The sequence below is a fragment of the Hibiscus syriacus genome, unplaced genomic scaffold, assembly GCF_006381635.1.
Source record: "Hibiscus syriacus cultivar Baekdansim isolate YM2019G1 unplaced genomic scaffold, ASM638163v2 tig00111708_pilon, whole genome shotgun sequence".
NCBI classification, from domain to species: Eukaryota; Viridiplantae; Streptophyta; class Magnoliopsida; order Malvales; family Malvaceae; genus Hibiscus; species Hibiscus syriacus.
Window position 1 is genome coordinate 2,908,750 of NW_024063159.1, and position 72,089 is coordinate 2,980,838.

Consider the following 72,089-nt stretch of genomic DNA (forward strand, 5'->3'; position numbering starts at 1 on the left):
CTTTGAGTATGTTTCTCTGGAAACAAATTTTTGTCTCTCTTGAGACAATTTCTTTTGAGAAAAAAATCTTTGAGTTTGTTTCATTTGAAACAAATTTTGTCTCTCGAGACAATTTCTTTTGAGAAAAGTCCTTGAGTCTGTTTCTTTGGAAACAAAATTTACCATCTTTGAGTCTGTTTCCCTTGAAACAAAACAAACATCTTTGAGATCGTTTCATTGAAACAAATTTTGTCTCCCTTGAGGCAGTTTCTTTGGAAACACAAATCTTTGAGTCTATTTCTCTTGAAACAAAACCATCTTTGAGTCGTTTTCTTGAAATGAATTTTGTCTCTCTTAAGACAATTTCTCTTGAAGCATCATCTTTGAGTTGGTTTCTCTTGAAACCATTATCCTTGAAGATGGTATGTCGTCTTCATCACGTATGAACTGTGTTATCCCCCGACCATACCTCCTTATCACGTAGGAGCCGTGTCACCCCTAGATAACCAGTTTTCATGATCACGTAGGAACCGTGTTATCATCCCTAAATATGGCATACCATCCTCATCATGTAGAAACTGTGTCATCCCCTGACCATACCTCCTTATCACGTAGGAGTTGTGTCACCCTTAGATAACCAGTTGTCCTCATCATGTAGGAACCGTGTTATCATCCCTAAAGATGGCATGCCATCCTTATCATGTAGGAACCATGTCATCCCCTGACCAGACCTCCTCATCACGTAGGAGCTGTGTCACCCCTAAATAACCTATCGTCCTCATCACGTAGGAACCGTGTCATCCACCAACCATATATCCTCATCACGTAAGAGTCAAGTCACCCTTAGATGACTGATCGCTTATGAATGTATACGCTAAGGCAAGCTAATCTGTGCAAGTATACACAATCGATGCAAGTAATATAGTAGTGAGTGAGTATCGTCTCCATAGGGATTGTATTAGAAATATCTTTTTACCACAACTAGAACTAATGTCACAAATTAATCCTACTAAGTATTAAAGCTAAGAACTAATATTAAGGAGCTAAGAATAATGATTCAATGATTTCAGAAAAGTGTGGTCGAGACAAAGAAAATATGCAGACAGATAAAATAAAACAAAACATGTATTAGATTAAATATAATGCAAACAACCTCACATATTCAGAAGTGTCACAGAGCACTGATGCTAAACCATTATCTCGGCAACAATTATTTTAAGCCCAGAATGAATTATTATGACTCACTAAACTGTCCGACAGGATTACTAGGTATTCTTAGACGGTTGCTATGGCAATACCTCTCGGCGTTAACTATAGACGTTGTCTTAACCTACTCTAGCCTTTATCACTTTTAGTCATTTGAAACTCACTCCTTATCTCTAAGGTAGACAAGTTAGAATTTCATCATCCCAGATTCATTCCTTTGCTCACGTTGATCTCTCTTAATTCTCTCGAATTCAAGAATAACTTTTTAGACAAAAGGCTATCTCTCGATTCTCTTACAATGCCCAGACATGCTTTACCGAAACCCAAGGCGATCTCTCGATGCTCTTAAAGTGTTAAGGCAAAAATATTTAAACTATGAGTAAAACAGTTATAAGCAAACATAATTCATCATTCATAAACATAAAATATTGTTCAGGCAAAACAAAGTTTAACACCAAGTAAAGAATTCATGGTGTTATCAAAGATCATCCAAGATTAAACAGTTTAATACAACCCAAAATAAAATAAGATTTTAAGAACAAAGGAAGAACGACTCCCAAAACCGGGGCTCTCTCGTGACAATCCTGATCAACACCACGCCTGCCTTGGTGATCACCTCTCTCGAGGCTTGATCACCGCTTTGTTATCGCTGGCTATGGAGGACACCAAAGAAGACTGGGGGGTAGATGGAGGGAAAGCACTGTAGTTGCTTGCTCACGCCTAAGGTAAAGTCTTCTTTCTTCTTCATTTTCCTCTATTTTTACGGCTACGACTGGTAATTATAAGGAGAATCTCCTAGGGCTTTGCATGCTTTTAGAGTTTCCTTAATTAGCCGTTATTAATTTCCCAAACTTAAAATGAAAAGGAGGTTGGCAGTTGTCAGGATATTCAAGGCTTGCTTACACGTGAAGTAGGTCATCCAGCTGGCATGTGACATAGGCGGTTTCGCCATATTTGCTTCAGACTTCTTCAGATAAATATTGCCTCGGTGAGATAAATATGCTCATCACGTTCTCATTTACTCCATTGACCTTTGCAACTTTTCATTGTCACGACTGAAATGTTCTTCCTCTGTAGAATTCTTGCACAAACACAACTCAAACAACCCTTCTTCTTAGCAACATCAGTTAAGCCAAATAAATCTTGCCTAGGCAAAACTTATCCACCATAACCTATATGTAACTAAATACAACTAAAAATGCAGTGCATACTTTGTTTAGACGAGCAATAACTTAAGTGAAAAAACTAGAATTTAAGTCTTTTTACGGAGTTATCACACCCCTAAACTTAAGCTATTGCTTGTCCTCAAGCAATGGATAATAACTAGAAGAAAATCAAAATTGTCATGGCAAAGTAGTATCAAGAACATCATCAGGTTTGAGATTTCATCCCTCAGCAAAAATATGTGGCCTCAACATGTTCGACAGTCATATTAGTCAAGTCCCTTCCCTAGTCAGGATCCTTTGCTATTGTGTGTACGTGATTGTAACCAGTCTATGCATAGAGGCAATTAGAAAACTTAAAGTAAGCACTTCTAGGTTGTCAAGGCAACAAATTATTCATCAGGCTTAGTTTATAATCCTAGTTATTTATCAACTTTTATTCTCTTTATTCACACTTTTTTTATATAGGGGAGTCAGCTCATCACAACTACCGTTCCACACTCTAGGTGAAAGAGAGCATACCTTCCACCCCCAAGCTAGTCGGGCAGAGTCATCGTGTGACTACTTTCATTCACTCATATGCCTTGGCTACTCTTAATTTCTTTTGGAGTTTTTATTATTCATGTTTTTGCACAGAGGAGTGTCCCTTTGTATTTTTCGAGCTTTCAAGTTTTTAAACACTAGAGAGTTTTTACCTTACCCTTAGAATATTTTTGAAGTCTCGGCAATTAGAAAGTTCTTTCCTAAAAATTTTACAGATTACCTAAAGCAAAGACAACCTACAATCGTGAGAATCAAGCCTAAGGTTGGTTCTCTTCTTCAGACAGTCTTTACAATAATTCTGGCCTAGGCAATAAAATTTTGCATTCATCATTGAGCATCCTTAAATCATTCCTAACAATAATCCTAACCTGCTTATGTCATGACAACCAAATTTTTCAACCAATTAACATCAATTACTATTTAACAAAATATGGTAGAATGGACAACACCTTCCCCAAACTTGAGGGATGCATTGTACTCAATGCATGAAAACTACACTAAATGGTGTTATATACAAATGCGAAAAAAAACAAAAACTTATTGTGGTGGTGTGGCTTGACTGGACGCCCTCGTGCGACGTCGTTTAGGAGGGGAAGGGCTCTCAGATCCTGAGTCTACTGCTTCTGGCTGAGAAGGAGATGGTTGAAGTATACGCCCCGCTGTTCTCTTGTATCGCTTCTTGTTGGTCAAAGCTCGGGCTGGAGTGGACTGCTCGATCGCGGGAGTCGGTTGTGCTGGAACTGGTGGTGCACTAGGAGCTGTTGTTGGGGCTGGTGGTGTTGATCGAACTGGGGATAGAATAGGATCCTGCTCAGGTTGCTTCGGTGCTGGCATGAAATCTTCATCAGTGAAGAAGTGGGGTGAAGTATCACTATTGCTTTCGGTTGTGGAGAAGGACGAGGAACTCCTCGGTGTCGCCATGGCTTTCTTCTTGTACGGGTGGGACATGGGTTGCCAATGGTGGCACATCGGTGGGCACTTCTGGTGGAGCATCTGGAGGGACATAAGATGTCGAGGCATAGAATGTGCTGCCGCCCGCATTGTAGTTGAGGATGACACTGGGGAAGGTTGGCAATCTGATCATTATGGTTGGGAGCAACTCCTTGATGAAGGCGTTGAGTTGCATGTCCCTTGCCTTGGCATATTCAAAGTAAATTTTCATGTAGTCCTCCAGACACCCGATCTTTTCACGCGTCTCACGCGTGTGCTTGACCATATTGACTATTCTAGCCGTGGCAACCGATTTTACTCCACGCTCCAGACCCTCTTTTGGGTCGTCATCATTGAAACTCATTAACTCGGGGACTTTTTTCTTTGTAATACCCTCCTTGAGTTTGATGAAGTCTTCGAATGGTTGCTCAGGAACCTTTTTCTTTCTGTACATCACGATTATAAGGTTTGGGAACAGTAGGTTAACACGGTTCTTCTTGGCATAGTCATGGATCTGCTCAAAGATGATTTCACCCACATTGATCTTCCTACCGTATACGATCGAGTGCAACAGCATCATCTGCTTGGTTAGGATAGTGGTGTTGTGGGACGTTGGCATCAGCTTGCCTTTAAGAAAATTGTTTCATAGTTTCACGTGTGGTTTGAGGGCTCGGCGACCTACTCGCTTTCTTGTGGGGGTATTCCCTTCGAACTTGGCCCACCCAAAAATAAATCCTGTAGAACTCCACTTTACGTTTCTTGATCTGCCTCGGTAACAAATCTTTTGTGATGGTCATCCACTTTCCCCAACTTAAAGTATTTGTTAAGTGCAGAAGGGGAAAAGCGAATGAGTTTTCCTCGAACATATACCGTGTGGTTGGAGGTGTTCGCGAGGTGGGTATAGAACTCCTTCACCATTGCTGGTGCTATGGCGTTAGGATTACGAGCAAGCTTCTCCCAGTTATGCTTCTTTATGACATCCATCACCTCAGGGCCAAACTGCTCTTCTCCCTCGGCTGGAAAAACGAATCCATCTTCCAAATAGACTTGGCGTTGCTAAATGGTTTTGAAGCGTGCCTCTACTTCGGCTGTTTGGAAACATTCGAAACTCTGTCTGGGTGTTAGGGCCAGTCTCGATCTCACCATTTTTCTTGGCTGATTTTAGTGGTGGCGATGGGGAGGTGTTTTGAGAGAAAGAAAAGAAATTTTATGGTTTGTAAAGAAATAAAGTAACACGATGATGAAGAAGAAGAAGAGTGGGTAGTTTTTCTTGGAAAATGATGGGTGGTTTTGGGGCATTTTGGTCTTTACACGGTAGGGAAAAGATTTCTCATTAAATGATAAATATTTGATAAGACATAAAGGGGAAGAAATGATTTCTTTCTCTCTTTATTCTGCCGCCAAAACACGTACCCTAGGGCTTATTCTTTTTTCATGCATGCTTCAACTCCCCATGCTGCCACGTGTTCCTTGCTTGCCTACAATATGAAAGAAGAAAATAATAAAATAAAACATATTAAAGCATAAAAATAACTTAACTTATTTATGTACAGAATTCAGATTTTTGTTGCCTAGGCAACTAATATTTGCTCAATTAAGAAAAGAAAACTCTTGGGCATCATGTACTAACGATGTCGGTTTGTTGCGTATGAGTGGGGCTTCTTTGTACTCCTTGAGTCTCTGCCCGTTCACTTTGAAGATTGAACCATCGTTTTGGTTCTGAATTTCAATTGCTCCATTATCATGGACTTGGTGTACGATGAATGGTCCTGACCATCGTGATTTTAGTTTGCCTGGGAATAACTTAAGGCGTGAGCTGTAGAGCAGTACTTATTGTCCAGAATAAAATTACCTCGGTAATATTTTTCTATCATGCCATCGTTTTGTTTTCTCCTTGTAAAGGTGGGCATTCTCGTATGCATGTGCTCTAAATTCATCCATCTCGTTCAGTTCCAATAGTCTTCTTTCTCTAACAAGCTAAGCATCCATGTTTATCTTTTTGATGGCCCAATAAGCTTTGTGTTCGAGTTCAATCGGTAGATGACATTTCTTTCCATAGACTAGCTTGAACGGGGACATTCCCAGCAGTGTCTTGAATGCTGTGCGATAAGCCCATAGTGCTTCATCTAGTTTCGGCGACCAATCTTTTCGACTTGGGTTGACCATTTTTTCAAGGATCTGCTTGATTTCTCAGTTAGATACTTCGGCTTGTCCATTTTTCTGAGGGTGATACGCCATAGCAATTCTATGTCGTACTCCATATCTTTTCAGTGCCTTGCAATCAATTTATTATCAAAATGTGTCCTTTTATCGCTAATGAGAGCTCGTGGTGTTCCAAAGTGGGTGAATATATTTTTGTGCAGAAACTTCAACACCGTCTTGGAATCGTTCTTAGGTGTTGCAATGGCTTCAACCCATTTTGATACATAATCCACTGTCAAGAGAATGTACATATCTCTGAATGATGTTGGAAAAGGTACCATGAAATCTATGCCCCACACGTCGAAACGTTCGATCTCTAGAATATTTTACCATGGCATCTCATGCCGTTTCGAGATGTTTCCTGTACGTTGACATCTATCACATGATTTGTAGAATTTATGTGTGTCTTTGAACAGGGTTGGCCAATAAAATCCCGGCTGAAGCACTTTTGCTGCTGTTCTCATCCTACCAAAATGCCCTTCATATGGTGACGAGTGGTATTGGAGTAGGATATCTTGTCGCTCTTCTTATGGAATGCACCTTCGGATTATTTGGTCTCCACACTGCTTGAATAGAAATGGTTCGTCCAGTAGTAATGTCGCCCATCATGTCAAAATTTTCGTTTGCCCTGGTTAGATAAATCAAGAGGAACAATACCACTAACAAGAAAATTAACGATGTCAGCATACCACGGTACAGTCGTGACAAATAATATTTTCTCATCAGGGAAATCCTCTTTAATATCTGTGATGTCAGGACAATCAGGTTTGTTATCTAGCCTAGACAAATGGTCTGCCACTTGATTTTCTATACCTATTATATCATTGATCTCTAAATCAAATTCTTGCAGTAAATCCACCGAATTAGTCTAGGCTTTGCATCTTTTTTATTAATCAAATATTTAATAGCTGGGTGATTTGTGTGCACAATTACCTTAGTGCCTATTAGATATGGCCTAAACTTATCGAATACAAATACTACTGCTAAGAGTTCATTTTCAGTGGTGGTATAGTTCACTTGAGCTTCATTAAGCGTTCGGCTTGTATAGTCGATAACATGAAAAATTTTACTTTTTCGTTGCCCTAGCACTTCTCTGACTGCATAGTCACTAGCGTCGCACATAAGCTCAAATGGTTCGTTCTAGTCTGGTGGGATAACTATTGGCGCTGTAGAAAGATTTTTCTTTAAATCTGTGAAGGCATTCAAATAATTATTAGTAAACTCAAATGGATGGTTTTATTGAAACAAAAGATATAAGGGTTTAGAGATTTGAGAAAAGTCTTTTATGAACCGCCTATATAATCTTGCATGTCCAAGGAAACTGTGTACACCTCGCACATTAGTAGGTGGAGGAATATTTGCAATTGCATCCACCTTGGCTTTGTCGACTTCGATGCCATGACATGAAATTTTGTGTCCCAACACTATTCCTCCAGTTACCATAAAATGGCATTTTCCCCAATTTAGTACTAGGTTGGCTTCTTCACAACGTTTCAATACCTTGGATAACTTGTCGAGGCATCGATCAAAGTCATCACCCGAAATGGAGAAGTCGTCCATAAATATTTCCATGAACTCTTCCACTATATCTAAAAAGATTACCATCATGCATCGTTGGAATGTAGCTGGAGCGTTACACAGTCCAAACGGCATTCGCCTAAATGCATAGGTATCATATGGGCATGTGAATGATGTTTTCTCTTGGTCTTCGGGTGCTATGGCAATTTGGTTATACCCCGAGTATCCATCAAGGAAGTAATAAAATGCCTTTCCCGCTAATCTATCCAACATTTGATCGATGAAAGGGAGTGGAAAATGATCATTCTTTGTGGCTTTGTTAAGCTTCCTATAATCCATGCATATGCGCCATCCTGTGACTGTTCTCGTGGTTAGTAACTCATCATGCTCGCTTTTAACCACGGTTATACCACCTTTCTTTGGCACACATTGGACTAGGCTAACCCATGAACTATCGGATATAGGATAAATCACTCCCGCATCCAGCCATTTTATTATTTCCTTCATGACTACCTTCTTTATGATTGGGTTGAGTCGTCTTTGGGGTTACACCGAGGTGTTGGGGCTATCTTCAAGATTTATTTTGTGCATGCATATGGTTGGGCTGATTTCTTTCAAGTCTGCCATCATCCATCCTATAGCTTTTTTGTGCTGTGACAAAACATTCAATAAACTCTTCTCTTGTTCGGAGGTTAGGTTGGCAGAGATTATCACTGGTAAAGTTTTATCAACTCCTAGATAAGCATATTTCAAATGTGATGGTAAAGTCTTAAGCTCCAATTTCGGTGCATGTTGTGAAGATGACTCTTGAGATTTAACTTCATCATAATCTAAAGGTTCGAATTTCATACCTGACATATGAAGAAATGTCAATTGGTCATTTGTCTTTCCTTCGCATCTTGCCTTGGTATCGCTTTCAGGGTGCAGATTTTCATTGTCGTGGCCATGATTGTCAGAACCGTCTTCTGAAAATATTTTGTAAATGCCAAAATTTTCTGCTTCATGTATTTCGATTGTAGGTTCATGGTATAAATTGTTGTACTCATTGAGCCTTAGGGATTCACCTCGTCCTAGGATTGCCTTTTCTTCAATCTTATTAATTCATTGGCATTCCTATGGATCGTCTGCGTATGTAACACCCCAACCTGTACCCGACCTGGATACGAGTCTGAGATGTCACATTGACATTTTAATACCTTTATTCTTGCAAAATATCAAAACATTTGAACTCATTTTAATAAAATACAGTCATATTTATTGAATTATGTTTCAGTATAAAAATTCGAGTAAAAAATGTATTTATGAATAGTAAAATGCGGTATAAACAATACCGTAAATAGTACCCTGCTACAGTACTTTCATAAAATACGTATAAATTCTTAAAATTTAAGACGTTCATCGTTATACATTTACCATTTACATATATAAGTTTAAAACATTCCAAAACTCGATCAGAGCATATCCAATACAAATCTTTTATTTATTACATGCCAACTAAATTTTTCCTAACAAAATACATGTAATTCGATTTATATTTCTGATCTGATTTTCGGTAAAGAGAACTGACCTATCTTGTTTCTCTTTACTTCTCTTTTCGCTTTCCAAACCTACGTGTGAAACAATCACACACTAAGTCGATGACTTAGTGAGACATATAAAACATATAATAAAATCATAAAACATTTCACAAAGAAATACACCAAACATCATATAAAATCATATATCATTTCTGTAACATATACCCACATACACATATATCATTATCAACACATTTAACATTTTATATTCATTATCATTAATTCCTTTTTATCATATAAGCATATGTTAGACATTTCCATATATATTATGGAACACATATATCATCATATAATTCATGTAACGCATTTCGTATCATCAAAACATATACTTCTTATATATATTATATTTGATATTATCTCTTTATTAGCCTATGGTACACTGGTGAGAACGGAAGGTATGTGAGTACATTGAGGTTGTGCACTAATGCTGTCACCACAGCTCGTATAAGTCTCACTGAGTGGCATATGAAATTTGTCCCGAAGAACTACTGTATTGTCCCGAAAGACCGCTGTATTATCCCGAATGACCACTGTATTGTCCCGAAGGACCTATGAAACCCTTGACTCTTGGCATGCCAACTATACCTATAACTCTCGTATCATATAACATGGGCATTATTATTTATCATTTCATATCACTTGTTCTTTTTCTTCTGTCACATACCACATGTATGTGTAATCATATATCTCATATCATATCACATGTAACATATATCTCATGTGCATGTAATCATATAAATCGTATCATATAATTTATATTATATCTCATGTGTTCATGTAAACATACATGTTATATTTTGTTCACATATGTTCATATATACGTCACATAATCCTTTCTTATAGTTCATATTTTATTTTCACATATGGCATATCACATAGCACATATAAGCACATATCAATTCTTATAATCAAGTATACATACATTTCATGTCATTCACATCCTTATAATCAATACTCCATACACTATAACTATTGGGAATAAACTTATCACAAGTCCAATTCCTTATAATCCTATAAACTAAAATGCACTCATAAGAATCATATTAATAATATAACATTTTAGGAGTCACTTCTTACCATAATAACTCCGTCACTGGCTCATCGCAAGCCAATGTTCTTTGATAGAATAAGTACAATTAAATTGCACTCACCTTAGCCTTGTTTTGATTCGATCCTAATTCTTTGATTATTCCGAAACTTGTTTAGGCTCAATATCTACATAAATATAACATTTATATATCAATAATCCAATTTTATACTTTAATCTTTCAACTCTTAAACTAAAGGAAAACCAATTTTATTTCTTGTTTAAAGTAGATATCGGTACATCCCTAACTGAGGTATAGATACCCTGTCTATGGTATAGATACCCTGTTGACATTCTTAAATTTTTATCTTCAGGAGGGGTATTGATACCATACTGACGTTCTATAATTTTTCGTTCAAGAGGGGGTATTGATACCCCTTCATAGGGTATCGATACCCTATGACCAGAAATTATATTTTGAGCGTGAAAATCACCTCATTTCTGCTCAAACACTTCTTATTTCATTCCTTTACATATACTTAACTCATATACTCATACTTGAACTCATTAATACTCATTCAATACATCTTTAACTTCAAAATCCACTTCTATACCTAGAATCCAAGAATCATACCCAATTTTCAACATGTTCTAAATTCAATTCTATCACTTCATATTTCTTAATTTGATTGATGAAAAGAAAATTCATCAACGAAACTTCAAAAAGCTCTTTATATCAAAAATTCATTTCTTCCCTCATTTTACAATTTCTTTTCTAAATCTTTCTTCTTGATGTTTAAAGCTTATATAAGCTTTCTTTAAGCTTATTTTACATCCAAATAATAAAACCCAACTATAAAATTCAAGAATTAAACAACTAAAAATAAACTTACCTTTACCATGGAGCTTACGGGAGGAATGAGGAAGCAAGAGAAAGAAGGCTTCTTGAAATCTCCCCAAACCCATGTATTTCACTCCTAATAAAGGAACCAAAAATATCTTGCATGTTAAATGACCATTTTGCCCTTTGATTCCTTTAATAATTACTAAAACCTTCAGGAAATATTTCCAAATAAATCATTAAACTTTTCAACTTTTCCACTTTAATCACCAAATTCTGAAATTTTACAATTTAGTCATTAACCCGTAATTTGGGATGTTACATCGTATTTCATAAAGTTGAATACATTGATCATGACACTTTGCTCGCCAACTCTTATGGTGAATTCTCACTTTTAATAGCCTATTAGGATTCTGCCTGTGGCTAAGAATAGGCATCCCAGAATGATTGGTGCATTTTCATCACCTTCGCAATCCAGAATGAGAAAATCCACCGGAAATACGAATTTATCTACCTTTACTATGACGTCTTCAATTCTGCCCTTGGGTCACACATAAAACCGATCAGCTAACTGTAGAATGAACGAGGTGGGATGGGAGTGATACCCGTCTAGTTTCATGAATATCGATTTTGGTATCAAGTTTACACTTAATCTCAAGTCAATGAGAGCTCGTCCGATGAAATCATTACCAATGGAACATGGTACTACAAAGCTGCCAGGGTCTTTTTACTTTGGTGGGAGTTTGCTCACTGCCGAGCAGATTTCTGTTGTCGTGGCGACACGTTCTACCTTCCTTTTCTTTGTAACAATTTCCTTCAGATACTTGGCATAGGAAGGCATTTTCTCGATGGCTTCGAGTAGGGGAACATTGATACACAACTGGTCCAGAACATCGACAAATTTCTTGAACTGTATGTCATCATCATGTTTCTTCAACCGTTGAGGGAACGGTGGTGGAGGTCTCACATCGACTACTGATGGTGCAGGGAAATCGCTGGCCTTGACCATGAATTTCTTTTTATCTGGTTGATGCTTTTATGAGCCTTCACTTCTTTCCTTCTCTTTATGAACTTTCTCTTGTTCAGCATTCTCAGATTCCTCATCCGGTTGTGTTACGCCTTGGCGAGAATTGTTCAGTTGTTCTCCCCCAAACTTGTCATCTTGATCAACTTGTTTTCCACTCCTTAGCGTAAGTACATTGCATTGCTCCTTCCTATGATGCTTAGTGACTTCAGTATCACTAGGGAGATTTTCATGTGGCCGAGAATGTAATGTCGTGGCAATCTGTCCCACTTGATTCTCCAATGCTCTGATAGATGAACTATGGCTTTGTAAAAGTGTTGCCTGGCTTTGTAACAAATTTCCTTGATTTTTTATTGTTGCAGAATGTTCGTGCATCAAGGTTTTTGTAGACGCCATGAAATCTTTTGTCGAGGCCATGAATTTCTGCAAGGATAATTCGAAGGAGTTAGTATTGGAATGAGTGTTAGAGGAAGAAGCTATATCTTTGTTGTTCTGTCAGGGCTGCTGATGCTGATTCTGAATATGCTGATGGTCAGAATTATTCTGCTGTGGCCTGTAATTTATGGCTTGATTATTGTTGTTCCCTTGATTATTCCATGAAAAATTTGGGTGTTGTCTCTAACCAGGGTTGTACGTGTTTGAATAGGGATTATTGTTGTTCTGATTGTAGTTGCCCACAAAATTAGTTGACTCATGGTTTTCAGGACATTCACTCTCATGATGGTTGCCTTGACAGAATAGGCATACATTATTGATCGCCTTGACTTCTCTTACCTCATTAGGACGTTGCAAATTTTTCAACATATTGGTTATGGCAGAAAGTTGGGCTACTACCGAATCTTTGCTTTCTAATTCATATGCTCCAGAGGTTTTTTTTTGTTACCAATCTTGCACTTGGAAATTGATAGTCATTATTTGCTATCCTATCGAGGATGTCAAAAGCTTCCTTGGGTGATATGTCTAGTAGGGTGCCATTTGCTGAGGCATCTAACATCATTCGAGTTGGTGCGTTGACCCCATTATAAAACATCACCACTTGAGTCCAATCATGAAATCCATGATTAACACATTTGCGAAATAAACTTTTATACTTATCCCAACATTTGTACATTGATTCATCATCGCCTTGGCGAAAACTCGCAATGTCATTCCGAAGCTGTGTATTCATATTGGGTGGATTATATCGGAGTAGGAAACTCTTGCATAAATCTTCCCATGACTCCATTGATCCGGAAGGAACTCCGCTAAGCCAAGCTCTTTCTCTATCACGTAAGGAGTAAGGAAAAAATTCAGTTTGAGAACATCTTCATGTATTCCTTGTTGTCTAAATGAATCACATACTTCAAAGAAAGCACGCACATGCTGTCTAGTGTCTTCATTGGGTGTACCACCAAATTGGCCGATAGAGTTCAGCATATTAAACATCACCAGTTTGAGTTCAAAATGAGTGGCTTATATATCAGGTGCCACTATGCCAGGATTGAGGTCATCGAGAATTGGGTTCAAATGATCTCGTATCATTCTTGGTCTTGCAACTTGATCTCCTAAATCTCCCACGTTGTTTTGCATTTGATTCAATTATTCTCTGGTTCTTTGGGCACACAACCTTTGTCTGAATGATTGCTCAACTTCGAGGTCGAATGGTTCCAAAGGCTTACCAGCAGATCTCAAGGTCATGCAATAATAAAAACCTATAAAAGAAAATAATAAACTATGTTAGACTAAATAATTATAAAGTGACACAAAGAACTTGTTATGGCTGGAAATTTCGTCAGTTGCCAATCCCCGGCAACGGTGCCAAAAACTTGATCGCTTGTGAATGTATATGATAAGGCAAGCTAATCTGTGCAAGTATACACAATCGATGGAAGTAATATAGTAGTGAGTGAGTATCGTCTCCACAGGGATTGGATTAGAAATATCTTTTCACCAAAACTAGAACTAATGCCACAAATTAATCCTACTAAGTATTAAAGCTAAGAACTAATATTAAGGAGCTAAGAATAATGATTCAATGATTTCAAACAAGTGTGGTCGAGACAAAGAAAATATGCAGACAGATAAAACAAAACAAAACAAGTATTGGATTAAATATAATGCAAACAACCTCACATATTCAGACGTGTCACAAAGCACTGATGCTAAACCATTGTCTAGGTAACAATTATTTTAAGCCCATAATGAATTATTATGACTCACTAAACTGCCCGACATGATTACTAGGTATTCTTAGATGGTTGCTATGGAAATACCTCTCTGCGTTAACTATAGACGTTGCCTTAACCTACTCTAGCCTTTATCCCTTTTAGTCGTTTGAAACTCACTCCTTATCTCTAAGGTAGACAAGTTAGAATTTCACCATCCCGGATTCATTCCTTTGCTCACGTTGATCTCTCTTAATTATCTCGAATTCAAGAATCACTTTCTAGACAAAAGGTTATCTCTCGATGCTCTTACAATGCCTAGACATGTTTTACCGAAACACCAGGCGATCTCTCGATGCTCTTACAGTGTTAAGGCAAAATATTTAAACTATGAGCAAAACAATCATAAGCAAACATAATTCATCATTCATAAACATAAAATATTGTTCAGGCAAAACAAAGTTTAACACCAAGTAAAGCATTCATGGTGTTGTCAAAGATCATCCAAGATTAATCCATTTAATATAACCCCAAATAAAATAAGAGTTTAAGAACAAAGGAAGAACGACTCCCAAAAATCAGGGGCTCTGTCGCGACAATCCTGATCAGCACCACGCCTGCCTTGGTGATCACCCTCTCTCGAGGCCTGATCACCGCTCTGCTATTGTCTGGCTATGGAGGGCACCAAGGAAGACTGGGGGGTAGATGGAGGGAAAGCACTGCAGTTGCTTGTTCACGCCTAAGGTAAAACTCTTCTTTCTTCTTCTTTTTCCTCTCTTTTTGCAGCTACGGATAGTAATTATAAGGAGAATCTCCTAGGGCTTTGCATGCTTTTGGAGCTTCCTTAATTAGCCGTTATTAATTTCCCAAAATTAAAAAGGAAAGGTGACTGGCGGTTGTTAGGATATTTAAGGCTTGCTTGCACGTGAAGCATGTCATCCAGCTGGCATGTGACATAGGTAGTTTCACCATATTTGCTTCAGACTTCTTTAGATAAATCTTGCATAGGCGAGATAAATCTGCTTCTCACGTTCTCATCTGCTCCATTGGCCTTTGTAACTTTTCATTGTCACGACTGAAATGTTCTTTCTCTCTAGAATTCCTGCTCAAACACAACTCAAACAACCCCTTCTCCTCAGCAGCATCAGTTAAGCCAAATAAATCTTGACTAGGCAAAACTTATCCACCACAACCTATATGTAACTAAATGCAACTAAAAATGCAGTGCATACTTTGTTTAGATGAGCAATAACTTAAGTGAAAATACTAGAATTTAAGTCTTTTTACGGAATTATCAACGACCAGAACTCTTCATCACGTATGAGTAGTGTCGTCCCCAACAACAAACCTTTCAAATTTTCAAAATCAAAAAAAGAGAATCGGACATAAACTTGTTGTCTTTTTTGTCTTTGCCCTATTCTTGTTAACACAAGAATTTGCAAAGAGGGGCAGTTATAGACACTTGTTTTTTTCCGGGTCTCGAAAAATATTATTATATTTATTATTATTATTATTATTATTATTGTAGTTTTATTTATTGCATATCATTTTGTAGGCTCGGAGCCCAAATTACGAACAAGCCACACAAAGGACCAATCACGAAGCCGAACATCAACACAACTGTTGATCCAGTACAAGCAAGACCCAAATTGCTAACCCAACCCAATTGAAGACCAGGCCTACCCGGATCTAACCCGAGGCCCAGTTCCAGAACCGTTTACAACCTGGTTTAAATTAGGGTTTTAAACCTAAAATATCATCTCAACAATAGCCACCGTCGTTTCCTGAAGATGATACATCCATCACCGGTGTGTGTGCCCACCATTTTGACTCCCAAATACGCGTGCACCCCACCCATAGCCTCCTCAGCCACGTGAGTCACCTCCATCATCATCAACGTACTCCGAACAATACCCAAAAGATCATCAAGTCAGAGAAAAATCAACAAGAATCCAAAACCCATTAGAATAATACCAATAAATCCCGTAAAATCAGGATTTTTACTAGAGAAATCAGAAAAAATTATAACATAGAAAAAACTAATAATAAAGAAAGAAGGGGGCAACCATTTTCAGGGAGAAGATTCGGTGAAAAAAAATAAAAGATCGAAGGAAAAATCTGAAAAGAAAATACATATGAGAATCTTACCTTTCTGTGCAGATCGAAGTTGTGATTTTCATCGAGGTGGAGGAGTCTTACCGAAGGTAAAAAATACCTTTGTTCATTTTAAGGTTTGTTTAGGGTGTTAAGGGCTTAAGGTTTGGTTTAGATCAAAGAATAGATGAGAAGAGGGTTTTAGGGATTCAGTTACCCCTCTATCGCCGTTGATTCACGGTGGTCGTGTTATTTGGGTCTTTTCCACAGTGGGGAAACAATGAGATAGAAGAGAGAGTTGAGAGCTTTTGTCTTTCTCTCCCCCTTGAAACAAAAATGAGGCAAATGGGAGTAAATAGTTGATTTAGGGTTCATTTTGTGATATTTATCTACTACGTGAAATGACGTCGTTTAACAAGGGGAGAGATTGGCGTGTTTTTTTGTTTGGGGTTAATAGCAGTGTAAGTCATTTACCTTTTGTAATATCAATTGTATCCTTTTATTTTTTGGGTTAATATCAGTATAAGTCCCTATTTTTTGTAATATTATCAGTATTGGTCACTTCTTAAAGGGTAAATAACATGTTTAGTCCTCATTATTTTGTAACATCACACACGTGTTTTCAAAGTTTGGGGGTAAATCACAGTTTTAATCATTTCTCATTTGTAATATCTCATTTTAATTATTAATGAATTTCTGTGTTATTTCATTTTAAGTTTCTATTTTGCATCGCTTACATTTAAGTCACTAGTATGTTTATTATGCAATATTTGTTAATATTCAAATTTGTTCCTATTTTTCTGATTTTTTTGTTTTAGTCACTATTTAATAAACACATTTTAAGGTTAATTATTATTTGCACCTTTGTGTTTCTATTTTGTTTCGCTTTAATCCTTAATATTATTTAGGGGTCGTTTGGTTCACGACATATGGGATTACCGGGGGAATGGAATCCTCATTCCCCTATTTGGTTGGACGGTAATCCTATTCTTCGATAATCTTTTATTACCAACAGTGGATTTTTTGGGGTATATTACCATGAATGTGATTACCCCCTTCCCTTAGGTATTGTTGGATTACCGGCGTTTTGGACTAAAATGCCCTTAAATTGTTTTTCAAAAATATTCTTCTTCTGTAGTTGAATAATAAAATTCTACGAATGTTAAATTACAAATTTATCCTTAAACTATTTAGATTTACAAAAAATCTATAATTAAAAATGTATATAAAGTTCAGGGTTAAAATAAAATTTTACCCTTTCATTAAACATATTTATCTTTTCAATTTTGTAAAAAAAATATATAAATTTTATGAATTTAAAACTTTTAAAGAAAATATATAAATTAATTAAGTAATATTATAGTAGAATTCAACTTGTTAAAAAAATAAATATATAATAAGGATAATTTGGTAAAATATACATTCCATTAATCTTTTATTCTTTTAACCAAACATTGTAATCTTACATTCCTGCTAAACCAACAAAACACAAAATACAACATTCCCAGTAATCCTATTCCCCAATAATCTTTTATTCCCACTGGTAATTTTATATTCCGTGAACCAAACACACCCTTATGGTTATTTTAGTTTCCAGCACCTGTATGTTTTAATTTATCTGATATTGGCTTTGGTTTATTGGTATTTATTGTTTAGTCTTTCAAGTTGTTGTTAGTGCTAAATTGGTCCCTGATTTATTTGCATTTTTTGTATGCTTTAACCTTGTTTCTTTAATAGCCATGGTTTTAATATACAAAAATAAAAAGAAATTTAAATGTGAGAAAAATCTACGAAGATATCTCCCAACTAAAGGGAATGTATCTTTTCGAGGATTTTTCGCATAAATATTTGTTTTATATTCCATAATTTTCTTTGTTTCACGTTTATTTATTTTAAGTATTTTTCACCGCTTTTCACTTTTATTTCATTTTATTTTATGTTATTTTATCTTTACGAAAAATTGCGAAATAATGTCTTTTGTGAGGGGAATCTATGGGAAAGTCTCCTAACTGTAAAGGAAGTGCTTTCCCGAAGGTTGTTCACACAAAAGATCATTCGTTATCCGAAAATTGACATTTTTTGAATAAAAATCAAATGAATAAAAGGATCGTAATTTAAATATATTGTCGAGTTTGTAATTCCCAATATTTAAACAAAATATAATCGTTTAGGTACCAAAATTTGGGCGTTGTGGGGTGTTAACCCTTTCCTACACGTAATCGACTCCCGAACTCTTAAAAACGAATCGTTGGTAAAACGTATATATTTTTTTTACGTTTAAGGTTTCTAACCTACCTAACTTAAAGGTTGGTGGCGACTCAAAAATCAAATTGTTATCCAAATTACATTTCATCACATTCCCCGAAATTAATTTTTAAGTCTAATGGATCCCCGGGAAGACGTTATGACAATATGGTTGTGTTCCGATGACCGAAGTCAATCAGACGTTTTGGTATTAATTCCTAAAGTAACTGATCCTCAACGCCTCTCTCAGTTTCGCCCGATTGCTTTGTGTAATGTCGTATACAAGATTATTTCCAAGGTTCTAGTTAATCGGCTACATATGGTGCTTGCTTCTTGTGTTGATGAAAATCAAGGTGCTTTTGTTTTCGGACGATTGATTTCGGATAATGTGATTTTAGCTCAGGATATCCATTCCATTCAGAATGGACAATCTAGATTGCCTAGGGGAGCAGCTCTAAGATTGAAATGGAAAAGGTTTACGATCGCGTTGAATGGTCGTTTCTCTGTGATATGCATTGTTTAGGCTTTGAAGATTCTTGGACAAGTCTTGTTATACATGTATTTCTTCTGTGACTTACCAAGTTTGGATAAATGGGAGCCTTTCGGATGTGATTCATCCTCAGCGGGGTCCGTTGTCCCCTTTCCTTTTGTGCTATGTGCTCAAGGTCTCTCATCTCTAATTCATGCTGAAACAAATGTTGGTAATCTCCGTGGAATCTGTATTTGCAGATCGGGGCCTTCTATAAGTCATTTATTTTATGCAGATTGCTTATTTTTTCTCCGCATTACTCCTTTCGAGTTCAGTCGTCTTCTTGCAGTTTTAGATACTTATGAAGCTGCTTCAGGTCAGAAAGTTAATTATGCTAAATCCACCGGTTATTTCAGCCCTTCAACATCGGAAGCGACCTCTGCTGAATTGAGTTCCATTCTTGGGGTTCAAGACGTTCAGGATCCGGGATCTAATCTTGGTATGCCATTGGTGATTGGTCGTAATAGAACTGCTGCTTTTAGTTTCCTCCGCGATAAAGTTTCGTCCCGTGTTCGAGGATGGACAAAAAACATATTGTTTATGGGGGGCGAGCAGTGTTTATTAAAACCGTGGGACAAGCGTTGCCTACATATGTGATGGGGTTTCTTACTTCAGGATGGTATTATCCGTGATATCACTTCTATTTTGCGCTAGTATTGGTGGACGGAAGATGCTTCGAATCGGGGTTGGCCATTAGTTGCTTGGGAGACAATTTATCAGCCAAAACGTTTTGGAGGGCTTGGATTCCGAGACCTTCATCTTTTCAATTTGGCTATGCTCGCAAAGCATTTGCGGAGGTGTCTTCATAATCCTGGAAGCTTGGTTGCGTGTTGAAGATACTAATTTTTTTTACTCATATTATTATTATTATTATTATTATTATTATTATTATTATTATTATTATTATTAATATATTATTTAAAATTACAAGCCCAAATGGAAGCCCAATTACAAACTTGATGGCCCAAACCAACGAGCCCATAACAAACCCTAACAGATTAGGGTTTTCTAATTCCTCAGCCGCCATCTTCAATTCCAGCCGTTGGATCTGGTTTGATCCAACGGTCCACAGTTTGCCAGAGGAAACCCTAGGGTATCAATACCCTAGGGACACGTCCCACCGCCGCCGCTGCTGCTTCCAGAAGACTTCACCGCCACACCAACGTTCCAGCCTCCACCACGTCTACCAAAGAGTCCAGAAGGCCGGCCGTAGCCGCACACGTCTCCCCCAAACGGTGAGTCACCACTGGGAGTCCGGTGACTCACCAAAGGGCATTCTTCGGACCGGTCTGAGACGAACACCGGTGATGGCTATAAAGCCATCACCCCATCTGCAAGCAAGAAAACAGAGAAGGAAGACAGAGAGAGAGATACAAAGAAACAGAAAAGAAAGAAAAAAAAGAAAAAGAAGAAGAAACTTACTGTTATCGGAGAACCCCAACCGCCACCGGATCTCGCCAGAACCTTCGAAACGCCGAAGGTATTTTTGTAGATTCGCTTCGATTCAGAGCTTTTTAAGGGAAGAGAATGAAAATAAAAATTTTCTGGCCACCGGATGTGGTGGCCGGCGGTGACAGTCACGGCGGCAGACGGTTGCCGTCCGGTGACCGGCTTCCCTCCGGTGAGGGAAGCTAGAGAGAGGGGAGAGCTTTGTTCATTCTCTCTCAGTTAGAGAGAGAATGAAAATTGAAAAATGAAAGAGATGGCCCGAAGGGCCGGCTGTCTTGGGCATTAAATAGCCCTTCCCAAACGACGTCGTTTTGGGGAGGGCTATTCGTGTAATTAAAGAATAGTTAAATCATTTCCGTAGCCATCTAAACTTATAAACTTTACATTTTAGTCACTAAATCGAGTTTATAATACTTTTAATTCAGATCTTTAATTTTAATTTCATTTATTTTAGTCCTTTATATTAAAATAATATATTTAGGATAAATAACAGATTTAATCCCTTAATTTTAATAAATAATATTTTAATCCCTAGTTTATATTTTATTTTATTTATTATAATATCCGAATTTTAGATAATTTTATTTTAGTCACTAAATTATTAAATAAGAAAATAGCATGTTTAATCCCTATAATTCTGATTAATTATGAATTAGGTTTTTCAATTTTAATTTCACTATATTTTAGTCATTTATTTAAGTTTTTTTTTGCTTTTAAATATATAGTTAGAATTGTATTTTTACTTGTTTATATTTAAATGTTGTTATATAATAAATAAATATTTATTTTAAATAAATTATTATTTTTAATATCGAAGAAAAGGACAGTCTTAATACAACTGGATGTCCTATTCTGATATTTTAAAATCAAAAATTAAACAATATTATTTAAATTAATATTTATCAATATCAAAGAAAAGGACTGTCTTAAGGCACCTAGAAGTTCTTTTCTGATATTTTTAAATAAATAAATATTTTTTATATAATTTTGAAATAATAAGATTATAAATTAAATATATTTTTGAATTTTTAAATTTTAATAATAAGAGACAATTTATAATTAAAAAGTACCAATTTTGGGCGTTGTAGGGGTGCTAATCCTTCCCTAAACGTAATCGACCACGAATTTTTTTTTTTTTAAAAAAAGAACGAATTTTTGGTTATAAACGCAGATCAGTTCATTTTTTAATTGATGTTTTCTTAAAACTCTTTTAAAAAATAATTTTTAGGTATTCGACCTACCTGACCCAAAAGGCCGATGGCGACTCCCAAATTATTTTTCAAAACCATTTATTCACATTATTTTTTCAACCAAGTAAAAAATTCGTGCCCGGGGGAAAACCGGTTACGACAGCTTGGCGACTCCGCTGGGGACTGGTCAAACTTTTAAAAATCAATTATAAATTGTCTCTATTAATTAAAAATTAAAAATTTATATATTTAATTTTTTCTTTCTTTTCAAAATTTTTATATTTATTTATTATTTTCATAATATTTATATGTTTTATTTGCAAGTATTTTATTTCATTATCTATTTTTCTGTCGAAGGTTTGAACATTTCTCCTCACACACAACACTTGCATTGCATTACATAAAGCTCTATAATTGAGTTGTCCCTTTTTAAGTGGGAGTGAAAGCGACGTCTTCGTGAGAATTTATTCTCCGTGTCAGACCTAGCAAGTAACTTTCGGGGTTCATATGCTCTATGTCTTCATGAGAATTTATTCTCCGTGTCAGATATAGAGAAATGTATCCCCTCGAATTGAACTCGATCCACTTTAGTCTGTGATGGACTAGGATTGAGGGTTAGTAACCCAAGGGGGCACTAACAAGGACAATTCGGGTACCTTGATTCTTAGATCTGAAACCCTGCATATAAATAACCTTAGAAATTCTTCCGATCAGAAGTCATGCCGAAATTTTGTCCAAAATAGGTGTACACACAGGAGAAATGAATTCTGACTTTCCTGTTAATTTATTTATTAATTAAATTACATGTTTATTTAAATTATTTAAATTTAGAAAAGCATGTTTAAATAAAGAATATTTATGTAAATGTTATTATTAAATTTTTTTTTATATGTAAACTAATTTATTTTCTTTTTGTATGTTCTTTATTTTTCTGTTTGCATTGCATCATACAGGATAAAAGACATTGATCCTTGTGTTAATTGTCTCATTGGAAAGCCTTCATCTATGGATAAAAAGTGTTCAAATCAAGTAATTCTAAACTCAGAAGTAAGACAGTGGGCTGAGGAATTACAAAGACGAGAAGGAGACAGCCTGCAGGATGATTATGTATCTGACTTGGCCAGTTATGCTCCAGTTTCACTAAAAAGAAATGATATGCAAGATTTACGAAGCATTTGGGAAAGTTGGGATTCAAACAAAAAATTGCAGTTTTATCAGACTTACGGAGACATCCCATATTTGCTATATGTTGAAGTTGATGATGAATTACTCAGAGCCCTAATTCAATTCTGGAATCCAGGGTACAATTGCTTCACTCTCAATAAAGAGGACTTGGTCCCTACTATTGAAGAATACACAACATTGCTACATATTGAAGGGGTGTTGGAGAATCGAATCTATTCAAAGTCAATTAAAACTCAACCTTTTCGAGTTAAATTAGCAAAGATTGCCGGGGTACGAGAAGAATGGGTAGCAGCCCGTACAAAACAAAAAGGCGAAAGCGAAGGCATTGCTTGGACCAACATTAAAGAACTTATTCAGAGCCATCCAGACTCTAAAGTACGATTAGATTTATTTGCTCTGGGTATATATGGTATGGTCATCTTCCCAAAAGTATTGGGATATGTTGAAGCTGCAGTGGTAGATTTGTTTGAACAGCTACCGAAAAAGATTAATCCTGCTTCTGCAATTCTAGCAGAGACCTTCAGATCGTTAAATGCTTGTAGAAAGTTAGGAGGTGGACGATTCTCAGGGTGTACCCAGTTGTTATATGTTTGGATCCGTAGCCATTTCTGGAGGACAGAAAAGATTTCATACCGACGCTTTAATACGGATTACTCACCATTAAAAGAATTTCTGGAGCAGGAATGGCCGAAAGAAATTAAGAAAGATATGTGGATTAATGCCTTTCGAAATCTGCAAAGCAATGACGTTGTTTGGCGAGCCCCGTGGCAAATCCAAAGGGAATTCTTTTACAAATGTGGAGATTACAACTGGATAATGCTACTCGGATTATGGGGAGGAATTGGATATGCACCACTTCTGGTTATAAGACAATATGAAGGTCGTCAATTTGTACCTGTCACTGCTGGATTACAGTCATCTGAGTTCGCATTCCACAGCAAAAATTATAAAAGAAATATCATGGAAGCCGTTACAGCTTGGAAAACAACTTTTTGTATCCGAGCTAAAGCAGCAAAAGAAATGTTAACTCCTGATTATGAAGAATGGAGATCTGTCAGAAAAAACGAAAATATTCCTCTACCAGATCAAAATGAGGATATCTCTATGGAAGATCGCATTAAGGTGGTTCCATCAGAGATTGAAATCTTGAGAGCTGAGTTTGAAGGAGAAAGAGAAGGCTGGTCGAAAGAGTTAGAGCAAATGAGATAAGATAAAGCTATGTTGGGGGTTGACATTGACTTTCATTCATCACAATGTGCAATGTTGAGAAAAGATAAAGAAAAAGGTGAGGATGAGTACAGAGCATTACAGAAAAATTACCAGGAGTTATATAAATCCCGGAAAGCATCAGGATCCAGCTAATCAACGGTACAGAAGACCCGAGATTTGAACATTGAGAAAAGATGAGTTGAAGATTTGAAAGGAAAGAATAGCCGTCTACTCAAAAGCCTGGAGAAAGGAAAGGAAAAAATAGAAGATTTTGAGGTCGACAGAAGAGAGCGAATTATAAAACATAAGGCTGAGCATCGCGAGATCATGAATGAAATGCAAAGAGAAAGAGATCGAGTCAAAGATGTAGAAGAAATGAAGAATGACATCTTTAATAAATTTGAAGGTGAGAAAAATATCATGTTCAAGGGATTCGAATCTGAAATGAACCAGTTGATTACTGAACTTGAAGTCAGAGGCCAAAAGATGGAAGAATCCAATATTGAAAAAGAAAAATGGGAGCTGGAAAGAAAAAATTTCAACACCAGACTTGAGGTAGAGCAGGAAGTGGCTAGCAATTGGATGCAAAGATGCAGAAACAAGGATGTTCAAATCCAGAAGCTTAATCAAAAAACGCAAGAAGCACGAACAAAACTTGAAGAAGATCTGGATCAGTCTAGAAACAAAAACTCAGAGTTTAATGCTTACATTTTGCAACTTGAAGAATCATTGTTTCAAGAAAAGGTTCGTCTAGGACCTAATGATCTCAAAGAAAGTGATGAGGAAGATGCTTCACTGCGAAGACGCATTAGAGATCTTGAAAAAATTATGCACAATTGTCAAGTCAGAATCACTGAATTAGAGCAGACTCTTGAAGAAATGAATGAACAGTGGCAAAAGTCAACTGAGTTCTATGTTGAAAGAAGTGAAGAAAGAAGTAATATGGTATTTGAGGCCATGGTTCAAATGAGCGAAGTTGCCAGATATGTTGGGGAACTAGCTGTTGAAGCCAAAATAATTGAGCATCAAGTTGATCCAGTTTCTAAGTGTGGAAAGAAGGTTTCATGGTTAATGAAAGAAATTATAGAGCTTAATAGGAAAGCTATGCCTTATATGTAGTTATGAACTATTATAAAGAAACTTTTGTATGCCGATGAAAGTTGTTCTATGACAGTTAACTTTTTGGGATCAATGTTTTTTACATACACGCATTTTGCATACATTCATCATTCATTTCATAATTTTCGCTATGAATTATTTTATTTATTAAGTTAAAATTCATTAATTAAAATTTGAAAAAATAAGATTAAAAGATTTTTCAATCGCAGTTACTCTGGCCAAAAGAGAAATACTACATCACTACGGTACTAGACAAGCTACTAAGAGAATTATGGAGGATAAAATACAGCGTATTGAGGAACAGCATCATAAAGAACAAGAAGAAATGAGAATGAAGTTGGAAAAAATTGAAGCCAGTATTGCAAATTCACAAGACAGTATGATGAAGAAAATAGAGGATATGTTTAAAAGGCAGGCTATTATTGGAAAAATGCCTGAAAATCCTGTATCTTTTGATCAAGAATCTATGTATCCTCTAGGTTTTCCACCAGAACCAATTTATCATTCTGGTACTACACCTATACAAATCAATGCTCGTACATCTGCATTACAAGAAGTCAAACCACATGAAGATCAACAAGTGGATCCTGCATCTTCAAGCAAAAATCCGCTTATATCAGATGTGAAAATAGGGGATCTTAATACTGATCATTTGATCCCGGATTTGAATGAGCTGAATGAGAAACAAAAAGTAAATGAAGAACTGACCAGACAAATCAAGAACTTAGAAGAACGAATGAAATCCGTGGAAATAACTGAATCATTCTATGGGTTTGATGCTAGTGAGTTGAGTTTGGTTCCAGACCTAATCCTCCCCATCAAGTTCAAAGCTCCCGAATTTGATAAATATGACGGTACTACATGCCCTTCATCCCACATTACTATGTTTTGTCGCAGAATGACAGGATATGTGAAGGACGAGAAATTGTTAATTCACTGCTTTCAGGATAGTTTGACATGACCGGCTTTAAAATGGTATACTCAATTGACCAAAGCCAACATTAGATCTTGGAAAGATTTGGCTAAAGCATTTTTAGAGCAGTACCGCCATGTGACAGACATGGTCCCTGATAGATGGACTCTCCAAAACTTGGAGAAAAAGAATAATGAAACATTCAGACAGTATGCCCAGAGATGGCGTGACACTGCGGCTCAGTTCAACCACCTTTGTCAGAAAAAGAGGCCACAGTATATTTGTTCATACATTGAAGGCTCCTTATTTAAATCATCTAATGGGAATGCAACCAGAAATTTTGCAGATTTAGTCATTTCTGGAGAACTAATTGAAAATGTCTTGAAAAGCGGCAAGATTGAATCGAATGATGGGTCTAGTTCCAAAAGACCTACATACCGGAAAAAGGAGAATGAAGTCAACAATGCAAATTCTTACAGCAAAGATTCATCGAAAAGTGTTACAATAACCCAGCCAAGGGTTAAGAAAGAGGAAACAAACACTAATCGAGCAGAGTCCAGAGGATCTCGAAAGGAAAATGAAAGGTTGTCTTTTACACCTTTACCAGTACCGTATGCAGAGATCTATGATTCACTGTTAAAAGCAGATGTTATACGGCCTTATCCCTTGGTTCCCATGCAACCACCATTCCCTCCTTGGTATGATACAAAGGCACACTGTGTTTACCATGAAGGAATTACGGGTCATTCCATTGAAAACTGTTTAGCATTCAAAAGGGTGGTTCAAAATTTGATCAACACTGGGAAGTTGGAATTCAATACATCATCTGCATCAAATCATCCATTGCCAAATCATGGAGATAAAAACGTAAATGCAATTCAGGAAGAGAACAGACAGAAAGCAAAGACTGACATTTCTGAAATTAAATCTCTGTTTGTTTGGATATTCCAACAACTCTCTTTAGCCGGTATAATTCCACAACAATTCAGGCCAAAGCAGAATGAAGGCAAGAATTATTGTGAATATCATCAGGAGAAAGGGCATAAAATTCAACTATGTCCTGAGTTTAGGGATTTGGTGCAAAAATTGATGAACAACAGAGAAATAGAATTCTTTGAAGAAGAACCAAGGAAAAAAGAAGATGATGTTTGCTCATCAGAGGATTCTAAACCAAGTCAAAGAATAAATGATCCTGTGATCATTAATGTGAAATCATCTACGGCGATTCCTGCACCAATAAGCCGAAAGTAGTTATTACCACTCCTCTACCATTTCCATACAAAGATACCCGCAGGGTACCTTGGAATTATACTACCAATGTTTCAATGGTAGGAGGACATGTTTCTTTAGAAAAAACAGAAGAGAAAATACAAAGCCTGAGTACAACATCGACGTCTGAGTCAGTGAGCGAGGTCGGTTTCTTTACAAGAAGTGGGAGATGTTACTCTCCCGAAACATCCAATGCTTCAGAACAAGTGAAAGCAAAAGGAAAAGCCATGGCAATACCTCAGAAGGTATTTGAGGATGAATCCCTTCCAGCATTTAATGAGCCTGTGACAGAAAAACAAGCTCAAGAATTTTTGAAATTTTTGAAACATAGTGAGTATAGTGTGGTTGAACAACTACACAAACAACAAGCGAGAATTTCTATTCTTGATCTCTTGATGAATTCAGAAGCACATAGAAATGCTTTGATGAAAATCCTCAATCAAACATTTATCCCCGAAGATATATCCCTCAATAAACTTGACAGAATTGTGGGACATATAGCCGCTGACAATTACATAACGTTCACAGATGATGAAATACCGGAAGGCGGAATGGGGTCAGTAAAAGCTTTGAACATCACGACACATTGTCATGGTCATGTGTTGCCAGGAGTATTGATTGACAATGGATCCGCTCTCAACTTGATGCCTCTAGTTACACTTCAAAGAATGCCTCTAGATCAATCACACATGAAGAGTTATCAGAATGTGGTACGAGCATTTGATGGTACTCAAAAAGAAGTGCTTGGGAAAATGGAAATACCGTTGTTAATCGGCCCAGTCGTGTACAATATTGACTTTGTGGTGATGGACATCCACCCCACATATAATTGTTTATTAGGGAGGCCATGGATTCATTCAGCAGGAGCCGTTCCTTCTTCATTACATCAGAAATTGAAATTTGTTGTTGATGGACAACTAATATGCGTCGGTGCTGAAGAAGAAATCATTGCGTCTGTAACAAGCGATGTTCCATATATCGACACCAATGATGATGCTCTTGAATGCTCTTTTCGAGCTCTTGAATTTGTAAATGCAACCTTTATTGCAGAAGGAAGCAAAATTCCATATCCAAGATTGTCTGATTGCACCAAGATGACGGTACAACAAACTTTAGGCATCGGAGCTAAAGCTGGGAAAGGTCTAGGAAAGAGTCTTCAAGGGATTTCAGTTCCTATCAGTATAAAGATGAAAAAAGACCGTTTTGGGCTAGGGTTTAAGCCCAATCTTCAGCAAAAGAACAAAGAGATGAAAAGAAGATGTGAAGACAAAAAAGCAAAATTGAAAGGGGGAGAAATCCTTTGGAAACACATGTCTTTCCCACAGTTGAAGACAACATTCAGATCAGGGGGAACAATTAATGTAGAACAGCAGCTTGTTGAAGCCTTTAAAGAAGAAAAGTTGACGAAAGATCAAGACATAGTTAAAGAAGCTATGAATGGATTATTTATCAACATGATCACGAATGACAACAAAACTGGCAAATACTTGGATAGGATTCGCCCATGTCTTCCTGGAGAAACACTCACCAATTAGACCACTGAAGATCTTCCTATAGTTTTTAATATTAATACAAAGTAATATTCAGAACTAATCTTTATGTTTAGATCAAAAATATGAAAACTTTTTGTTATCTTGTAAAAGAAATTATGTTAAATATAAGAAATTTTCTTTAAAATTTTCATATGGCAATCATTCTTTACATTTTATTACATTCTTACATTTCATAAATTTACTATATTCTTTCAGAAATATGTCCGACTTAAATTTGCAGGTGTCACCGTGATAATAGCATGTGTATTCCTAAATTTAATCCAGTGATAAATTTAGAGCATCCTATATGTCTGGAAGAAATCAATGGTTGTGAGGATGAACTGGAATGTGATGTTCCTACTGAATTATTAAGATTGGTAGAAAAAGAAGACAAACAAATTCTACCCCACAAAGAAGAGGTTGAGACTGTGAATTTGGGAACAGATGAAGAAATGAAAGAGGTGAAAATTGGTACTACTCTGACAGTCCAGATAAAACAAGAATTGATAAATCTCCTTCAAGAGTTCAAGGATATATTTGCCTGGTCTTATCAAGATATGCCTGGTTTAAGCACATATATAGTAATACACAAGCTTCCAATCAATCCAGAATATAAACCGGTTCAACAAAAGCTTAGAAGAATGAGGCCAGAAATGTTGTTGCAAATCAAAGAAGAAGTGATGAAACAAATCAATGCAGGTTTCCTACAGGCATCTAAATACCCAGAATGGGTAGCCAACATTGTTCCCGTACCAAAGAAAAATGGGAAAGTTCGAATGTGTGTGGATTACAGAGATCTCAACAAAGCTAGTCCGAAAGATAGCTTTCCCTTACCCCACATAGACACATTAGTGGACAATACTGCAGGGCACGCATGGTTTTCATTTATGGATGGATTTTCAGGATATAATCAGATAAAAATGAATCCTGAAGACATGGAAAAGACAACATTTGTAACCATGTGGGGCACATTCTGTTATAAAGTGATGCCATTTGGATTGAAAAATGCAGGGGCAACATATCAAAGAGCCATGGTAACTTTGTTTCATGACATGATGCACAAAGAGATTGAAGTGTATGTAGATGACATGATTGCCAAATCCCGAACTGAAGAAGAACATATTCAAAATCTGAGAAAACTTTTCCAGAGATTGAGGAAGTATCAATTAACCGCAAAATGCACTTTTGGGGTAACTTCTGGGAAACTTTTGGGATTTGTGGTCAGTAAAAAAGGAATCGAGATTGATCCAGATAAAGTCAAAGCAATTCAAGATCTTCCACCACCCAATACAAAAAAAGAAGTTCGAGGCTTTTTGGGAAGATTAAATTATATATCTCGGTTTATTTCTCAATTAACTGACAAATGTGATCCAGTGTTCAAATTACTTCGAAAGAATAATCCTGAAGTCTGGAATGAAGAATGTCAAGAAACTTTGGATATTATTAAGAAATATTTATCCAATGCCCCAATTTTAGTGTCACCAATACCTGATAGACCATTAATTCTCTACTTGACGGTCTTCGAAAATTCGATGGGATGTGTACTAGGACAGCATGATGAATCAGGAAGAAAAGAAAAAGCTATTTATTATCTGAGCAAGAAATTTACTGATTGTGAAGTTCGATATCCACCAATACAAAAATTATGTTGTGCTTTGGTATGGACTACTCGAAGACTCATACAATATATGTTATACCATACTACTTGGTTGATATCAAAACTTGATCCTTTGAAGTTCTTAATGGAATCACCAGCTTTGACAGGCAGAATGGCTAGATGGCAGATGTTGTTATATGAGTTTGATATTATCTATGTCAACCAAAAAGCGATAAAAGGAAGTGTCATAGCTGATTTTTTGGCCAGTCGTGTATCAAATGATTATCAGCCTTTGAGCTTCAATTTTCCCGATGAAGATTTGTTGTGCATATCCATGAATGAAGAAGTCAGAACAAATGATGAATTTGTAACTTGGAAGCTTTATTTTGACGGAGCATCTAATGCTTTGGGACGAGGAATCGGGGCAGTGTTAATTTCTCTCCAGAAAATATTTATTATCCCTTTACAAGTAGACTGGAGTTCTTTTGCACCAATAACATGGCGGAATATGAAGCTTGTGTCATGGGGTTGAAAGCAACTATAGAAAGAAAAATCAAATTTCTCAAGATATATGGAGATTCATCGTTAGTGGTGTATCAATTGCGAAGAGAATGGGAAACAAAAGACCCCAAATTGTTGGAATACCGAAATTTTACACTCGAATTAGTGAAAGAATTTGAGAAAGTTACCTTCAATTATCTCCCTCGAGAAGAAAATCAAATGGCAGATGCTTTGGCTACATTAGCTGCTATGTTTCAGGCAACTAAGAAAGTTGATATGATGCCAATCAAAATGCAAGTGTATGAAATTCCTGCACATTGTTATAGTGTGGAAGAAGAGGTAGATGGTAAACCATGGTATCATGATATCCTACAATATATATCAAAAATCAAAGTTATCCACCAAATGCATCGGAAATTGATAAAAGAACCTTGAGAAGAATGGCTGCTGGATATTTTCTTGATGGAGAGATTATGTATAGAAGAAGCAATGATCAAATGCTATTGAGATGTTTAAATACCAGCGAAGCTCGAAACGTCATTGAAGAAGTACATAGTGGAATATGTGGAACACATGCAAATGGTCTTTCCATGGCCAGAAAAATAATGAGATATGGATACTATTGGGCTACCATGCACACTGATTGCATTGATTATGCGAGGAAATGTCATAAATACCAGATATATGCAGACAAGATTCATGTACCCCCATCTCCTTTACATGTAATGACAGCACCCTGGCCATTTTCTATGTGGGGAATAGATGTCATTGGAGCAATCACACCAAAAGCATCGAATGGACATTGTTTCATCCTTGTGGCAATTGATTATTTTACCAAATGGGTTGAAGCTGCTTCATATGCCAATATTAAGAGGTCCACAGTCTGTAAATTCATAAAGAAAGAGATAGTTTGCCGATATGGTCTACCAGAAAGGATCATTACAGATAATGCTCTGAACCTGAACAACAAAATGATGACCGAACTTTGTGCACAGTTTAAGATCAAACATTCAAACTCAGTGGCGTATCGTCCAAAGATGAATGGGGCAGTTGAAGCAGCAAATAAGAACATCAAAAGAATCATTACAAAGACTACTGAAACTTACAAAGATTGGCACGAGAAGTTACCTTTTGCTCTATATGCATACCGAACTACTGTCCGAACATCTACTGGGGCAACGCCTTTTTCTTTAGTCTATGGGATGGAAGCAGTCTTACCAATTGAAGTTGAGATTCCATCGCTTCGAATATTGAGAGAAACAAAATTGGATGAATCTGAATGGATCCAAGCTAGAGTTGATCAATTGAACCTTATTGAGGAGAAAAGATTGAAAGCTATTTGCCATGGACAGATGTATCAAAAACGGATGATGAAATCTCATGACAAAAAAGTACATCCAAGAGAATTCCAAGAAGGTGATCTAGTACTAAAAAAGATTTTGCCTATACATAAAGATTTCCGTGGTAAATGGATGCCTAATTGGGAAGGGCCATACGTTGTGAAAAAGGCCTTTTCCGGAGGAGCGTTGATCTTGGCAGAAATGGATGGAAAAATTCTGAGAAATCCAATAAACTCGGATTCTGTCAAGAATATATGCTTGAAGAAAAGAAAGAAAAAGAAAAGAAAAGAAAAAGAAAAAAGAGAGAAAAAAACAGAAAAAGAAAAAGGGGGGGTCAAGGTGAAAACCCGCAAAGGGCATCTTGTAACCAAAGGAAGGATTTGAGTTGAAAACCTGAAAAGGCGGCTCAAATGCAGGTTGATATTAGGCATCTGACAATTTAACTCTCTTAAGATTTTGACAGTTTGGAAGAAACTTCACATCTACAAGCATTTCGACAACATTTGAGATCTTCCAGACAAAAGCTTACATTATTTCTCTAAATTGTGTCAATGTGATTAATTTAGAAATACTTATGCTTATAATTTGTTGAGACATTTGAATTTTTATCATTCTTATGCTTGCCATAACTTTGAATACAATTCTATCTATTTCAAGTTCAATTTATTTGAGATTCAAATTTATTTTTGAAAATTCAATTTATTCTTTTATATGAATTAACATAATTTTGAAATAATTTAAAGATTTCTGAATATTACTTTATGTTAATACTTTTAAATACATGGAATACAAAGTAAGCAAATCATCACCATCTTAAAGCCATGAACATTAAGATTGTTACACAGGATGCTACCGGCAACAAGGTCGAATCCGCCAAATCTACTCATCAATTGCTCCAACCGATCACCATTCAATTCTTGCACCTCTGTTTTCAAAGATATACTAAGACAATAGAAGGCGATCTTTGCAGCACTGATTCCAGCAAAAAGAAACAAGACATTGATATCACTGGGAAACATGTCTCTATACAGATCCTTGTGTATGGTTTTTAAGGAAACCTATAAGCATTTCCACTTCATCAGGTTCAAGTGGAGTAACTTTATTCCTTCCAACCCATACTAGATTTCATTTTCAGCACTCATCAAGAACATACTTCTGGACACTCGAAGGTAGCCCATTGTCATAACCTTCAAGAGCCTTACAGATCCTTTCTGTCAATTTGGCACTTCCTGTACCTGTTTATAAACAGTTCAACTTTGTTCTTGGATCCCAGAAAGGCCATCATTTCTTTGTCAATGGAAAAGCATCAGCACATGGAGGAAGCAGAATAAAGAGAAAATCTGTTCTTAATTGGCAGAATTATGAATATAGCCCTTTTCAGTGTAGTAGCATGAAAATGCTTCGAATCTACAAATTCTGGCTCTACATCGAATAAACATTGTGATATCTTAGTCCAAACATTAAATGGAAGATGAATGTGCTCATAGCATCTTCTGGAAGTGTTCTTTGAGTTATCTGATCTGGTTAGACAGAACTAATCATTGAATTTGGAAGATGAATTTGCCAATAGCATCTTCTGGAAGTGTTCTTTGAGTTATCTGATCTGGTTGGACAGAACTGATTATTGAATTTGGAATATGAATGTGCTCATAGCATCTTCTGGAAGTGTTCTTTGAGTTATCTGATCTGGTTGGACAGAACCAATCATTGAATTTGGAAGATGAATTTGCCAATAGCATCTTCTGGAAGTGTTCTTTGAGTTATCTGATCTGGTTAGACAGAACTAATCATTGAATTTGGAAGATGAATTTGCCAATAGCATCTTCTGGAAGTGTTCTTTGAGTTATCTGATCTGGTTGGACAGAACTGATTATTGAATTTGGAATATGAATGTGCTCATAGCATCTTCTGGAAGTGTTCTTTGAGTTATCTGATCTGGTTGGACATAACCAATCATTGAATTTGGAAGATGAATTTGCCAATAGCATCTTCTGGAAGTGTTCTTTGAGTCATCTGAAGATGAATTTGCCAATAGCATCTTCTGGAAGTGTTCTTTGAGTTATCTAATCTGGTTGGACAGAACTGATTATTGAATTTGGAATATGAATGTGCTCATAGCATCTTCTGGAAGTGTTCTTTGAGTTATCTGATCTGGTTTGGTAAGGACTACAGAACCAATCATTGGAATTAAAAGATGAACTGCATGATCGTCTTTATTAAGAAGTTTCTTTTCAAGCTTCTTTTGCTTATTCCTTTCCCAAAAATCATAGTCCAGGTTTTGCCTTTCTTGTAATTAGGATCATCATAATGGCTTCCCATCTTTTACCGGAAGAATTGTGTCAGCATCTTTAGTTATTTGAGCAGCATATAAGTCTATCAATTTTACAATTGATGAATCTGGACCACATTTCTCCAGGGCTATTTGAAGTTTCAGCCTCTGAGAATCCCATTTCTGTCAAGTATAACAGTTTATTCTCCTCATCATAATCAAAATTCAATATTTCTCGGTATTAGAAGAACTATCGATATCTGTGAAATCATCTTGAAAGGTCACTTCATAATCAGATGAGTTGTTATTAGAATCAACATGTTGCCTGAATGCAAGCTTTTCAAGAATATACTATTGATTTTATTCTCAAGAGGTTTGTGACATTATATCTACATTTGTCAAAGATGATAGATTCTCTGATTTGAAGAAGAAGAAAAGATATTGGGTTTTTACAATTGAAGAAATACTCAATTCACCAGTCTGAAATCAAATAAATTAACATTCATGCATCATATTTTAGGTGTTTACAAAAATAGGTGCATTTCATTCATTTTCATCTATGTTGAATTTTTAACAGGAATTTCAAGACTTTAGCAAAGATTCAAATATATCATTTGATGGATTATCTTTTCCAGAGAAGTTCATAATGAGAAGAACTCATCTGAAGAAGGAAGAATAAGTTCATAATGAGAAGAATTTGTTCAACCTTTTATTTGAATTCATCAAATTGATGGATTATCTTTTCCAGAGAAGTTCATAATGAGAAGAACTCATCTGAAGAAGGAAGAAGAAGTTCATAATGAGAAGAATTTGTTCAACCTTTTATTGAATTCATCAAATTGATGGATTAGCTTTTCCAGAGAGGTTCATAATGAGAAGAACTCATCATCTGAAGGAGGAAGAAGAAGTTCATAATGAGAAGAATTTGTTCAACCTTTTGTCTGAATTCATCACTTGAGGATTATTTTTGCCAGAGAAAGTTCATAATGAGAAGAAACTCTGAAGAAGGAAGAAGAAGTTCATAATGAGAAGAATTTGTTCAACCTTTTTGCTCAATCTATTACTTGATGGGTTATTTTTTTCAGAGAAAGTTCATAATGAGAAGAACTCATCTGAAGAAAGAAGAGAAAGTTAATGAGAAGAAACTCATCTGAAGAAGGAAGAAGAAGTTCATGAGAAGAATTTGTTCAACCTTTTTGCTCAAATCTATTACTTGATGGGTTATTTTTTTCAGAGAAAGTCATAATGAGAAGAACTCATCTGAAGAAAGAAGAGAAAGTTCATAATGAGAAGAACTCATCAAAAGCTTATTCAACCTTTGAATGACTCTATCACAGAAAAAAAGGAGGTCTCATCATCCCCAGCAGAAAGTTCATAATGAGAAGAACTCATCTGGAGAGAGAGAAGAATTTATTCAATCTTCATTATGATCAAGTGAAGCCAAATGGATAAAAAAATTTTATTATCTTTTCATCTTTGCCCTATTCTTGTTAACACAAGAATGAGAAAGAGGGGCAGCGAAGATACTAATTTTTTTTACTCATATTATTATTATTATTATTATTATTATTATTATTATTATTAATATATTATTTAAAATTACAAGCCCAATGGAAGCCCATTACAAACTTGATGCCCAAACAACGAGCCATAACAAACCCAACAGATAGGGTTTTTCTAATTCCTCAGCCGCCATCTTCAATTCCAGCCGTTGGATCTGGTTTGATCCAACGGTCCACAGTTTGCCAGAGGAAACCCTAGGGTATCAATACCCTAGGGACACGTCCCACCGCCGCCGCTGCGCTTCCAGAAGACTTCACCGCCACACCAACGTTCCAGCCTCCACCACGTCTACCAAAGAGTCCAGAAGGCCGGCCGTAGCCGCACACGTCTCCCTGGCCGGCGGTGACGGTCACGGCGGCAGACGATTGTCGTCCGGTGACCGGCTTCCCTCCGTGAGGGAAGCTAGAGAGAGGGGAGAGCTTTGTTCATTCTCTCTCAGTTAGAGAGAGAATGAAAATTGAAAAATGAAAGAGATGGCCCGAAGGGCCGGCTGTCTTGGGCATTAAATAGCCCTTCCCAAACGACGTCGTTTGGGGAGGGCTATTCGTGTAATTAAAGAATAGTTAAATCATTTCGTAGCCATCTAAACTTATAAACTTACATTTTAGTCACTAAATTGACCGGCTTCCCTCCGTGAGGGAAGCTAGAGAGAGGGGAGAGCTTTGTTCATTCTCTCTCAGTTAGAGAGAGAATGAAAATTGAAAAATGAAAGAGATGGCCCGAAGGGCCGGCTGTCTTGGCATTAATAGCCCTTCCCAAACGACGTCGTTTTGGGGAGGGCTATTCGTGTAATTAAAGAATAGTTAAATCATTTCGTAGCCATCTAAACTTATAAACTTTACATTTTAGTCACTAAATCGAGTTTATAATACTTTTAATTCAGATCTTTAATTTTAATTTCATTTATTTTAGTCCTTATATAAAATAATATATTTAGGATAAATAACAGATTTAATCCCTTAATTTTAATAATGAATTAGGTTTTCAATTTTAATTTCACTATATTTTAGTCATTTTTAAGTTTTTTTTTTTGCTTTTAAATATATAGTTAGAATTGTATTTTTACTTGTTTATATATTTAAATGTTGTTATATAATAAATAAATATTTATTTTAAATAAATTATTATTTTTAATATCGAAGAAAAGGACAGTCTTAATACAACTGGATGTCCTATTCTGATATTTTAAAATCAAAAATTAAACAATATTATTTAAATTAATATTTATCAATATCAAAGAAAAGAGTTGTCTTAAGGCACCTAGAAGTTCTTTTCTGATATTTTTAAATAAATAAATATTTTTTATATAATTTTGAAATAATAAGATTATAAATTAAATATATTTTTGAATTTTTAAATTTTAATAATAAGAGACAATTTATAATTAAAAAGTACCAATTTTGGGCGTTGTAGGGGTGCTAATCCTTCCCTAAACGTAATCGACCACGATTTTTTTTTTATTTTTAAAAAAAGAACGAATTTTTGGTTATAAACGCAGATCAGTTCATTTTTTAATTGATGTTTTCTTAAAACTCTTTTAAAAAATAATTTTTAGGTATTCGACCTACCTGACCCAAAAGGCCGATGGCGACTCCCAAATTATTTTTCAAAACCATTTATTCACATTATTTTTTCAACCAAGTAAAAAATTCGTGCCCGGGCGAAAACCGGTTACGACACGTGTTTTCTTGCTGCGGAACATTTTCCTACAGAAGGTATACTCCAGGCGGTGCTTGGTGATCGGCCTTCTTATGTTTGGCTTAGCATTTGGACTACCATTCAGGAATTTCGACATGGATTTTTCAGGCAAGTGGGTATTAAAAGTGTGGCCCGGGTGCATGGTGAAGCACGGGGAGGAAACTGGCCTGTACAGCTCCAGACTTCCTATGTAGACAGTGTGACATCTCTAATCAAGGTGGGGGATTTTACTTTACCGGGAGAGCCTCGTTGGAATGAAAGTCTGATCCGTAGCGTGTTTTCGGAAGTGGACGCAAGTCAAATCCTTAATTGTCAAATTACTCCATATCCGTCTGATATTTTGATTTGGGATGGACATTCGTCAGGTACCTTTTCGGTGAAATCTGGTTATACTTGGCTTACTCGTCGTTATCGTCTTCACGTGCATTACTCTCGTATTTGGTTAGCTCTCTCTCGTCTCAATACTCTCCCTCGGGTTCGATTGTTTGCGTGGAGGGCCTGTTACGAAGCGTTACCGGTTGGTAGACGATTATTTATAGCTGGAGTTTCGGATGGAATCTGTCATTGTGTGGGAGATGGAAGAAATTGTTTACATGCTCTTCGAGACTGCTTGGCTGTTCAACCTATCTTCTTCTTTGCTGGTTTTCCTTCTTTCTTAACCTCGGGCAGCTTCTCCTCGTGTGGCAGCTGGTTGGAGAGCATGTTAACTTTGCTTCCTGTTAAATCTTTTACTCAGCTAATGGTTCTGCTTTCTTAGATATGGTATTGTAGAAACGTTTTCATTCATGGTCAGCTGTCTCCAAGTTGGCATACGGTGGGAGCTTCGACAGCCATGCAAGTCGCTTATGAGCGTGCGCTGCTATGGTTGGAAATGACAGTCAACTCGGGTTGGGTAATCCTCATGCTGAACATTGGGTGAGACCTGCAGCCGGTTTTGTTAAGCTAAATGTGGATGGCGCTTGTCCGAGTTCGATTAAGTGCGGTGATTCGGGACTCAGATGGTTTTGTGTTAGCGGGCAGAGCTGTGTGTTTGAAGGGACTCGGGATGCTCGGCTTGTGGAAGCTTATGCAATCAGGTTCGGGCTGCAGCTTGTGGTTGAGATGGGGTACTCTCGGGTCATGAAAGCAATGCAATGGCGGTTGTCAGCAGCTTCGACAACACCTTTTGATTTATCTTCGGTGCATTTTATTTTGGATGATGCTAGACGTATTTTAGGTGACAACCCTGGGTTCATGATCACCCACATTCGTCGTTCGGCCAATGCTGTGGCTCATGATTTAGCTTCCTTAGCTTCTACATCTTCTTCTTCTATCTTCTTTATGTCCGACTATCCTTTATGTATGCATCAAGCGATTGTAAATGACGCTATTTAAATTAATAAAGGTGTGTACTTTCCCCCCCGAGTATGTCTGGCTATCCTTCATGTTTGCATCAGACGATTGTAAATGACGCTATTTAAATTAACGAAGGTGGGTACTTTTTTCCCCTTGGTAGGTTCTATAGAAGGAGTTTTTAACGATGTCCGGTTATTTTTTTTTAAAAGCTTAATTTAAAGAGAAAATCGCCTCAGTAACAAAAAAAAAGTTATAATATACGATTTTAACCAACTTTTTTTGGATTTGCCAAAATGACCAACAAAATCGCAACGCGAAATAAAAATCGCAACGCGATCCCCAGAATCGCAAATCAGTTTCCAAAATCGCAACGCGATTCTTGAAAATTGCAATGCGATAGTACAAATTCGCATTGCGATTTTCCAAAATCGCAACGCGAATATGAAAATCGCAACGCGAACACATAAATCGCAACGCGTATCCGTAAATCGCAACGTGTATCCGTATATCGCAACGCGTATCCGTAAATCGCAACGATAATACATAAAATCGCAACGCGTATCCGTAAATCGCAACGCGATATTTAAAGCGCCATTATAATCGCTACGCGTATTTTATTTTCAAATTACAAAAACCAATATTAAGACAAAATCCCGTAATCGCAACTCATAACCTAAAACCTAAAATCACAACTCAGTCCCATCTCCATCTCTCACTCTCTACGGCGAAGAAATCCGTCCCCATCTCCGAAGATTTCCGTCCCCATCTCCGGCGAAATCCCTCACAACCATTCACGGTCAGAAATCCCTCACAATATTCAGAAATGGAAAATCAACTCCGAGGGTTAGTTTTTTAATTATTTTATTTTGAAATGTTTGCATTATTGTAGGTTTTTCATATTGAAACTGATGATAAGTTTACTGGTCATTTCAATAATAGATTAACCATTTCACTTAGATTTCATTTCGCGTTACGATTCTGTCGTTGCGATTTTCATTTCGCGTTGCTATTCTCTCGTTGCGATTTTCAAGTTAGTATTTGTCTTTGTCTTTGTTCTGTCTTTTGGTTGAAGTAATGCAATCCATTCAAGTTTCAATTTGCAGAAGAGTCGCAACGAGATAAATGAAATCGCAACGAGAGAATGACTGTCGCAACGCGAAATGAAAATCGCAACTAGAGAATCGCAACGCGAAATGAAAATCGCAACGAGAGAATCGCAACGCGAAACCAAAAATCGCATTGCGATTTTCATTTCGCGTTGCGATTCTCTCGTTGCGATTTTCATTTCGCGTTGCGATTCTCTAGTTGCGATTTTCATTTCGCGTTGCGACAGTCATTCTCTCGTTGCGATTTTCATTTCAACCAAAAGACAAAACAGTGTTGCAAATTTTAGTTTCAAGAATAAACTACTACTTTTTATGTTTATTGTTTTTGGTATATCTTCACAGTGTAGTTTTTGGTATATCTAACTTGGTATGTTTATTGTTTTTGTAGAAATTTTTTCGGCTCAATTGACCTTGAGAAATAAAGTCAGCCTGGCCACTACAATTGCTTCGAAGCTTTCACCTGCTCAAAGAAAATTGTTTGAGGAAACCTGCTTCGGGCCATGGCTGAGAGTACAGCATCCGGTGGAGATGCTAATTTGACCCATTTGTGGCTTCAGACCATGACATCAAATCTACCCGACAGTATACAACGTGGTGAGGAAGAGATATGGTTTCATTTTCCACCAGCGTATACTTGTTTTGGGCGGAAGGAGTTCTGCTTAATCACTGGTCTACGATTCGGACACGATGATGTAGGCCGGTACACTCGTCATATCGCCCGCCCATCATGGTTATCCCGGGTTTTTCCGGATGAGTCAATGGAGAAGCCGAACCTACATGTCGACGACTGAAGAAATTGTTTAATAAGAAAGCTGGTTTCACTCGGATGGATGACGTCGATGTTGTCCGAGTATGCCTTCTACTACTTGTGTATGCCGGCTTTTTAGGCAGAGAGGCCAGACAACCTATTCATCGGGAGCTAATAATATTGGTAGAGGACCTGAATGCATGGAATCTGTTTCCGTGGGGTTCGTATATATGGAAAGCTACCTGGACTAAGTTGTCGTCTGCCTTTGATGACCGCAAAAGTTTGCGGGGCGATGGGTCCAAATACACAAATCTATCCAAACATGATCAACATTAGATGATTTCATGGTTGTAAATTAATTTACTAAACAGACGAGCTGCGAAACTAAAACCTGTTGCGGATGGGAAGGATCGTTGGATATAGGAACGGATGTCGCCGGAGAGAGTGATAGATGGAGATAGAATGAGTTGCGATTTAGGGATTTAGTTTATGATTTCAGTGTTATATACCCAAAATTTCAGTGTTGTGATTTACAGATTCTCGTTGCGATTTACGGATTATCGTTGCGATTTACAGATTCTCGTTGCGATTTACGGATTATCGTTGCGATTTACAGATTCTCGTTGCGATTTACGGATTATCGTTGCGATTTACGGATACGCGTTGCGATATACGGATACGCATTGCGATTTACGGATACGCGTTGCGATATACGGATACACGTTGCGATTTACGGATACGCGTTGCGATTTATGTGTTCGCGTTGCGATTTTCATATTCGCGTTGCGATTTTAGAAAATCGCAATGCGAATTTGTACTATCGCATTGCGATTTTCAAGAATCGCGTTGCGATTTTGGAAACTGATTTGCGATTCTGGGGATCGCGTTGCGATTTTTATTTCGCGTTGCGATTTTGTTGGTCATTTTGGCAAATCCAAAAAAAGTTGGTTAAAATCGTATATTATAACTTTTTTTTGGTCACTGAGGCGATTTTCTCTAATTTAAATCAGATCAACCTACAATGCTCTAATAAGGATAGCAAAGTAAAAGGGTCATGATTTTGACCCAAAGCAAGAATTGGGTCCATTAGGTTTCGAGCAAACCTAACTATTTCAGTTCTCCACGGCTTGACACAACTCGAGAGATATCGTTATACCTCCAAATTAATGAGATATTCAAACGAAGACCATATATTTAACAATTTTATACATTATTATATAATATATTCATATATTTAATTAAAACACCATATAAATAAATAGAAAATATATAATATACGAATGTGTACAGATTTATATAACACTAGTTATAAACATATTAAAATTTGTATGCCTTGAACATGACCATAAAATATAAAGAAATACATAAATACAATTCAAAATATGATTTATTAGTTTTGTTTCGAAACATTTGTATGGGTTTTGAAATATGTTGGGTGAAGGGCTCAAGGCTACTTTTGTTAGTGTAATAAAGTTAATTTATTATTTTCGTCCCTATTATATTTTTACATTAATTTAATTATAAAAATTATTTAATTTCATCAATATTCAAAATATTTATTATTGTTTAAAGTTTTAACTTCTAAGTTAGGATTTATGATTTAGAGTTTTGAATTAAATTTTATGGTTTAGGATGATGCAATTGAACAACTTTGAGAGTTCAATTGATACGAAAACATGATAAGGGTGAAAACGATAAATTGAGTTTACGGCAAAAGTAGCACTTAAGCCAAATACTTTTGGCACTATCCTCAAAGAGAATTGTTATCAAATAATCAAATTTATTTATTTAATAATAATTTGTTATGATCCGTTTAATATTATAAAATTTATTAAATTTTATACATATAAGATCGTTAGATAAGTGAAAATAGAAGACTGAGATGAGGTTAACAATAGCAAATGAGAATATATTTATTAAGAAAAAATAATGGGTTAATCTCAATCTTATATTTCTACTCATTCAACGATCTTAAATCTATTATAATTTTTTTAAAAAAAAAACTAAATAGTGTAAATCGATCTAATCCTTTTAAATAAAATTATTAAAATATGTAAATTTAAAGTTTTAGTAAATTTTTCGATTTTTAGTTATGGTTTATAAATAAACTTTTTTAGTATTAGAATCTAAAGTATTACATGGCTTACCAAACACACCTAATTACATAAATAGGAGCATATACAGAACAAAACAAATTAAACCCTTATTGATCAGGTAAATTCATTGATTAGTAAAGACGGATAACTTAATTAATAAAACTCACCAGAACAAATAATTATAGCTTTTGTTAATCAAACAACTGTTTAGTACCTAAACTCCACGTCTCATAGCTGTGGCTGCACCACCATGAAACCAACTTCCCAACTATACAATCCAATAAATTATTAATTATAAACATTTTAGCCAAATTAAAATAAATAAAAGATGCTCCCAAACTCCTAAACAACAAGCACTTGCAGCCTTCAACTAACCCAAATTTATGTGGTCTTTAATTCAGTTTTTTCTCTTGCCCGACGGACCCATTAATCGAAGAGGCAAGTCTAATTGTTCATCAACCGCCATGTGTTCCTGCTAAATTATTGCTTATTTTAATTTATTATATATATATATATATATATTTCAATTAATATATGTATGTATGTATGTATATTCTTGATCTCTATGTTGACCTAGTATAAAATCCTTGTCACAACAACATTAATAAGTTATTGATTAATCAATGCCATTTCACAAGTTTTGAGATATAATTATTTTTTGGGTAAATTACGTGTTTATTATATAAACTTTCAGTTTTGATCTATTTTAGTACTTAAACTCTTATTTTTTTAAATTATACCTAATATTTAGTTTTTGTTTCATTTTAGTACCTTGTCGTCAAAACTTAACGGCAATGTATTTTTTATGGGTAAATTACATCATTCATCACTAAACTATCTTCTCACTCCTATTTGGTACTAAAGTTTAAAAAATATTCAATTTAATACTCAACTTTCAAATTGTTTCTATTTTAAGCACTCTAATTTTTTTTAATAATTTTTGTGACATGACATTTATTATATTATTTTATTACTATATAATTAAAAATAAAAACATAAATTTAAAAGCTAGAGTGATTAAATTAGGAGTAATTAGAAAGTTAAGTAATTAAATTAAAAAAAAATAAAATTTAGTGACCAAAATAGGAGTCAGGAGATTGTTGAGTGATGAATGATACAATTTACCCATAAAAAGGTGTCACATGCAAATCATTTAAATTTTTAATGGCGAGATATTAAAACGAAACAAAATTAAACATTATGTATGATTTAAAAAAAATCAAAAGTTTAGATACTAAAATTGGTAATTTAAGTATTAAACGCGTAATTTACCCTTTTTTTATATTATGATATTTTGTTGAGTTAATCGATTGACGGAATCGGCCAAGTGGGGGGTGAATTGGAAATCAAAATTTTGTGGAAGCTTTTGCAAAAAATTGAAAGTAATTGCACAGCGATTTAGAGTGGTTCAACTTTATCAACCAAAGTCTACATCCACTACCTTAGCTATCCACACTAAGGATTTTCCAATAAATTCACTAATTTGTTCTTTCTTTTGAGGCCAAAGAGATAACCTTACAACTCCCTCAAGAATATACCCCAATTCTTGAGAGCACTCTTTTCTCAAAGAGAAGATTACAAATTTGCAAACTTACAAGAAAAACCTCACAAGACAAATATGTTTGCACAATTCTAGAACAAAGAAAGAACACTCAAGAATAAATACAACTGAGCACAATAAGTGTTCTTGAAAGCAAAATGAATATTGAATGAAAAATAGGCTTGAAATGCTCAAACTTGAGGTTTGATGCTTTCTCTTTGATTCTCTCTTGATTCTAGTTGTTTGATGTTTCTTGTTCTTGATCAATGGCTTCTAAGCTTGTTTAAATACACCTTGAATCACTTCTGAACGTTGGGGATCATTAATGAAGTTATTGGAGTTGTTTAAGTGTGAAAACAATTAATATTTCTGCTTGGAGCGTGGGGGGAATCGGTACCCTCTCATGGGGAATCGGTTCCCTAATTGTAAAATTCAAATATTCAACCGTTGAACAGTGGGGGAATAGATACCCCTGGGGGGAATCAGTTCCCTCCGAGCATACTGGAATTTTTCGGAGCCAAACCATTCAGGGGGGAATCGGTACCCCCTTGGGGGGAATCGGTTCCCTCTGGACAAACTGTAATTTTTGGCTTTGAAACGGTTTGAAATACTTTGTAAAATTGTTTTGAAATTATTTTAATATTAAAACTTAATTTTACACTTTAGTAAGGATTTAAAATAAACTTTGAAATACTTTGAGTAGTATTTTGATATTCGATTAATATATCGAATATGCTTAGAAAAATCTTTTTCAAAATTAAAATTCTTTTAATTTAATTTGTTATATCGAACATCAAAATGTTTTCAACAATCTCCCCCTTTTTGATATAACAAACATTTTTAGATTTCTAATTTAAAAATGAATTTGATTTTGAAAAATACTACTCCCCCTTACTTAACACTACTCTTCTTCAAAAACGCTTTTAACATTTCTCCCCCCTTTTTGTTAAATCAAAAAGACTCGTAAAAGATTTTAAACAAGGTTTTGAATCATTTAGCTAATTGATTATATATATAAACATAAACTGCTAAGACCAATCAAAGAGAGGTTAGCCATTAGTTTCATAATCAATATTCATAAACATGTAATGGATAATTGGTCATATATGTCTAAGGATGCAAAATAAACACGAATCCAAATCAATGTATTAACATAAGTTCGAACAATAAAAATAAACAATCCAAAAGCATTCAAATGTTTTAACATAATGCAAATATCCAAGTTCATCCAAACAAGCAAAGCAAAGATCAAAGTTCAAGCATCCGTAGGAGGATCGAGAGGTGGGAAATGAGCTCGCATAGCTGCCATTTTATGAGTGAGTTCATTAATACGAGCGTTGGTTGCTTCATTGTTTGCACGCATCTCCCGGAGAATTTCCAATTGTTGAGATTCCATTGTCGAGAAGTGAGATTCTGTGGAAGTGAAGCGAGAATCCAAGGATGCATAACGGAAATCAAATGTCTCCATAATGATTGAAAATATGGAGGCACATGATCTTCTTGCTGAGCTTGTTCCTCGTGTTCCAGCTCATCGTCGGCTTCGTCAATATCTTGCATTAATTTCCAAGCTCGGATCGTCGTCAGCTTCTGGTGGAGCTTGAGAAGAGCTAGCTCTAGTATTTTCAGAAGATCAAACCCATTTACCGGTGTCCTTATTCTTATCCATCCCGCTCTCGTTAATGAAAGAAGATTAATTTGTTTCTTGAGATGCAAGACGGCATCTAGACCAACTCTAAGCCCGACTTTAGAAAATAGATTACTCAGAATGCAACCGTAAACAGAGATGAACATAGTTTTCTTATTTGGAACTTGGTTACGGTTTCAACAATTTCAGCAAAATAATCTCAGGAAGATTATTTTAATATTGTTTTGGAAACAATGTAACCACCAAGATCTAAAGCACGAAGAGTAGAGTAACGACCTCCGGATGGTCGAAACCACCAAGAAATCATTAGATGAAGAAAACGATCATGAAGATCTAAGATACCGCACTATCCCTTATTTTATAAAGAGAACCTAAAAACTATTTTCATTTGATATACCATCATTATCTAATCCTAATTCATTAGCTATGTAATCCGAGTCAGATGGAAGAATTGTCTAGGAGATAAGAACGAACTGCTATAGTTTTGGTTTGAGCTCGGTTTTTAACACAAACGACATTAGAATAGAATATGCGAACAAGTTGATGGTAAACTATAGTTCAAGGTCACAAAGTTATCAAATTTCCACTCTTGTAAAAGAGAAGATATCTAAAATCGATATCTATCTAGCTTGAAGAGAAGGTTTTGTAAGAGTCAAAATGTTGAGTTAATCGATCGACGGAATCGGCCAAGAGGGGGGTGAATTGGTAATTAAAATTTCGTGAAGCTTTTCAGAAAAATTGAAAGTAATTGCACAACGATTTACAGTGGTTCGACTTTCTCAAACAAAGTCTACGTCCACTACCTTAGCTATCCACACTAAGATTTTCCAACAAATTCACTAATTTGTTCTTTCTTTTGAGGCCAAAGAGACACCTTACAAAATCCCTCAAGAGTATACCCCCAACTCTTGAGAACACTCTTTTTTCCCCAAAGAGAAGATTACAAATTTGCAAACTTACAAGAAACCTCACAAGGTAAGATGTTTGCACAATTCTAGAACAAGAAAAGAACACTCAAGATAATTACAAATGAGCACAAATGGTGTTCTTGAAAGCAAAATGAATATTGAAAGGAAATTGGCTTGATTTGCACAACTTGGTGTTTGATGCTTTCTCTCTTGTTTCTCTATGATTTCTTGTTGATCAAGGGCTTCAGAACTTGTTTAAATACACCTTGAATCTCTTCTGAACTTGGGGATGATTAGTGAAGATCATATAGCCGTTTTAGTGTGAAAACAATTAATAAAACAGTTTGGAGCGTGGGGGAATCGGTACCCCCTATGGGAAATCGGTTCCCTAAGTGTAAAATTCAAATATTTCGAACCGTTGAACAGGGGGAATCGGTACCCCCTATGGGGGAATCGTTCCCTCCGAGCATTCTGGAAATCTCGGAGCCAAACCATTCAGGGGGGAATCGGTACCCCCTTGGGGGGAATCGGTTTCCCTCTGAGCAATTTGGAATTTTTAACTTTGAAATGGTTCGAAATACTTTGAAAGATTATTTTGAAATTGTTTTAAGATTAAAACTTAATTTTACACTTAAGTAAGGATTAAAATGATTTTTGAAATATTTTGAGTATGTTTTGATATTCGAATAATTACATCGAATATACTTAGAAAATCATTTTAGAAAATCTTAAAATTCATTTAACTTAATTTGTTATATCGAAATATCAAAAAGTTTTCAACAATCTCCCCCTTTTTGATATAACAAAACATTTTAGTAATTTTAAGATTTTGAAATCAAGTTTGAAATTACTCCCCTTACTTTAACACTTCTCCCATTTATCATTTTAAAACCACTTAAAACACCTTCTCCCCCTTTTTGTTAATCAAAAAGATTCAAATAAACGTGAAAAATAGTAAGCCAATTGATTAGGTATATGTATGCATAAGCTGCTAAGATCACAATCAAGAGAACCGTTAGCCATTAGTTCCATAATCAATATTCATAAACAATGTGATATGGTAAAATTGGTCATATTTGCTAATATGATGTAAATGATGCAATATGAATAAATCACACCAAACATATAAGTTCACACCATCCATAAATTCAAACATTCCAAAATATCAAAATGTTAAAACAATAAGTTTGGAAAACAAAGTAAAACATTTAATCATATATCCTATCAGGAGAGGAAACGAGCTCGCATAGCGGCCATTTCGTTAGTGAGGTCATTAATACGTGCGTTGGTTGCTTCATTATTTGCACGTATTTCCCGAAGAATTTCTAATTGTTTAGCTCCCATTGTGGATAAATAGGACTATATAGAATTAAAGCGCGAATCCATGGTCGCATATCGGTAATCAATGTCTCCATAAAAGATTGAAATATGGAGGCATTTGAGTCGATTGTTGTGCTTGCTCTTCGGCTGCTCCTCGGCCTGCTCAGGTTCATCTTCAGCTTCATCGATGTCTAGCATTTGTTGCTCAAGCTCGAGATCTTCGTCAGCTTCGGGTGGAGCTTGTGAAGAACTAGCTCCCGAGTAGTTGCAGAAGATCGAACCCATTCCCCGGTTTCCTTATCCTTAATCCATCCCGCTCTCGTTAAGGAAAGAAGGTTAATTTGTTTCTTAAGAGGAAAAACGACATCTAGACCGACTCTAAGCCCAGCTTTGGAAAACAGATTACTCAAATACAACCGAAACAGAGATGAACAAAGTTTTTTTATTAGGAACAAGATTTACGGTTTCAACAATTTCAGCAAAATAATCTGAGGTAGGTTGATTTTAATATTGTTTTCGAAACAATGTAACCACCAAAGATCTAAGGCTCTAAGAGTAGAATAACGACCTCCAGATGGTCGAAACCACCAAGAAATCATTAGATGAAGAAAACGTTCATGAAGGTCTAGGACACTTGCACTATCCCTTCTTTTATAACGAGATCCTAAAACCTGTTTTTCATTTGAAATCCCTTCATTATCTAATCCGAATGTATTGGCTATGTAAGCCGAGTCAATATATAAGAATTGTCCTAGAAGGTAGGAACGAATTCCTATGGTTTCGGTTTCAGTTTGGTCTTTAACACAAACGGCATTAGAATAGAAAATACGAACAGTTGATGGTAAACGATGGTTCAAGGTCAAGAGTTTATCAATTTCCACTCTTGTAAAAGAGGAAGATATTTAAAATTGATAGCTAACATAGCTTGACGAGAAGGAATACGTTCTTCCCGGATTTTGTAAGAGTCGAAATATTGATAATACCAAAAACGATGATTTCTAGACCATGATGATTGAAACACAAATTTTGGATATCAAATTAGGATCAATAGGATTAGATTAGAAATTGGAATAGTTGGAGGATTTGGAGGTGGATTTTGGTTGTCGGTGTGAACGACTAGATGAAGACCTAGAACGTTAGGATTAGACATGGTGAAGGAAATCGGAATAGATTGGATAACCTGTAATTTTAAAAACAAATGTATGCAATTCAATTAATCCCAAAACTCAATTGAGTCCTCAATATTTCAAGGTTCTCTAAATCAATCCTAATGGCAAAGTTTTTGAAAAACTTTGAAAATATGGTTTTGAGAAATAATATATGTATAGTTTTCATAACAACAACATAATTTAATCAAAACACAATGATTTGAAAAACAACAATTTTTTTTTAATTTCAAAAATTTAAAATTTTGGAAAATTCTTGTGTTTTTGATGAAATTAGTTGTAACATCTAGTTTCTAATCACTAAACATCAATGCCCGATCACTATTTCAACCTAGAACTAATTAAAACTAATCCTATGTTCAAAAACAATGAAATAGAGAGTTTAGAAAATTTACCTTGAAAGATGAAGATTGAGGGGATTTAGATGTTGTTTGCACATTTAATGATGATTGCAAGTTTAGGAGATGATATTTGAAGTGATTTCCGATTAAAATCAATGATTTGAGGCAAGAATGGAGATTTGAGTGTTTGAGGGAGAGAAATGGTGGAATAGGTTTTGGGGTTTTGGGGTTTTGGATGTTCTTGCCCGATTTTAACATAACCCCAGGGGGATATCGATTCCCCTGTGGGGGAATCGGTTCCCCTTCAAGGGAATCGGTTCCCTCATGGGGGGATCGATTCCCTCTGCACCAAAATGCTAAAATCCGACTTTTAAGCACATAAATGCTAAATTAATCTTCTCTAGTGGTATAGGCAACTCATATATTGAAAAATAATTATGTTCAAACAATTAAATTATCTTAAACATTATTGAACATAAAATTAATTTTCACTAAGAATTATAAACTCCCCCTAACTAATAGCAAGAATGCAATCAAAAATTATTATTATAAGCATTTTTCAGTATTTATTAAAAGTGCTAAATTATTTTAAACACTAAGTGAAGATAGGTTAGTTAAACCTAATTCTCTTCTAAGTGTCCAAAACCTTTCCTTGTCTAAGGGTTTTGTAAAGATATCCGCTAATTGATGCAAAGTATCAACATATTCTAGAACTACATCTTCCTTAGTGACATGGTCTCTAATGAAGTGATGTCTTATTTCAATGTGCTTAGTTCTAGAGTGTTGATGGGATTTTTAGTGAGACAAATAGCACTAGTATGTCACACTTGATAGGATGGTACCTACTTCAATTCCATAATCAAAAGTTGTTGTTTCATCCATAAAACTTGTGCATAACAACTACCGCTGAAATGTATTCCGCTTCAGTGGTAGATAATGCACACAATTTTGTTTCTTTGAAACCAAGAAATCAGCATATTTCCAAGGAATTGGCAAGTACCAGAGGTGCTTTTCCTATCTAATTTGCATCCTCCATAATCCGCATCAGAAAGGCATGCAAGCTAAAGCTAGAGTCTCTAGGATACCAAAGTCCTAAACTAGGAGTGTCCTTAAGGTATCTAAAGATTCTCTTAACAGCTAGTAAATGTGATTCTTTAGGACATGATTGAAACCTAGCACACAAGCAAACACTAAACATAATATCCGGTCTACTTGCGGTTAGATAAGCAAGAGCCAATTATTGACCTATATAATTTAACATCTACACATTTACATCCTTCATCTAAGTCAGCTTTATAGAAGAGCTCATTGGAGTGTTATGAGGTTTCCCATTTTCCAGTCCAAACTTCTTGAGCATATCTTTGACGTACTTAGCTTGATTAATGAAGATGCCATCTTTTCTTTGCTTGATTTGGAGTCCCAAGAAAAATGAGAGCTCCCCCATCATGCTCATCTCAAACTCACTTTGCATTAGCTTAGAAAATTCTTGGCAAAGAACTCATTAGTAGAACCAAATATTATATCATCAACATAAATTTGAACTACTAATAAATCATTACCTTTTCTCTTTAAAAACAATGTAGTGTCAACCTTTCCTTTTAAAAAACCTTTTTCAATTAAAAATTTGACAATCTTTCATACCAAGCTCTAGGAGCTTGTTTTAAACCATAAAGAGCTTTTGTCAATTTAAAACATGATCCGGAAAATTTGAATCTTCAAAACCTGGAGGTTGTTCCACGTACACTTCTTCTTTTATAAAACCATTTAAAAATGCACTTTTAACATCCATTTGATATAATTTAAATTCATTGAAACATGCAATGCTAATAACATTCTAATTGCTTCCATCCTAGCTACGGGAGCGTATGTTTCATCATAGTCTATGCCCTCTTCTTGAGTATAGCCTTGAGCAACAAGTCTAGCCTTGTTCCTCACTATATTACCACTTTCATCAGTTTATTTCTAAAAACCCATCTAGTACCTACAGTAGATTTATTACTAGGCCTTTCAACTAATGTCCATACTTTACTTCTCTCAAATTGATTTAATTTTTCTTGCATAGCCATAATCCAATGTTCATCTTTTAATGCTTCTTTGATGTTGTTAGGCTCTATGCATGAAATAAATGCAACATAATTATAGATATTCTAAGAGAAATCGAGTATTACCTCTTTTGATGGATCACCTATAATTTCACCATCCTTGACATAGTTGTACTCTCTTGGAAAAAATACTTCCCTTTCTTCACTGGTTGGATTCTCGAGGGGATCATGAGTTTCCTCATCTTTTGTTTCTTCCTTTGATGATGATTCTCCAACGTCATGTCTAACGTCATTTGCTTGTACAATACCTACATCATCATTAACAGAAGAATCCTTCCTCGGAAGGGGATTATCATCGAAAACAACATGTATAGACTCTTGTTGAACTATGTTTCGATATAACAATTTAAGGCAAAATGGTTTTGGACTTGAATTGAATTTACAAAATGGTTTTTGGACTTGAATTGAATTTACAAATGTTTTTGGACTTAATTGAATTTATTCAAAATTTACAAAAATAATTCAAAGTTCTTTTAATTTAAAATTGAGCACAAAAATGTTTTTATGAATAGTAATTTACTATTGAATAGTAAATTACTATTTGAACAGTAAATCACTGTTTGAACAGTAACCGAGGCTCAAAAATTCCAGTTTGTAAAAGGGGAACCGATTCCCCCCAAGGGGTACCGATTCCCTCACTGTTCATCAGCCCAACGTCATAATATTTGAATATATGAAGGGGTATCGATTCCCTATGCAGGGGTACCAATTCCCCCCATTCTGGGCAACCTTTTTGAGTAGAAAAATCATTCCCAAACGGCTCCAAAACATCCCCAACGGCTAGATATGACTTCAAACACATTCCAAGCTATAAATACAAGCTAAGGACACTTGAAGAAGTAACAGAACAACTATCCAAGCAATCAAACACAAGAGAAGAGTTTTTCAATCTTATTTCATCTTTCTCTTGTAAATATTTTGTTCTTGTGAGCTCAATCTTGTAAACACCTACCTTAGAGGTTTTCTTGTTTACTTATTTTATCCTTTTGTAAAGGGAAAGGTTCTAGCTTATCCCTTGTAAAAGCTAGGGAAAGGTTCTAGTTTAGCCCGAAAAACTAGGGAGTTTTGTAAGGTTACTCTTTATCCTCAAAAGAAAGAACAAATTAGTGAATTTGTTGGAAAATCCTTGGTGAGGAGCTAAGGTAGTGGACGTAGACTTTGTTTGAGAAAGTCGAACCACTATAAATCGCTGTGCAATTCTCTATCTTTCAATCTTCTTACTCCCTAAACACAAAACCGTTCCAACCCCTCTTTGCAAATCGTTTCGGTTATCGTTTCGAGCTTCCGAAAATCCTAACAACTCTTCTACAACTAAAGTTCTTTTATTAAATACACGATAAGCTTTAGAATTTAAGGAATAACCCAGAAAAATTCCTTCATCACTTTTAGCATCAAATTTGCCAAGGTTTTCTTTACCGTTGTTTAAAACAAAACATTTACATCCAAAAGGATGAAAATAGCTAATGTTAGGCTTTTTATTTTTGAGAATTTCATATGGAGTTTTCTTTAAAATTGGCCTAATCATTACTCGATTTACAACATAACAAGCGGTATTTGTGGCTTCCGCCCAAAAATATTTTGGCAAATTATTTTCACAAAGCATGGTTCTAGCCATTTCTTCTAAAGTTCGATTTTTTCTCTCAACAACTCCATTTTGTTGAGGGGTTCTAGGTGCTGAAAAATTATGGCTAATACCATTAGAATTACAAAACTCAATAAATCCAAGATTTTCAAATTCAGTTCCATGATCACTTCTAACACTAGTGATAGAGTAACCTTTTTCATTTTGGATTATTTTTGAAAATGTGATGAAATTTTCTAATGCTTCATCTTTAGTACTTAAGAATAGAACCCAAGTGTATCTAGAATAGTCATCTACCAAGACAATGCATATTGTTTTCCTCCCAAGCTAGTAGTTCTAGTTGGCCCAAAAAGATCTAAATGGATCAATTGTAATACTCTACTATTTGATACATCATTAATAGATTTAAAGAAACTCGCTTTTGTTTTCCTTTAGCACATGCATCACAGATTTTATCATTATCAAATTTAAGCTTAGGCAACCCTCTTACTAAGTCTCCTTGAATTAACCGTTGCAAAACACTCATACTAGCATGACCTAGTCTCCTATGCCATAACCAACTATCATGCTCATCCTTAGCAACTAGGCATAAATTAGTCATATCAATAGAATCTAAATGCACCATGTAAATGTTTCCTATTCTATGACCAACAAGCATAATCCGATTAGATGCAATGTCAATGACTTTACAACCATTAATTTCAAATAAGACATTGAATCCTTTATCGCATAATTGACTAATACTCAATAGATTATGCTTTAATCCATTCACATATAAAACATTCTTAATTTGTATGGAAGAGGTATTACCTATTGTACCAATACCTTCAATGTGACCTTTTAAATTGTCTCCAAAAGTCACTTCTCCTCCATTTTTGGCATTAAGCTCAATGAACCGGCTTTTGTCTCTAGTCATATGTCTTGAGCATCCACTATCAAGGTACCATGAATTTGAATTTGTTTCCCGTGCCTTGTAGCAATGCTCTTTTCCCTACAAACATAGATTAATTTTTGATTTTTGGTACCCAAATTCTTTGGGTCCATATTCATTAGTTTCCAAAATCCTAGTCCCCTTAGGTATCCATTTGTGTAGGATATTTTTATCTTTAGTAGTAATGAGTTCTTTAGGAACCCACATACTTCTAATGATTTTTCCATTAGAGGTTCTTTAGGGACCTCTATGATTGTAGTTTCTAAAACTTTTTCTAACAAAGTTGGATTTTGAATTTCCACCTTTTTCAAAATGTTTTGTTCCAACTTTATCAAAAGAAGTTTTAAGATCATCAATTTTATTTTGATGATCATCATTGATCTTTGAAAGTAAATTTTGCAAATCTAAATTTTTCTTTTCAAACTCTTCTAGTTTGATTTGCAAATCTTTGATTTTACTTTTAAGATCGTTGTTGGTTTTGGATATGAGTTTGTTTTCATTTTTTAATTTTGAAACATCATTTTTATATTTTAAAAACAATTTCTCATATTCCGAAGCCAACCCATTGTACTCCTCAATAACTCATCATAAGATAATCATCAAAATCGGATGAGTTAGAGGTTACCTTAGAATCTTCCCCGAATGCCATCAAGCACAAGTTTGCTACTTCTTGTTCCTCTTCATCGGAACTTTCTTCATCGCTCCATGTAGCCACATGAGCCTTGTCCTTATTCTTTGATTGACCCTTTTTCTTCAATTGTGGGTAATCATATTTGACATGCCCCGGCTTTTTGCATTCATAGCAAATGATTGGGTCCTTCTCTTTTGGTTCATTTTTGAGGCCTTCGTTTCGTTTGAATTTTCTTCCTTGGTAAGGTCTCATCATTTTTCTGAACCGTTTGGCAAACAATGCCATTTCCTCGTCATCATCATCATTATTAGAATCACTCTCATCTTTTGTGGATTTGAGAGCAACTCCAATATTTTTCTTCTTCTCCTTTTCCTTTGGTGTCTCTTCAACTTTATCAAGGTCCACCTCATCTTCAAGCATCATCTCATGAGTGAGGAGTGAACCGATAAGTTCTTCAAGAGTTAAGGACGATAGGTCCTTAGACTCGATGATTGCCGTCTTCTTTGATTGCCATGATTTTGGGAGGGAGTAGACTAACTTCCTCACAAGCTTTTCATTTGAGATGATCTCTCCATATGATTTGAGACCATTGACAATCGTTGAAAATCTATCCGTCATAGCTTTGATGTCTTCATTTGGTTTCATCCTAAAATTTTCATAGCTATGCGTTAGAATACTAATTTTTTATTTCTTTACCTCATCTGTACCTTCATGTGTGACTTGAAGCTTGTCCCATATTTCTTTGGCGGTTGTACACGATGAAACTCTTCCGTATTCATCTGGTCCAAGAGCACAAAAAATAATATGGATGGCTTTGGAGTTGAGCTGGAACTTTCTTGTCTCTCCTTCACTCCACAACCTTGGATGAGTGAGAGGTTTGATGTATCCTTCTTCTACAGCATTCCATGCTCCCATGCCACTTGCTTGAATGAAGTACATCATTCTATTCTTCCAATAGGCATAATTAGCTCCATTGAAGAAATGAGGCTTGTTGACGGGCATCGAATCGAGACCGGAGTCGAAGTTTGAAGCGGAGGCCATTGATGACTTTAATAATCGATATAACTCTTCCTGAATCGACTCAAGAGGCGATTAAACCTTCAAATGAGTTAGGCTGTGATGCCAATTGTTGAGTTAATCGATCGACGGAATCGGCCAAGAGGGGGGTGAATTGGCAATTAAAAATTTCGTGGAAGCTTTTGCAGAAAAATTGAAAGTAATTGCACAGCGATTTACAATGGTTCGACTTTCTCAAACAAAGTCTACGTCCACTACCTTAGCTATCCACACTAAGGATTTTCCAACAAATTCACTAATTTGTTCTTTCTTTTGAGGCCAAAGAGATAACCTTACAAAATCCCTCAAGAGTATACCCCAACTCTTGAGAACACTCTTTTTCCCAAAGAGAAGATTACAAATTTGCAAACTTACAAGAAAACCTCACAAGGTAAGATGTTTGCACAATTCTAGAACAAGAAAAGAACACTCAAAGATAATTACAAATGAGCACAAATGGTGTTCTTGAAAGCAAAATGAATATTGAAAGGAAAATTGGCTTGATTTGCACAAACTTGGTGTTTGATGCTTTCTCTCTTGTTTCTCTATGATTTCTTGTTGAACAAGGGCTTCACAACTTGTTTAAATACACCTTGAATCTCTTCTGAACGTTAGGGATGATTAGTGAAGATCATATAGCCGTTTTAGTGTGAAAACAATTAATAAAACAGTTTGGAGCGTGGGGGAATCGGTACCCCCTATGGGGAATCGTTCCCTAAGTGTAAAATTCAAATATTTCGACCGTTGAACAGGGGGGAATAGGTACCCCCTATGGGGGAATCGGTTCCCTCCGAGCATTCTGGAAATCTCGGAGCCAAACCATTCAGGGGGGAATCGATACCCCCTTGGGGGGGAATCGGTTCCCTCTGAGCAATCTGGAATTTTTGACTTTGAAATGGTTCGAAATACTTTGAAAGATTATTTTGAAATTGTTTTAAGATTAAAACTTAATTTTACACTTAAGTAAGGATTAAAAATGATTTTTGAAATATTTTGAGTAATGTTTTGATATTCGAATAATTATATCGAATATACTTAGAAAATCATTTTGGAAAATCTTAAAATTCATTTAACTTAATTTGTTATATCGAAATATCAAAAAGTTTTCAACACAAAATATTGATAATACCAAAAACGATGATTTCTAGGACCAGGATGATTGAAGCACGAGTTTTAGATAGTCATATTAGGATCAACGGGATTAAGAATAGGAATTTCAGGAATAGGAGGAGGATTTGGAGGTGGATTTAGTTGTTGGTTTGAACGACTAGATGACGACTTAACACGTTTAGGATTTGAAATAGTGTAGGAAATCAGAATAGAATGGATAACCTGCAATTTAGAAAACACATGTATGCAATTCAATCAATCCCAAAACTCAATTGAGTTCTCAATATTTCAAGGTTCTCTTAAACTAATCCTAATGGGAAAAGTTTTTTTTTAAAAAAAAATTATTGAAAAATGAGATTTTGAAAATCAATATATGTGTAGTTTTCATAATAACAACATAATTCAATCAAAACACAATAATTTGAAAAATATTTTTTTTTCAAAAATTTCAAAGAATTTTGGAAAATTCTTGTGTTTTTGATGAAATTAGTTGTAAAATCTAGTTTCTAATCACTAAACAATCAATGCCCGATCTAAAGTTCAACCTAGAACTAACTAAAACTAGTTCTAAAATCAAAATTTGATGAAATAGAAGTTTTAGAAAAATACCTTGAAGAAATTCAGAAAGTGAGATTAGATGAAGTTTGCACGATTTTGTTGATTCCAACAGGATTAGAAGATGATATTTGAAGAGAATTCCGATTAAAAACGTTGATTGGAGGCAAAATGGAGATAGGGAGAGAGTAGAGAGGGGAACGACAGCAAGAGAAGAAAAGAGAGGGTTTTAACATTTTGGGTGTTCTGCCCGTGTTAAAAACCAGAACCCTAGGGGGGAATTGATTCCCCTTCAAAGGGGGAATCGGTTCCCCTTCAAGGGGGTATCGATTCCCTCTGCCCTATAATTCAAAAATCTGTATTTTAAACACTCAAAATGCTAAATTAATCTTCTCTAGTGGTATTGGCAACTCATATATCAAAAATTAATTATATTCAATCAATCAAATTAATCCTTAAACTACATTTGAACATAAAGTTAATTTTTCATCAAGAATCATAAACTCCCCCTAACTAATAGCAATGAATGTAATCAGAAATTACTATTATAAGTATTTTTCATTTATTCTTTAAAATACTAAAATTATTTTTAAACACTTAGTGAAGATAGGTCAGTTAAACCTAATTCTCTCCTAAGTGTCCAAAAACGTTCCTTTTCTAAAGGTTTTGTAAAGATATCCGCTAATTGATGCAAAGTATCAACAAATTCTAGAACTACATCTTCCTTAGTGACATGGTCTCTAATGAAGTGATGTCTTATTTCAATGTGCTTAGTTCTAGAGTGTTGGATGAGATTTTTAGTGAGACAAATAGCACTAGTATTGTCACACTTGATAGGAATGGTACCTACTTCAATTCCATAATCAAAAAGTTGTTGTTTCATCCACAAAACTTGTGTACAACAACTACCAGCTGAAATGTATTTGTCTTCAGTGGTAGATAATGCAACACAATTTTGTTTCTTTAAAAACCAAGAAATCAGCATATTTCCAAGGAATTGGCAAGTATCGGATGTGCTTTTCCTATCTAATTTGCATCCTCCATAATCCGCATCAGAAAAGGCATGCAAGATAAAGCTAGAGTCTTTAGGATACCAAAGTCCTAAACTAGGAGTGTCCTTAAGGTATCTAAAGATTCTCTTAACAGCTAGTACATGTGATTCCTTAGGACATGATTGAAATCTAGCACATAAGCAAACACTAAACATAATGTCTGGTCTACTTGTAGTTAGATAGAGCAAAGAACCAATCATTGACCTATATAATTTAACATCCACACATTTACCTCCTTCATCCAAGTCAAGCTTTATAGAAGAGCTCATTGGTGTGTCATGAGGTTTCCCATTTTCCAGTCCAAACTTCTTGAGCATATCTTTGATGTACTTAGCTTGATTGATGAAGATGCCATCTTTTCTTTGCTTGATTTGGAGTCCCAAGAAAAATGAGAGCTCCCCCATCATGCTCATTTCGAATTCGCTTTGCATTAGCTTAGAAAATTCTTGGCAAAGAACATCATTAGTAGAACTAAATATTATATCATCAACATAAATTTGAACTACTAATAAATCTTTACCTTTATGCTTTAAAAACAATGTAGTGTCAACATTCCCTTTTGAAAAACCTTTTTCAATTAAAAAGTTTGACAATCTTTCATACCAAGCTCTAGGAGCTTGTTTTAAACCATAAAGTGCTTTTGTCAATTTAAGAACATGATCCGGAAATTTTGAATCTTCAAAACCTGGAGGTTGTTCCACATACACTTCTTCTTTTATAAAACCATTTAAAAAATTCACTTTTAACATCCATTTGATATAGTTTAAATTCATGAACACATGCAAATGGTAATAACATTCTAATTGCTTCCATCCTAGCTACGGGAGCGTATGTTTCATCATAGTCTATGCCCTCTTCTTGAGTATACCCTTGAGCAACAAGTCTAGCCTTGTTTCTCACTATATTATCACTCTCATCAAGCTTATTCCTAAATACCCATCTAGTACCTACAGTAGATTTATTACTAGGTCTTTCAACTAATGTCCATACTTTACTTCTCTCAAATTGATTTAACTCTTCTTGCATAGCCATAATCCGTTGTTTAAAACAAAACATTTACATCCAAAAGGATGAAAATGATGAAAATAGCTAATGTTAGGCTTTTTATTTTTGAAAATTTCATATGGAGTTTTCTTTAAAATTGGCCTAATCATTACTCGATTTACAACATAACAAGCGGTATTTGTGGCTTCCGCCCAAAAATATTTTGGCAAATTATTCACAAAGCATGGTTCTAGCCATTTCTTCTAAAGTTCGATTTTTCCTCTCAACAACTCCATTTTGTTGAGGGGTTCTAGGTGTTGAAAAATTACGGCTAATACCATTAGAATTACAAAACTCATCGAATCCAAGATTTTCAAATTCAGTACCATGATCACTTCTAACACTAGTGATAGAGTAACCTTTTTCGTTTTGGATTACTTTTGAAAATGTGATGAAATTTTCTAATGCTTCATCTTTAGTACTTAAGAATATAACCCAAGTATATCTAGAATAGTCATCTACCAAGACAAATGCATATTGTTTTCCACCCAAGCTAGTAGTCCTAGTTGGCCCAAAAAGATCTATATGGATCAATTGTAATACTCTACTAGTTGACACATCATTAATGGATTTAAAAGAAACTCTCTTTTGTTTTCCTTTAGCACAAGCATCACAGATTTTATCATTATCAAATTTTAGTTTAGGCAACCCTCGAACCAATTCTCCTTAAACTAACCGTTGCAAAACACTCATGCTAGCATGTCCTAGTCTCCTATGCCATAACCAACTATCATGCTCATCCTTAGCAACTAGACATAAATTAGTCATTTCTATAGTCTAAATGCATCATTTATATGTTTCCTATTCTATGACCAACAAGCATAATCCTATTAGATGCAATGTCAATGACTTTACAACCATTAGTTTCAAATATGACATTGAATCCCTTATCACATAATTAACTAATACTCAAGAGATTATGCTTTAATCCATTCACATATAACATATTTTTAATTTGTATGGAAGAGGTATTACCTATTGTACCTATACCTTCAATGTGACCTTTTGAATCATCCCCAAAAGTCACTTCTCCTCCATTTTTGGCATTAAGCTCTATGAAACGATTTTTGTCCCCGGTCATGTGTCTCGAGCATCCACTATCAAGGTACCATGAATTTGGATTTGTTTCTCGTGTCTTGTAGCAATGCTCATTTTCCTACAAACATAGATTAATTTCTAATTTTTGGTACCCAAATTCTTTTGGGTCCATATTCATTAGTTTCTAAAATCCTTATCCCCTTTGGTATCCATTTATAAAGGACATCCTTATCTTTAGTAGTAATGAATTCTTTAGGAACCCATATACTCCTAACAATTTTACCATTCAAGGTTCGTTGAGGACTTCTATGATTGTAGCTTCTAAAACTTTTCTTAACAAAGTTGGATTTTGAATTCTCACATTTTTCAAAACTTTTTGTTCCAACCTTATTAAACAAAGTTTTAAGATCATCAATCTTCTTTTGATGATCATCATGAACTTTTGAAAGTAAGTTATGCAAATCAGTATTTTTCTTTTCAAAATCATTAATTTTGATTTGCAATTCTTTGATCTTACTTTCAAGCTCATTTTTGGTCTTGGATATAAGACTATTTTCGTTTTTCAATTTTGAAATATCATTTTTGTATTTTGAAAATAGATTCTTATAATCCTAAGCCAACCCATTATAATCCTCTAATAACTCATCATAAGATAATTCATCCAAATCGAATGAGTTAGAGGTTACCTTAGAATCTTCCCTGATAGCCATCAAGCACAAGTTTGCAACTTCTTGTTCCTCTTCATCGGAACCTTCTTCATCGCTCCATGTAGCTACATGAGCCTTTTGCTTCTTTTTGGATTGACCCTTTTTCTTCAATTGTGGGCAATCATATTTGACATACCCCCGGCTTTTTGCATTCGTAACAAATAATCGGGTCTTTCTCCTTCGATTCAGTTTTGAAGCCTTCATGACGTTTGAATTTTCTTCCTCGGTTGGGCATCATCAACTTTCTGAATCGTTTGGTAAATAATTTCATTTCCTCATCATCGTCATCTTCATTCGAATCACTCTCATCTTTTGTGGATTTGAGAGCAACTCTAATGTTTTTCTTCTTATTCTTCTCCTTTGGTGTCTCGTCAATCTTATCGAGGTCCACCTTATCTTCAAGCATCATTTCATGAGTGAGGAGGGAACCGATTAGTTCTTCAAGAGTTAAGGACGTTAGGTCCTTAGACTCGATGATTGCCGTTTTCTTTGATTACCATGATTTTGGAAGGGAGTAAACTAACTTCGTCACAAGCTTTTCATTTGAAATGATCTCTCCATATGATTTGAGACCATTGACAATCGTTGTGAATCTATCCGTCATAGCTTTGATATCTTCATTTGGTTTCATCCTGAAATTTTCATAGCTATGCGTTAGAATACTAATTTTAGATTTCTTTACCTCATCGGTAACTTTATGAGTGACTTGAAGTTTGTCCCATATTTCTTTGGCGGTTGTACAAGATGAAACTCTTCCGTATTCATCTGGTCCAAGAGCACAAAATATGATATGGATGGCTTTGGAGTTGAGCTGGAACATTTTTGTCTCTCCTTCACTCCACAATCTTGGATGAGTGAGAGGCTTGATGTATCATTCTTCTACGACATTCCATGCTCCATGTCACTTGCTTGAATGAAGTACATCATCCTATTTTTCCAATAAGCATAGTTAGCCCCATTGAAGAAAGGAGGCTTGTTGACAGGCATTGAATCGAGACCGGAGTCGAAGTTTGAAGTAGAGGCCATTGATGACTTTGATTATCGATGTAACTCTTCCTGAATCGACTCAAGAGGTGATTAAACCTTCAAATGAGTTAGGCTCTGATGCCAATTGTTGAGTTAATCGATTGACGGAATCGGCCAAGAGGGGGTGAATTGGCAATTAAAATTTTGTGGAAGCTTTTGTAGAAAATTGAAAGTAGCACAACGATTTAGAGTGGTTCGACTTTATAAACCAAAGTCTACGTCCACTACCTTAGCTATCCACACTAAGGATTTTCCAAAAAATTCACTAATTTGTTCTTTCTTTTGAGGCCAAAGAGATAACCTTACAACTCCCTCAAGCATATACCCCAATTCTTGAGAGCACTCTTTTCTCAAAGAGAAGATTACACATTTGCAAACTTACAAGAAAAACCTCACAAGGAAAATATGTTTGCACAATTCTAGAACAAAGAAGAACACTCAAGAATAAATACAACTGAGCACAATAAGTGTTCTTGAAAGCAAAATGAATATTGAATGAAAAATAGGCTTGAAATGCTCAAACTTGAGGTTTGATGTTTTCTCTTTGATTCTCTCTTGATTCTAGTTGCTTGATGTTTCTTGTTCTTGATCAATGGCTTCTAAGCTTGTTTAAATACACCTTGAATCACTTCTGAACGTTGGGGATCATTAATGAAGTTATTGGAGCCGTTTAAGTGTGAAAAAAATTAATATTTTTGCTTGGAGCGTGGGGGGAATCGGTACCCTCTCATGGGGAATCGGTTCCCTAAGTATAAAATTCAATATTCGACCGTTGAACAGTGGGGGAATCGATACCCCTGGGGGGAATCGGTTCCCTCCGAGCATACTGGAATTTCTCGAGCCAAACCATTAAGAGGGAATCGGTTCCCTCTAGACAAACTGTAATTTTTGGCTTTGAAACGGTTCAAAATACTTTGTAAAATTGTTTTGAAATTATTTTAATATTAAAACTTAATTTTACACTTTAGTAAGGATTTAAAATAAACTTTGAAATACTTTGAGTAGTATTTTGATATTCGATTAATATATCGAATATGCTTAGAAAAATCTTTTTCAAAATTAAAATTCTTTTAATTTAATTTGTTATATCGAAACATCAAAATGTTTTCAACATATTTGTTTGCCAACTTCTACTAAAATTCTATATATAGTTTATTCGTGTTTGATATTCCGATGAAATGATTAGTTCTTTTGTCGCTGATTGAAAAATAATATTATAAGTAGGTTAGCAAAATTTAATTTCTCAAAAATATGTTTTCTATATATAGTTTATTCGTGTTCGATATTCCGATGAAATGATTAGTTCTAATATTAATGTAAGTTTGTGTTAAATACTATACTTTTTTTTATAATATAAGTTATGAAATTTTTTTAATAAATAATTATAATAGGTTAATCTGTAACCAAAATATTAATAATAGTTAAATATCTTTTAATAATTAAGTTACTGTAAAAAAAATCTCATAATTATTATAACAAAACGATTATCTATTTGTTTAAACTAAACTTTACGGTTAACTATCCATAAACAACCATACTTTTCATAAGCGTGAGCCTATTAAATGATTGGGTTGTTAATGTAAAAGGAAATGAAATGTGACATTGATAATGTGGAGAGTTGCACATCTGGCATGGGTTCCACCAAGGGCAGGCTAAACCAAGCCTTTAGGAATACGTCAAATATAACATATCTGGCATGACAGTGTGACTCACAGGCCTAACTTTTAATTTTCGGGTCTAAATATATCAAACGTCCTTATATTATTAGAAAATTTTAAATCTAATCTTCATATCTTTTTTATAAATTTAGTATTTATATTGTTTTTTATTTGAAAAAGTTTAGTTTCTCCCATCTTATGTTCAATTTAACCGTTAACTATTTATTTGCAATATAAAAAAGATAAAACAACTTTTTATTCTTTTATCTTTATTAATCTACTAATTCAAATTGAATACTACAGAGATTTATTACGACAAGAGGGTTACTCTCCTAATTAAATTTGTTATATTCATGACGTGAATATTTAAATTCATCATATTACTTAAGGAAATCAATTTGTTAATTATATTAATGGTTACATTTTATTTTGGCGGGGTTTTTTTTTTCCAAAAAAGAAAAATAATTTCATTGGGTATCAGAAAAAGTCATCAAGAACATGCATGAGGGGATGCCGACAAGACACAGTAGCAAGAATAATGGGTGTTTGACATTAGTAAATGTTGGAGAGTTGATTATATGATTTGGCTGATGACATTGTCATGTTGACGTTTAATTGCGTACTAATGTAAAATTTTAACAAATAAAAGATACAAAAATATATGATCTGTGTGGTAAGATGAACACAGCGGCATGAATCCCGTGGTTGCTTGTTAACGCATTAGTTGACTATTGTTTTTCTCTTCCATTTGGCATTTTCCCTAAGCTTTTCCCCAGTTGTTTTCCTTGGATGATTTATGGGCAGCAACACATTGTATTTATATTGCACCAAATTCACTCTATATATATTATAATTCCAAAATCATTTATATTTACATGGAGACAAATGTGTGTGTGTGTGTATATATATATATTAAATTGATTTTTCTTTTGGGTTTTCTTTTTCAATTTCTTTCCCTCAAAGAACCTGCAGTAGAGATGGAATCAACTGGTGAAACTGAGAAAGAGTGACATTCATATTCAAGATCCTCGAATCCCCACAATTCTTCTTGCCCTTCTTCTTCTGGCATTTTCCATTTCTCTTTATCCGTTTCCCCCTCCATAAGCACCCCCAAAACCTATTATTTTACATGAAAAAGTAATTGTATATCAAATAAATAATTTAGTCAATGTCAAGATTTGCTTTACTGGTTCATGACAGGAAAAAAGGAAAATGTATCAGCAATGGCATGTGTTAGTATTTCCTTTTTCCGGAGGATCACGATATGTCGTCGGTCTCGTAGAAGGTTAAACCATAAATATCAGAGACATCGGATTTAGGTTAGGTAGAACCGAACATCTTTAGAACAGTGCAGCCAAGAATCACCAAATTTAAGTTTTCATGTTGCATAGCTCACTGTTGAAAAGGATGTTCAAAATGATTTACAGGCAAACCTCCAAAAATTTAAGAAGATGACGGCTGACATTTATCATATAATATTCACACAAGCTGTGTTTTTTAAGATACCGGGAAAAGACCCTAATTATAATCTAATGATCCTTCGAAAAAACTTGGTCTGCCCCTTGAAAATTGCATCATCCCATGATAAAAAATGTGTGTAAGTAATCAAATTGCTGGTAAAATATTACCTCGGTCATGGTTGGACGCCAGGCCGACGATGTTCGAATGCAAAGCGATGCGGTGAACATAAGTCGCTTAAGCTGAGAGCTGTCGAAGGAGCCTCTGAGCCTCGGATCTACCAATTTATCCATCTCTTCTCGGTTCAACAGAGGTTTTGCCTATGGAGTTCAAAAGGGTAAGCAACTAAGCAAGGGCATGGCAATAATATCACGTTTATGGTTATAGAAAAAGGAACTGCAATTGCAGCATTACCCAGCAGTGCAAGCTTTGGTGCGAGGCGTCGACTGGTTTCCTCCCCGATATGATCTCTAACAAGCAAACCCCGAATGCGAACACATCTGTTTTCTCATCCACGGTTCCGTGCATGAAGTACTCGGGTGCTAAATGACTAAAAATTATCGAATGGGTAATATGATTCCTGTCTAAAGACTAGATAAATAAAAAGAGTTGTTCATTGTTGAATTAGCATACCCGAATGTCCCTTCAATTGGAGCAATGGAATGGTGTGTCCATTGAGAAGGAAGCCATTTCGCCAGTCCGAAATCCGATATCTAAAACGTGGATTTCAAAACGAATTAACCATCGAACTCGAAGATCGAAAAACGAACCGGAAAAAGCGGAGCATGGTCCGATAATTTGGTACCTGGGGTTCGAAATCTGCAGTCAATAGAATATTGGATGACTTGATATCGCGGTGAATTATCCTTCTTTGGCACACTTTGTGCAAGTAATGGAGTCCTTTTGCAGTACCAATCGCTATCTTATACCTTGTTTTCCAGTCCATTGGCGGCGAATTCGCATCTGCGTCGACAAAAGCTCGAATGAAACGCAGAAAAAGATAAACAATTCAACCTCGAAATAAACAGATATTACCATGGAGACGAGAAGCAACGGAGCCTAAAGACGAGAACCGGAAGATGAGAAAAAGGCCATTGTCGATGCAACAGCCTATAAGTCTCAACACATTTGGGTGACAAACATGGCCGATAGTGCCGATTTCCGTCAAGAAATCCTTCTCTTTCCTTTCGTCACTGTAAGTTTTCGTTAGCCTCTTCACCGCAATCTCTTCCCCATTGTTGAGCACTCCTCTGTATACCTCTGCGTACCCTCCTTTTCCGACCAAATTCTCTGCTTTCCACGCAGACATGAAATCAAATGGAAGATCGACAAAAACAAATTGAACCCAAAGAAACAAGTTCGAAGACAGACCTGAGCTGAAACCATTGGTGGCGACAAAAATCTCTTCAAAAGAAAAACACTTCCAAGAAGGTCTCTGAGCAGCCGAAGAAATCAAGACACCATCTTTGTCTTCTTCCTCGAAAACCCCACGGCTGTTATCGACGGCGCCTTCTTCGAAACTGCGCCTCTTCAACGAGAACAAGCGTTTCAAGCTATTAGCTCGGATATACTTCATCGGGGAACTCTCTGTTTCATGCAGGGACCGAGAGAGATTGCGTTGGAAAAAGGCGAAAAGACAGAAAATCTCAAAAGCAGTTCAACTATACACTTTATTTCTGTTTAAAATGATTGAGGAAAACATATATCACGAGTTAAAGGAAGAAATAGGGAAGGAGAGTCAAAGATGGGATTTTTTTTGAGTGGTTAAAGAACAGTGGAAGGGGTGTGTAGTGGGGAAGCATTTTTGTTACTGATTAATGGCTTATTTATGAAAAGTGGTGCTTATTTATGTTTAATACAATGAAATTTGTTAGAGGTTTAATAATTAGTAGTATTTATTTTTTTCTTATGTTTTTAATGTCTTCTATGTATATTAAATACAATTCTATCATAATCGGGTACATTAAATTCAAGTATTTGCTTTATTCTCATATATATGATGCTTACTAAATTAAGATGACTATCCTAAAAAAGACTTAGGTTTAATAATAATTTATTTAAAATTATGTTTTAAAATATATTCGACGTCATATTTGAATTGATAGTTAATGTTTAAATTGATAATTAAACTAATGAATTATTGCAATTATGATACATTAAAGATACAATACAAATTTAAACTATCCTTCACCATGTTCCTTTTTTTCAATGGTGGCTGCTAAATAAATATTCCTTCCTTTAGTGCACAAAGAGTACATGTGAATCCTCCATAAACAGTACCTTCCTTAATCTATTCTCTTAACTTTTAGAACATTAATGTTTCATATAATTGGTTGACTAATCAATTAATAATTTCACTTCATTTTGAAAAAGAACACAAAAAGAAAAACTGGGAAAGAAAAACATGGTGCAATTTCTGTAAGAATAACATGGGACAACAACGAGGGGTTGGGTTGCCGCTCTTGTGGGGTCGTTACCTGAGGTCAAGGGTCTAATCGGATGAACCGAGTGTGGTCTCATTTTCCATCCACAGTCTTTTGACCTTTTATCTTTATTTTTCCTTTATCGAAAGCTGGGTGATTGAAAATATTTGGGTGATTTTATAGTGCGACAATTTAATATAAGATTAAAAAATGGCTACCTTCAAATAGAAATTATAATATTTTAGATTAGAAGTAAAATAAAATATTGTAATTTTCGAAAATGTTGAGAATAAAATAATATTGTTAGAGGTATAACAATCCGAGATGAAAATAAAACATAAAATCAAATACTTTATAGATCACAATTTGCTTTCATGGTGATTTATATGAGTTGCGGCAAACGAAATTCGATTCCTCGGTAGGATCTCGTCGTAAAATTTATGTACGTAAATCAAGAATAAAACAAGCACAATTAATAACCTGAAAAATATTTGATTAAATGATCAGAATAGAAAACCATAAATATATGAATAGAAATAAGTTGAGGTATGAAATTATGTAATTTTCTTAAGACAGATTTTCGGCCACTTCTTGGTGCTCGAGATTTTTTATCGTCTGTCTCCTCAAATACAACAACGAGATGATCAACGCACAGTAACACAACTGTCGAGATCAAGAACTATTCTTTGTCTTAGCCTATCACCAAAAACTAGATAAAAGAATTCATTTGAATTAGTTTTTAATTTGTTTTGAAATGTGTTTGACCTAGTAGGTTAACACGGTATTTATAGGGAGTTCACATTGTAAACAATTGAAAATTTTGACCTAATGAAACACTAATGAGAATCAAGCAATTAAGTAATTTTCAAAATTAATGTTTTGATTAAAGGAACCTTTTAATATTTATCCTTTTAATTCCAAAACAAATTTTGAAAATATATTCTCTATTTGAGGAAAATATCTCACATTTGGGTTAAAATATCCGCAAACCCACAAAGAGGTAGATCGGTTCAGATAATCACGTTATCCACATCATACATGTCTGTACATTTACGAACCAACAATTGATTCCACATTTTCCTCAACAACGTTTTGATCAATTTCTCATTTAAAACTCTAAAATTATTGAATTTTTCCAACAAATATTTTAGATTGCATCCAAACTAAAACTAAAATATTATAACTTTTATTATATTTTTTTCTCAAACTCATTTTTAACCTTATATTGGATAGTCCTTTCTTTTCCAAAATTTCAACTTTTGCTCAAACTTAAAAGCTTTGGTCCTTTTTACCCAAATATTCTCGTTAAAAAACTAATACATACAATATCTTCCATTTTAGATTTTTTTCACATTTGTAAAGTTTGTCATAAAAGGGGAAATTCTGTTGTGTGGTGATTAAAAAATGGTTAAAAAAAACGTAATTAGTTAAATAAATGACCGGTTAAAATCTATATCGTAAATATTATATTATTTAACTAGAAATATAAAATAAGCGCTACATATTATATTAAAATACCTACCGATTTTTTTGAAAGTTGCTAATAATGTAAACGGTAAAAAAAATATGTGTTACCTATTACATTAAACTACCTACAGATTTTTTTAAGTTTACTAATAATGTAAACGGTAAAAAAAAATAGGCACTACCTATTATATTAAACTACCTATCGGTTTGTTTAAAGATTACTAATAATGTAAACGGTAAAATAAAATAAGCGCTACATTTACATTAAAATACTTACCGATTTTTTAAGGTTGCTAATAATGTAAACGGTAAAAAAAAATAGGCGCTACCTATTACATTAAAATACATACCGATTTTTTTTAAGGTTGCTAATAATGTAAAATGTAAAAAAAAAAATAGGTGCTACCTATTACATTAAAATACCTACCAGTTTTTTGAAGGTTGTTAATAATGTAAACGGTAAAAAAAAATAGGTACTACCTATTACATTAAATTACCTACCGGATATGTTGGAAGTATCGATCCTATTTAAATAAGTATCGACATTTTTGGAATTTAAAAGAAAAGCAGTAATAGCGCCCATAAAATATTGATACTTTATAAAAATGTATCGATACATAACAATATAACAGGTAAAAATATGACAAAACCAATTTCATTATGACAAACCGGTAAAGAGCTACAGGATATGTTGAAAGTATCAATATTTTTTGTACATGTATCGATACTTTATTGAAAGTTATGTAATTTATGTTTCAAAAAATTTTAATAGTGCTTCATGTTTTCCACATATAATATTAATTTAATAATTTTATTTACACAAAAAATTATTTGATTGTTTAGATATTTTATAAAATATTATTTAGAATTTAAATTTAACAATTTTAACCAAAGATAATAGTAAATATGTAATATCTATGTTTATTATTTTTAATTTAATAATAATATATACCGTAACATAAAAATAAATCATTAGACGCATATAATTACTAAATTAATATCTTAAAACTCACTCAAAAGATAATCCTAAATTAATATTTTCTACAGTGAAATAAGTATGGACACTTATATATATGTATTAATACTTACTGATAACCAAAGTTTGTCGGTTACCAAATTTTTTAATATTTTTTCATGTTTTCTACCTACAACATTATGAGTTTGTCAACATAATTGGTAGTGTTTTACCGAATTATTAATTATCTTATTAAATTTTCGATCACATCATTTTTTAATCGTATATTAATCTGTCTTTTTTAAGACAGCCCGTCATATAAGACGAAAACACATCGCATCAAATGCGTATATATATAATTTTATTTAGTAAGAAAATTTATTATATAATATTCTCAGTAATAGAGGCACATTAAGTTAAACGTAAATAATTATTTTCTCCCTTATGTAATTTTCATTGGTTACTTTATCATTTAATGCATGAAAAATTAATAAAAAGTTTTCTTTTTTTATTTTAAAATTAACTACATATTTACACGAAATAACTTACCTCAGTGGTTAAGAGGATTGTTGTCGTTCTTAGAGGTCACATGTTCGAGCTCCAACGACTACATTAAGGTAGTTAAGCGTTTATTGTCAAATGATTGAGAGTATTTAAAACATATACTACTTTGTAATCACATCTTAATTTAATAAAAAAAATTACTACATCCTCCAACTTTTAATTAAAAAAAATATTATGTTCAAGCGTACATAAATCAATGACCTCTTAATAATAATAAGGGTAAAGTATATTAATGGTCACTAAAATTTTCTAAAACTTTCATTTAGATTTCTCAACTTTTAAAACTTACAATATAGTCCTCTAACATTTAGTCTGTTTGCAATATGGTCACCGCCGTTACACTACCGTTAGTACGTTTTCAATATAGTCACCGAACTTTTCAGGCGCTTGCATTTAGGTCCTCCAACTTTTAAAACTTGCAACATAATCTTCAATTTTAATCTAAACCCCAAATTCCTTTTCAATCGTAAATTTCCTTTTTTGTTTCTCTCTTCTCATTTTCATCGTAACTTTTCATTCGGGGATGCATGTGAAATTCTAATCTAACTTTGAATTATGTGGAGGTGTTGACTTGAATAAGGGTCCATTGAGAAAAAAAACCGACCAAGGGACTATCAGGACCATCAACGATTCAAGGTGTAATGTTAGATAAGGTCATCTTAGGTGAAGC

General features: G+C 35.0%; 2 protein-coding genes across 2 annotated transcripts; one reads left to right on the forward strand and one right to left on the reverse strand.

Annotated features, from left to right (window-relative positions):
• Positions 1-18,631: 18,631 nt before the first annotated feature.
• On the forward strand, positions 18,632-38,612 carry LOC120168083. The gene is made up of 3 exons (XM_039176917.1): positions 18,632-18,966; positions 19,075-19,460; positions 37,870-38,612. The coding sequence occupies exons 1-3, from the start codon at positions 18,632-18,634 to the stop codon at positions 38,610-38,612; spliced, it is 1,464 nt and encodes a 487-aa protein (XP_039032848.1).
• Positions 38,613-65,422: 26,810 nt separating this feature from the next.
• LOC120168008 (probable receptor-like serine/threonine-protein kinase At5g57670) lies at positions 65,423-67,702 on the reverse strand. Its single transcript, XM_039176878.1, has 7 exons — positions 67,382-67,702; positions 67,046-67,300; positions 66,816-66,973; positions 66,644-66,723; positions 66,425-66,560; positions 66,181-66,330; positions 65,423-65,669 (listed from the first exon to the last, which is right to left on the reverse strand). Exons 1-7 carry the CDS (start codon positions 67,584-67,586, stop codon positions 65,496-65,498), a joined length of 1,158 nt encoding a protein of 385 aa, XP_039032809.1. The 5' UTR covers positions 67,587-67,702; the 3' UTR covers positions 65,423-65,495.
• Between the last annotated feature and the right edge of the window lie 4,387 nt (positions 67,703-72,089).

Coding starts and splice junctions, on each gene's coding strand:
- LOC120168083 (XM_039176917.1), top strand. CDS start 18,632: ATGGATCCCCGGGAAGACGTTATGACAATATGGTTGTGTTCCGATGAC. Junction 18,967..19,074: donor CTAAGATTGAAATGGAAAAG/GTTTACGATCGC, acceptor TGACTTACCAAG/TTTGGATAAATGGGAGCCTT. Junction 19,461..37,869: donor GGATCCGGGATCTAATCTTG/GTATGCCATTGG, acceptor ATTTTCCTACAG/AAGGTATACTCCAGGCGGTG.
- LOC120168008 (XM_039176878.1), bottom strand. CDS start 67,586: ATGAAGTATATCCGAGCTAATAGCTTGAAACGCTTGTTCTCGTTGAAG. Junction 66,331..66,424: donor ACCAAAGCTTGCACTGCTGG/GTAATGCTGCAA, acceptor TGAACTCCATAG/GCAAAACCTCTGTTGAACCG. Junction 65,670..66,180: donor GGCGTCCAACCATGACCGAG/GTAATATTTTAC, acceptor GTAAAATAATAG/GTTTTGGGGGTGCTTATGGA.